Here is a 62129-nt window from a genome sequence, read left to right as displayed (position 1 = left end):
CAGGTTACCTTTTTTCTTTTTTTCTCCACATACTTGTAAATACTACTTCCCAAACTTTCTGACTTACTGGAAGCTTTCCTTGGAGGAATAAGTTCTCTATCTTCAGATGTTAAGGAGAAGAGTCGAGTGTAGGGAAGATGAGGGGGGCAAGCCTTCATGAGGACTGTGGGAGATAAGCAGAATCAATGTTTTCACCATCATCTTCATTGGGAAAATCACACTAAGCAGAGATGAAGTCAGCGTCTCCTTCTTGGTGTGCTTCCATTTCCAATGTCCATCAGTGTCGGGCAACAAACATTGTCTTCATTTCTTACATAATCAACTAATTATCTACAGTGTAGGTACAGAGTTACCAGGACACTCATTTTATAGATCATTGATAAAAGATTAAGTTATTTTCTAAAAGATATTTAGCAAATGTGGCAAATATTCCCCACTTCAAGTAATTTTCAGCATGCTAAGTAATATCCTAAAAGATATTCAGCAAATATAGTAACTTCACCACCAAAACCATCCTCAGGTAAAATGTTAATCTATGATAATTTGGTAAATTTGGTGCTTATGTACCTTTCTGTGTGGAGTATTCAAATACAGTTAAAAGTTTTGTTATATCTTTCCTCAGTGTTTGCTGTCTCTCTAGCAATTTTGTTCATCAAGAATAATGCAGAGAAAGCGAAGTATTTGAAGGGAACTGACTTTCTATAGGAATATGTGGGGTTTTTATTAACTGGAGATAGAAATATCAAATCCTTTTTTATATTGATCTAGCGGATGAATACCGGTGTTCTTACTAAACTCTAACCCAGAATATCTTGAAATCCAAAAAGTTGGTAATCTTAGAAATCTGAGAAGTTCTTCATATAGGCTTTTAAAAATCTTATATCATGGCAGGAGGGTGGGGAATGGGTGCTGTTAGGTGATGATCTTCAATGTAAGAAAATAATTGAGATTACTATAGCACCTATCATTGCCTGGAAGCAATTAACAATATCAAAAATGCTATTGTTGATTACAGTTTTAACTTTCACAAAATGCTTCCAATTTTACAAAACAACCCAGCATGGAAGATGGAAGAACTGCATTCCTACCCACCAATACATATGTCTGGAGGAGGAGCCGTGTGAGGTAGAAAAGTGAGTGAAGAATTTTTTTTTTTTTTAAATTTTTTTTTCATATGTCATCGTCTGACAAGAAATATCTAAGGCCATGGGCCCCTTTGATCTCCACAATGATCAAAGTGCTGCTGTTAATAAAACAAAACGTTATAGTACCTTTGACAAGTTAATACTACATCAGTATGTGGGAATTTGGTTACTTATTATCTCCACCAGAGGGTGTATAGGCCCTGGGAAGGAATTTACATCATTCTGTCTCACCAAGCTGTTTAAAAAAAGTGAAGGAGAGTCTAAAATTTACTTGTTAAAATAAGAACTGGGGGTTACCCAGACATCAATATCATTTAGCACTGCTTTTCTGACCTGTAGTATATATAAGAAATATAAGCTAAATATAATTTGCATTTTCAGAAATGTAATAGTATTAAATGAAAACTATCAATAGTATCAAGTACTAGGCCTTGGGTTTTTTTAGTGTGATAGTGGCCAGATGTTTATCATTTTGTCATATGCCCACAGGCCGTTCTCCCTAGAAAGTATTTTAAATGCCCCAAATGTTTTAATTCCCTCAATAATGCATTTTTCATTTTGATGCACTGCCCTAAATGCTTTGTCTGTTTTGTTTTGTTTTGTTTTGTTTTTTCTTTCACCCATATCATATTCCCTCTTGTTTTCCTTGGCTAAATTCTGATTACTCAAATTTCAATTCTTACAGTCACCAGTTCTTCCAGAGTTGTGTGTGCAACTTTATGATCACCAAGCCCACTAATGGAAAAAGAAGTGATAGAATTGTAAAAATTAAAATGGAGAGGATTGGCATAAGAGCTGGAGGTCCTACTCTGCTCATCATGCCTCTGCCACCAACTCGGCAAGTCTCGATTTTCTTATCTCCAAAACAAGATTAGAACACAGTCCTTCAGTTTTCAGTTCTGATTCTTTCCCCAAAATTAAGTGCCAACCAACATAACATGTCTAAAGATGGTGTGGTGGAGGTAAAGAGGTCAAATGATACAATTCAGTGGCAACCAATAAATAAATCCATAGGAAATATAACTTGCATTGTTCATCCTCTTCCTTTTGGTTGGTTTTCTGGCACTATCTTCCTGGTAAAAGAATTTGAGAATTCTTATTAAAAGCATTTTTATTCTAGTAATATCTGTAGGATAACTGGTAAGGTATAGATTAGCAAATAGGTTAAAGATAATTTTACAGGTCAATACAATTTTCCTAATTGTTTAATAGCTTCTTTAAAAAAATTATGTTAGGGTCTAACTACAGATTTAATCAACAAAAACGATGGTGTCTTCATATAACAGCATTTGGTCATTTTTTTAATGTAGAATATTTAATGATGTGAAAAAATTCATGATAAGAACAAAGTCAAGTTAGAAAAAATTTACCATAGGACAACAGTTTACTTAGGAAAAGCAAAATGAGCAAACAAACAAGCTTTTCTAGCCCAAATTTTGGTCTCTAACATATTCCTCACTAAGGGTAGCCAGAACCCCTTCAAAAAATGTCTGATTCCAAATTTAGGAAAGGGAAACACAGGTGACTAAAAGGTTATCTTGTGACTAAAAGTAAAGGTGCTTTCAATTACCGATGGAGTCAAGAGCCAGCTGATGTGATTCCCACTGGCACCATATCAGCATCTAGATTTTGGTTAACCAAAAGACATTGGGTCTACAAAAATCCCCTAAATCTTTATGACAATCAAATGAGCTATTAAAACTTCTTGGTCACCATGTGAGGAAGCCATTACCTTTGAAAACTGGTAAGTAAAGGGAAGCATTTACCCTGCCTTTCCCAAGACCTTCATTTCTAGTAACGAGTAGCCCTAGCAATAAGTGAAAGCTGTACTTTACAGAAGAACACCAGCTAATAAATGTTGATGATATAGAAATATAAAATCACCATTTGAAGTCCCTAATGAAATTACCAACTCAGACGAGGATTATCAGCTGGTGTTAAAATTATCAAATGATTGATTGGGGGAAATGAATTTTCTATGTAGTTTGCCCAAGGCACATCAAAAAATACTGTGGGAAGGGGGATCCCTGGGTGGCTCAGCAGTTTAGCGCCTGCCTTCGGCCCAGGGCACAATCCTGGAGTCCCAGGATCGAGTCCTGGGATCGAGTCCCACGTCGGGCTCCCGGTGCATGGAGCCTGCTTCTCCCTCTGCCCGTGTCTCTGCCTCTCTCTCTCTCTCTCTCTCTCTCTCTCTCTCCTTTCTGTCTCTCACGAATAAATAAATAAAATATTAAAAAAATATATTGTGGGAAGGGGGAAACCATAACCGCACAATGAAAAATAAGGCCATTATCACCCTAATTCATTGACCTAATTTAGCAACCCCAGTGGCGGAACAACCAGAAACTGTATCTCCTCGTGGGTTACCTGTGGTGTATACATGTAACCCGTGATGTACTCTCAACTAAAATATTTGACTTGAATCCATCAAGCTTTTAGATGTAACTTCTACTTTATAGGAAAGATATAGAAGAATAAGTTAATAGTTGTCTGAAAAAGTAGTCAGACAAAGCCAGAAGATGAAAAGTTTTACAGGACAGATCCATGTCATGAAAAGAAGAGACTTTTCTAGATTAAAGGAGGAGTAAGGAATACAGCTATAGTGTGCACTGGGCTAGATCCTGATCTAGCTCTAAATGGTATTTTGAAGGAAACTTGTGAAATGTGGACTGGGAATATTGAAAATTATTATTAGTTTTGTGAAGTGTGACTAATATTTTTAGTTATGAAGAAAAAAATTAATGTATACTAAGGTATTCAAAAATGTTAATGCTCATTAATTATAAAAATGTTAATGGTTGTGGAATATTGGCTTTGGAGACAGGCCTGGGTTTGATACCTAATTTCACCATCAGCTGGTCAAGGCATGCAAACTCTATGCCTTAATTACCTCATTATGCTATACTTACCTTACAGGCAATGGGAATTAGATGAGATGAGATGATGCATAGTGTAACAACTATCAACTGCAATTTTCCCATTTACCTCCTGATGGTTGATCGATTTTTCTGTCCTAAATTAAAAAAAAAAAATCTCTTCTTTGTTCCTGTTTTAAGCTTTCACTTGATTTCATTCTGATTCCCACTCAAGATTCTTTTGTTCTCTCTGTGCTATGAGGACTCTGTGAAATTATCCTTTGTTATCTCTGTGCCATTGAGTACTCTGATTACATAACTACTCACTTCTCTTGGTCTGTTTGTCACTAAAGAATTTAACAATCCCTGCTACTGTGTCACTTGGTGACTGTTCATTTAGGACAATATCTTTTTTCTTACTGACTCTTCATAATCTCCTTCAGCTGTTTATCTCCTAAAATAATCCTGCCTGGTTTATTCTCATTCATTCATTCATTCTCTCCCCTTCTTACCCTTCCACTATTCTGTCTCTTTCTGTCTCATGAAAGATATGTAAGGGAGTACAGTTTTTCTCCTTCAGCATCCCTATGCTTCTCTTGTCTTCATGATTCCTTTATTTTGCTCCTCAGTGGAGTCTGAATTAAGTGGGCTTTGTGTAAACCCTTGAACTGCCTCTGTGTCCACTCTCCAATTCTCTCCCTACGTTGGGTACTAACCTTTGTTACCCTCAAGAAGCAGCAGGATAAGGTCTTCCTTAACCTCTTCTTTCTCAAATAAATCCAAAATCCTCCTTGAGGTATCTAATTTTCAGATGTTTCAATTGCTGATGATTGTGATGAATCAATCTTGATTTACATATAACTGGCTTTTTTTTTTTCTTTTCCAGTAATGTATTAAACTCTCTCATTTGATTGCAGCTGCTCATCATCCTCTCCTACCTGTCGCTCATTCACACATAAGGAATTCTTTTCCATATTTCATCATTCTTATTCAGTTCCTGCAATTTCTGTGGAAAGAACAGAAACATTCTATTCTCTGGAGCAAATTCACCCAAGAAAACTGACTCTGATAAAGAACCCATGTTGAGAGATTAAATGAAAATGATGATATGCCAAAAGTCAGTAGTTCCTTTAAAATCTTCTACTTTTTTCTTTAGGGATCTGAACATATAGATCAATATATAGTTAGAGTCACTAATACATGGCAAACTGCGCTGTTTAGATCACAAGCCATCAGATATCCTCCCCACCCCCAGTGTAAGGTAGTAAGCTGTTCAGTGACTCCAGGGGCATCCATGTTATAGTCACTTCCCTGTGCCCTAACCATCACCCGTGGTGTCAGGTTTCAGCTTAATCCCTTGCTCTCCTGCTTTTCCTAAGTGGCCCTAGAAAAGAGACTCAGAGCTCTATTATCTTCATCTGTAAAATCAAAATGAAGCAAAGACACGTTTGTTAAACACCCCCTTCCAGAGAGAGAAAGAAAGAGAGAGCAAGAGACACATGTTAAGTACTTCTACCAGGAGTAGCCATGATTTCCCATCCTTCTGACTTCTACATGAGATTGGCTCTGACTTCTATGTCCTATGGAAGTCAAAAGCCCTTCCCAACATTTCCCCCATCTCTAACTTCCTTCTTCTAATTAATTTGATTTATGAACAGCCATACCACCACTCCTCATATGCGGTTCCTATTCTACATGACATTGACACAGATCTCAAACTTGGACACTTCCCATTGTTTCATCACCCACTATACTCTCACCCAAAACCTAAGCCCAGCAAAAACAGAACCTGGAAGACAAGGCCTTTCTTTTGGCAGCCAACTTGAATAAAAGGAGATTGCAGAGGAAGACAAGAAATATTACAGCAATACAATAACTTCAGTAGACCACTCAGCAAGTCCTACCACTTCCATTCCTAGGGATTATTCTTTGGCCATCTTGTTCTGTGCTGCACCTTCAAGCTTATGCCATTGTGCCAACTTTATGTTCCCTGTTAGGAAGTTAGTGCTCCCTAGGATTCCAAATTTTCTTTCCAAATAGAGCCAGTTCCCTCTTTTCTATCTCTAATCACAGACTTAGCCTCTTCACCAAACCAGTGATGTCCTCGGTAGAAAAGGACTTACCCTTTCCTATTCCATAGGATTATCTTCCTTAGAACTTGTAAATAGCATTTTCCCCATCCATTACATCATGGTTTGAGCTCTTAATGAAAGTTGTGTCTATAGTATCAGTTTTTTTAAATGCCATTTACCTAGAGATTATTGACCTAGTAATAGAGAACTACTTCAAAATAAACATAAGAAGTAAAACACACACAGGTTCAAGGTTACATGCAAGTGCAGTTTGGTTTCAATGTTCCCAAATAGCTGTAGTGTAGCTTTGTTCCCAAAAAAAGGGAGAGAGAAAGACCTTGATAAATACTGTTCAAGGTCTACTCTTATCAGCAAATGGCCTTGATCTTGGCCATTTGGTCCAGAGTTGAACAGGCTATGTATATAACCTATTTGCTTATGTTGACTTTGGAAGCTTCATAGCTCTTTAGTGACAAAATGTTTGCCATTTCCAAGCTTTCTAAAATACATACAAATGCACACTTCACTTCTACTGGTATTTCTTTGTCCCAAGAGATATGGTTATGAGTTTAACTACCTTTTTGTATAAGCCTTTTATTTGTAAGCTTTGAAAAGTATACCATTTCAAGCTGAACAGAACAAGGAAAGAAAAATAATATCAATTCAAATAACATATCTCAATAAAACCAACTTTGGCTCCTCCTTTGAGAGATATTTTTTTAAACACTTATAGCACCTAATAGGTGTGGCCAGTATTGGATGAACCCACGGTGAACTGGAGGCTGGAGTAGGGAGAAAGTTCTTGCTATCTTTCTTTGAACTTCAGTTAAGCAACCAACAAAAATAGCATGTCCCATGGCTTCAGATGCTTGAACCAGTTTTTCAGTTAAGTTTTGGTAAATTAACACCATGGCAATGAGCTCATTGGGTTGCATGTTTAAAGTTGTCTATTTCTCAAATGTTCACATCTTATGTAGGTTTCTTCTATAGAAGCAATATGATATATAGACACAGCATGGCTTAGGGGAAAGAAATGAGAAATCCCATCTTTATTCCAACACTTACCAACAGTGGGACCTTAGGCAAATCACTTCACTCCTCTAAAGTATTAAACAAATGAGAAATGATTATGTATCATCTATTGATTTGAGGTCTTTCTTGCTTTGCTAACCTCTCCCTGCAAATTCTTTTTAGTTTTTCTAAAATGTATTTACATCTTAAGGGGTCCAATACTTCTTAAATAATTGGAATTCAATGAAAAATAAAGCTACTCTGTTGATAACTGTCATGATCATAGAGTCATCTCCCAAATCTTCTCTCAACATTTGACCATGATAATAACATGCTGATTTAGAAGCCTACTTATTTCTCCCCAAATACAAAATCAATGTAGACCAGTACTCCTGAAGATTCTCCCAACTTTGGGATGCTTTGATGTTTTCTTGAGGATTGTGATCAGAATGGCAAGAGAGAAAACAAATACAGAGACAACATATGAGTCATTTGTATCCTTAAGTATTATTTGAATTTTTCTTTGGATGAGTTATCTTAGTACTGTTTGGGCATATCTAAGCTCATAGATGGATGTAACCTGTTGTACACAGAAAGCAGGATTTCTGTGAGGGCAATGCTATTTCCAGCCTAGCATTTAATACCACAGCATCACTTCTGGCCAAACAAGTCATGGCCCACCCAGACTCAAGGGCAAGGGAATTGATCCCAACTCTCAAAGAGAAGAGGGTCACCTTTAGTCTGTCACAAGTTCATCTTCCAGAAACATCATTCTCAAACATTTTTACCCAAAATGACATTTCAGAAAGCCATGATGGATTTTATGAGTCACACAGGCAGGATTTGATCTAAGATACAGAGAAGTTCTTTCTTTGTTTTGGAGTTAAGTAAACTATAATGTAATATAATGTGTAATAATATAGCACAATGCAAATGCTCTAATTTAGGGATCCATTTTCCTTGTTAATGTGACTTCAGAAAATTCACACCCCAGGTTTGGATAAGTTATTTCGTCAAAGTTGTGGGTGGTTGGATAGGGAGAAGAAATTATGCTTCCAAAAGGAATCAATATTTATGTTTGTATCCAACAGTAATACTAAATGTGAAAAATAATGTCTCAGGGTCTGGTAGTTGTGCTTTATCCACTTTAATAAACAACTAATGCATATTCTTATTTTTAGTCTAGTGTAGCATCTGAGAACATTGCCTTGATCAAGGCTTTGCAGATAAAATCAGCAGGCTACAAAACAACAACAACCAGTGCAAAACTGTTCCATCTTTTCAGAGCTACAGGTTACACAAACTTGATTTGTCAGCTTTGGAATCTAGCCACTGACAGAGGTAATTGTCCTGTGACCAGACCCTGTAGATGGGAGCTTCCCATCTATGGTGTACATGTGCAGGTATGCATGAATAAGTGACTGGAGTGCAGAGACAGTCAGGGTTTGGCAAGCTGGTTGGGTGTTGGGACAACTAGAGCCCCCCAATACCATCCCTGCTCCTGACCAATGACCTCCAGCTTCAAGCAGGCCCTTCCAGTTATGCCCATGTGCCTGAAATAGAAAATTTTTCCTATGTGTACCATGTTAAGGGAAAAATTAAGAACCACCCACCTGGTAATAGCTATCATCAATTTTTTAAGCATCCAGGTTAGGAGGTCATCTAGTCTAGTATCTAGACAAATTTATCAACAAATGTATTTATTTTCTAACAACAGCAACGTTGTAGAACATTGGTCTCACCGGTTGTTTGTTTTTTTTTGTAATTGTGGTAAAATATACATAACATAAAATTTACCATCTTACTCATTTTTAAGTGCACAGTTCAGTAGTGTAAAGTATATTTCTGTTTTTGGACAACCAATTTCCAGAACTCTTTTCATGTCACAAAACTAAAATTAGTACCCCTTAAACAACTTCCTATAGCCCCCTCCTCCCAGCCCCTAGCAACCACCATTCTCTTCTCTGCCTTTATGAATTTGACTACTCTAAGTGCCTCATGTGAGTGGGATTGTACAGCATCTGTCTTCTTGTGACTGGCTCATTTCACTTAGCATAATGTCCTCAAAGTTCATGTACGTTGTAGCATACTTCAGAATTTCCTTTCTTTTAAAAGTTGAGTGATATACCATTTTATGTGTCTACGGCAATTTATTCAACCCACCTATGTTTTATGCATATTTCTACTATTGAAACAAATTTACCTGATCTTCTGGAGCAAGATCTCGAGCCACTGCATTATGACTCATTGTCATTCATCCCTCTTAAGTAAATGCCTCTGCTCCTAAGTCAGCCACAATATTTGTTTTGGTAGGGGTTGCTTATTTGTTTGTTTTTGCTTTTGCCTTGGTAATGTTAATGGATGTTATCTAATAAAAATGGGGCAAAAATTATTAGAAGTCTAGTCCAGGCCAAATAACTTGAGTATGTATGACACTCAATGGAATATCTTTGTTGGTTGGATTCATTATAGGATTGTATTAGTGAGGACTCTTGGTTGCTAAGGCCTCAGGGGCATCTCACAGAATCTAAAGAGAATCCAAGGAGTAGAAAGGGAAGGACTTATCTGAGGTGCAAGAAAAGCTGGACCAGGAACTCAAATGGTGTCAAGACTTTCTCTCTTATATCTACTTTTCTCTTGTCTGCCAGCCTTATCCTTCTCTCTCTCTCTGTATCCTGGCCTTCTCCACATGGCAAAAAATACAAGCCTTCAGGACCTAATTTAACTCAACAACCTTCAGCACCTGATTGACTTTAGCAGCCTTCAAGGAGCTCAGCCTACCCAGAGCCCACTTCAGATGTGACCATGGGGATTATGAACACTGTGCCAGAGGGAGGATCCCAGGACCTGGAGAACACAGACAAGGGATTCTTCACAGAGAATGTGATCAAGGTCTTTTGAGGGGCTACAGACACATTGCCAGACACAGAATCCTTACAGCTCCTCCTACCCTGTGGGATTCTTTGTAGAGAAGGAGTGGCTGCTGGGTTTCCTCTTTTTCCAAATGGGGATATTTATTGCAGTTACCAAGCCTTGCTTTACCATGTTCTCAGCCAGAACATGATGTAAGCAGAGCCACTCTGTGGTCTCATTTCCTCCTGGTTTCTCTGATGATATAGCTCCATGTGTCTGACTCCTCTGTCCTAATCTCCTTCCCCTGTCCTGCTTCCCCACTTCTGCTCACAGAGGGCTGGGACAGCAGGAAAAGTGGTGCTCAGCCCTGTCTTCCCTTACCTGTTTTGTCAAACCCAGCTGGTATGCCTCAGTTCTTTCTTTCTTCACCATCCAATCAATGGCTAGTGAGCTGAAATGTAGCTAGCTAGGTTTCCCAACATCCTTAGCCTGTGAATGCTGGTCTATAATGATCCAGCCCTGCTAGGACATCCAAATTTAATAGTCCATCTTCAGCATACTCCCATCTCACACCAGCTGTTACTAAACACCTTCTGCCTTTCCCTTCTCACCAACAGTAGCAGAAGCTCTTCAGGGCTTTGCATTGGGGGGCTTCAGGGTACAGATCATTCCTAGCCATGAGTCACCTAGCTTTCTGAAATCTCAGTTTCCTCATCTAGAAAAAAAGATAATAGTATAAACCTCATAGGGTGATCAAGAGGGTTAAGTGAGACAATTCATGGGAGCCCTCAGCACAGTGCCCAACCCATACTAAGTGTGCAATACATTTACTATTAGTAACAGTCTCAGTCTGAAATATTGGTGGAATTAGACACTAAACATCTCAATCTGATTTAATAAATCAAGAGGTCTGATCTATGAAAATCTCAACAAAATTCCTATGTCACTTTCCATTACTAAATGTCATTAATTACAATAACTTCTATGTGATTTATATATCCATTCCCCTGGATATATCCATGGGGTGGGGGATGGAGTGAAGGGTTGGAAAATCTTTGGAATTCTCATCCTGCTATAATTTGAAAAAGATGTATTCTGGGAGATGTGCCTCTGTGCCTTATGTAATGATCCTTATTAAGAAGTTGGACATTGACCTCTGATTTCTTTTGTTCCTACATTTTCCAGCCTCACAGGTAAATCACAGAAGTGTTTTCTTTGCTGGCAATTGCATGGTTTTCAGGCCTGGTGGGGAGGCATAGCTGTACCCTAAAGTCAATAATGACTTGCAAAGATATGTTTACTTTGACTTTAGTTCTATTGGAATTCTGTAACCTTGGGCAGTTCTCAAATATATTTTTTCTGAAGGGCAAAGTCAAGAGGTTCCCAATCCCCTATCCTCTTCTTAGCAATATATATATATATATTTTTAATTATGATAGTCACAGAGAGAGAGAGAGAGAGGTAGAGACACAGGCAGAGGGAGAAGCAGGCTCCATGCACCGGGAGCCCAATGTGGGATTCAATCCCGGGTCTCCAGGATTGCGCCCTGGGCCAAAGGCAGGCGCCAAACCGCTGCGCCACCCAGGGATCCCCTCTTCTTAGCAATAGAGATAGGGGACCATCAGAAACAGGACAAAGCTACTATTCTTCAGGTTCTGAGAATTGCAACTTGTGGGACTTTAGGTGAGATTTTAGGTTCATCCTGTCAACATCTCTCTTTCCATCCAAGGCCCTTTGCCATGAGAGAGGAACTCTGGCAATGCTCTGCTTGGACAGCCATTTATAGTTTTGCCATGTTAGTTTTCCTTCAGTACCACTTCTCTGTGGATAATACACATCATAAATATATTACCTATTATGTAAACCAATACAGAAAGTTCTCATTTTATCCCAATAACATTCTAAAAGCTAGAGCATTAGTAATTTTTGTAATAATAACCAAGTTCTATAAGGCTTACTTAGTGCTATGCCATATTTTAAGTACTCACCAACTATTCATAACACTTCTCTGAGGTGGATGCTCTATTATACTCTTTTTAAAGGTAAGAAAATTGAGGCACAGAGAGATCAAAATTATGAGGCTAGAAAGTGGAAAAGCTGAGCAGTGAATGCAGATATCCTGGTTCTAGAATCAGACTTCTAGCCACTGTGTTAGCCCCTAAGATGGCCCCAGTGATCCCTGCCTTCTTGTATTCATGCCCTCGTGTGGGAGCTGGAAATTTGACTTGCTTCTAATAAATAGAACAGCAGGAGTGACCATATATTACTTCTGCGGTTAGGATATAAAAAAACCTATAGGGTCCATTTTGGACACTCCCTCTCTCTATCTCTTGGGTGACTCACCCTGGGGAAAGCCAGCTGCCATGGCATGAAGCAGCCCTGTGGAGAAGCCCAAGCAAGTAAACTGAGTACAAATTTCTAAGTCTGTCAACAGCTATGTGAGTGAGCTTGGCAGCAGATTCCTCAGCCCCAATCTGCCCTTGAGATGACTGCAGTCTCAGGAAAGACTTTGAGCCACACGTACCCAGGTGTGGACTCCTGGCTCACAGAAATGGTGAATTAATATTTGTTGTTTTAAGCTACTAAGTTTGGGGGTAATTTGCTATATAGCAACAATACAACTGCTAAACAATACTGCTCAGTCTTTTGTTTATTTTATTTTTTTATAATAAATTTATTTTTTATTGGTGTTCAATACCAACATACAGAATAACACCCAGTGCTCATCCTGTCAAGTGCCCCCCTCAGTGCCCGTCACCCATTCACCCCCACCCCCCCCTCCTCCCCTTCTACCACCCCCAGTTCGCTTCCCAGAGTTAGGAGTCTTTATGTTCTGTCTCCCTTTCTGATATTTCCCACACATTTCTTCTCCCTTCCCTTATATTCCCTTTCACTATTATTTATATTCCCCAAATGAATGAGAACATACATTGTTTGTCCTTCTCCGATTGACTTATTTCACTCAGCATAATACCCTCCAGGTCCATCCACGTTGAAGCAAATGGTGGGTATTTGTCATTTCTAATGGCTGAGGAATATTCCATTGTATACATAGACCACATCTTCTTGATCCATTCATCTTTTGATGGACACCGAGGCTCCTTCCACAGTTTGGCTATTGTGGACATTGCTGCTAGAAACATCGGGGTGCAGGTGTCCCGGCGTTTCACTGCATCTGTATCTTTGGGGTAAATCCCCAACAGTGCAATTGCTGGGTCATAGGGCAGGTCTATTTTTAACTCTTTGAGGAACCTCCACACAGTTTTCCAGAGTGGCTGCACCAGTTCACATACAAGATATTACATTGAGAATTTGCATTCTTTCTTTTTTTTTTTTTTTAAAGAATTTGTATTTCTCAATAAAGCCAGTGGTTAGCGAGGGCACTTAGCTATTTGTGGTGCTTATGTTGATGGTTTACTCCAAGCAAGTTTTTTATTCCTGTTTAAGCAGAATTATTTCTGTAAAAATTTCATGATTGATTTTTTTGAAACTTATCAAATACTTTTTGAAATTCTAAATTTATTCACTGCTTCATATAATTCCTCTCTCAAGGAAATCCATTTTGTCATGTCAATCCACCTCACTAGAATTCTGCAGACAACTTTTGGTTAATGAGGAGTGATCATTCTATATAGTACAGGCTCCATGAGCTTGAGCAGTATGGAGAATCACCCATAGGTGATGACCCAGCCTACCTTCTCCACCTGACACTTTCAGTGTCTTTTTTTAACTTTTTTTTCTTTCTTCTTTTTCTTCTTCATCCCTGTGTGTGAAGTGTGAATGCATCTGTGTGTGTCTGTGTACAGGAAATCTATTTGTAATCTTCTCAGCTAGCACAATGAACACATTCTGACCAGAAACTTTCCCCTACATTCCTACAAAATGATCAAATTATTTTCATTCAGGTTTATTAAGGTTTTTTATATTTATCAATTCAGCTTAGAAGTGGTGAGATACTATAATATGGTTTTGTCCATCTAATTTGTACAAGTTACTCATGAATTTGAGCTAAGAACCTCTAACATATTTATCAGTAGAAGTCAAGGATGTATGTGATCAGTGAGTCATCAGCCTCTGTTTCTTCAATCTTTGCCCCATAATCATGAGACAGTCCCTCCTTTGACAATTTACCATCACAGCTTTGGGCATCCAGGAGGATCCCTCCACCATTTATAACATTTAGTAATCTGCAGTTATGCCAACTGATATTTGTGTACAGGAGTGAGGTGCTTACCTTTGAGCAGACACATGAACATCAGCCCAATATCAACATTTTAATGCTTTGTGGCAGATATATTTTACAGAGGAATCATATGTTGCAGTGCTATTTGTAAGTTTACATGATCTTAAAAACACAACTCTGAGTACCAAGGGGCTACTTAATCTGTTTGTTTTTGCTGTTCTCTTATTTCTCCTCAAAGTCCTTTGGCTTGGATCATTTTTAAAGTTTGCCATCTAGTCAGGAGATGTTTCATTATTTGAAAATGCTTTTTCTGGGGACCTGGGTGGCTCAGTGGTTGAGCGTCTACTTTTGGCTCAGCCCGTGATCCTGAGGTTCTGGGACTGAGTCCCACATTGGGTTCTCCACAGGAAGCCTGCTTTTCCCTCTGTCTATGTCTCTGCCTCTCTCTGTATGTGTCTCTGATGAATAAATAAATAAAATCTTAAAAAAAAAGAAAGAAAATATTTTTCTCTTTACATATAGATGTAAATGCTCTTTTTACATATAAGATGTAAAAGATTACTTAAATTGTGTGTTTGTGTGTGCGCGCATGTGTGTTACCCCATATGGCATGGCTTTAGATTTTTATATTCTTACCCATCAGCTTTACCACTGCCCTTAAGTGACTTTAGATTCCAAAGCTGATTTATCAGGAGTGCCTGAGTAGCTCAGTCAGTTAGGCATTCAACTCTTGGTCTCAGCTCAGGTCTTGATCTCAAGGTCCCAATCTTAAGGTCATGAATTCATGCCCAGCATGGAGCCTACTTAAAGAAAAAAAAAAACTGATTTACCAAAGATAGAGTGATAGTTACATCATTTCACCAAGAGTAACCAAGGTGAATTCTTTGTAAACAACTAGTGACCCTGTATCTCCTGCCAAAATTCCAAACACCATGAGACAGCATTGGAAGACATCCAATGAGAGTTATTAGTTTAGAGCACTGAGGCCCAGGATTGCTTTGCAGGATTCATATGGCACATGATGGTTGATAAGGACAAAAAAAAAAATTGATGAATAAGCAAAAAGCTTGTTTTGTAAGTGAGCAGTCAGATAGAAGAGGCAATCATCGTGTCCCTGAAACAGGGCCAGCCTGCAAAGAACATTTGTCTCCAGGCGTGACTGCAAGACCTTAGGAAGATAGCTTTATCCATCTGCTACTTGAAATCCTCTGATATAGGATGGGGTCTCTTTGCTCTGAAATCAGAAGTTACACATGAGGAGACGAAAAAAAATGTTATTTTAAATCTACTCTTAGGTAAACATGGTGTTGGAGTTCTATCTTTCTGGGCTTCTGAAATGGTTGAACTCAACTCTTAACTCTTTGAGGGCAGGATTGGGTCTTTTCATCTCCATAAATTACTGTTCCTGGCACCATGTCTGGGCAGCCTGAGCACTTAACAACTCTTAACTCTTTCATGAATGAAATATGGGTGGAGAAAAATGAGGAAGGAGCCACCAAAGATAAGCCTCACTTCATAATTTCACCTTGCCTTGTTCTCAAGTGCCAGGCTAAAAGCATGTTGGATTAGTCCAGGAGTTCCAAAGGGTCAATCTCATTGCAGGAATGCTATAGACTCTGGGTAGTTACAATATTTTTTATCATCAGCTGCTAACAGACCCACTGCCTGTATGTAAATACTGGGTACCTGGTGAGACTGAGATTTATTCTGTGGCTCTATTAGTCCTGCAATTACCTGCTTACCCACTGGGTAATAGGAGTGGGGAGAGGCCTCACTATGTGTAGATATTTATGCTATTTCTTTTACTTTTGGGTTGCAGTGAATGAAAGAATATGTTGACCACGAAGCAGAAACGGTCAGGATCAGATCAAATCAAGCTGTTATTTATGTTCTCAGAGAGAGCTGAGTGCTAAATGGGGGAAGGGGCTGTTGCTGGTGGTTCTTAGCTTCTCCTTCTTCATCTTGAGCAATCAGCCAGTCTCAGGGTTGCACACCTCTTTCCTTCGAAAGCAATTGAGGAGATACTAGCCATTATAGGAATGTGCTCCTTGAGGGGGTTTCATTCCTACCCCTTGCCACAAACAACTGATTAAAGTATTCTGAGAGGAATTTTGGTAAATACAATTCTTTTCACTTTATTGCATGTCAGTGTTTTCCATTGGTCCTCATGGGTTGGCTATCAGAGCAGCTGCCCAGCTGATCCACCCTTTTACTTGACTTTGGTTCTGAGGGGAACTGGAGTGTAGCACAGAGGAGCAGTTTGAGAGCTGAGAAACAAAACCTCAGAACAGCATCTTGTGAAGTTGCCCTAAACTTTTGGAGAACAAAGTATGTACGGGACTATTTGGAATGAATTAGCATGTGAGACTGGCTGGAATTTAAGATAAGAAGTCTTTATGAAAGCAAATGTCAAAGGAGATTGGAAAGGAAGTACACAAGCAGGAAAACATAACAACAGAGATGCAGTTTCAGTATTAGGAAAGGCTGGGATAGGCCCATGTTTTGATGGCATACACATAATGACGCAGATTAATTTCTCACTGATGGAACACCCGGTGTGGGTCAGGCAGCCCTCGTCCATCTCATGCTAGCCTCCAACGCATGATCTGCAGTCACCATGGCGAGGGAAAAGACAAGTGGCCAGTCTTGAAGAAGTTTCCTAAAGGTCAAGCTGGGAGTGCTTACAGTGCTAGAGACCTCATCCAGTTAGCCTTCTGCTAACTAACGCAGTCATGTGGCTCCAACCTCACTACAAGAGAAGTCAAGATAGGTAGGCACGCATGTACCTAGGAAGAGAGCAATGAGATAGAATTTGAAGACCCATACCATTGTCTCTGCAGCAGTCCACCCTCTGTCCATCTCTAACAATTCCATTGTTCTTCTCATTCATAGAGCACTACCAACCCCTTCCCAAGGGAGATTCCCTAGAAGATGATCAGTCCCATTCCAGCTGAAAGTCTAGGGTCTCTGGCATAGACTACATCAAGTCAGAGATGCCTCCTCTTGAACAGGACATCTATGGACTAAAAAGACACACACTGGACTAATGAACCAGGGTGAAGCAGGAGTGGAGTAAATGCAAGAAAACCCTCCCATTTAGAGTAGGAAAGAATGGAAGACATATAGGGGTCACTGCTTAGCAACCATTCTGAAATTCCCATGTGAGACATGGAAAAGACCTACGATTAGGTGGGGAAGCTCCTTGGTTAGCGTTGGATAACTGTCTGAGGAGGAATCCCTTGGCCATTGTTATCTGATTGCCATGCGTGAAATGGGTACTGGGAAGTATGTTCTCATGGGTGGGGGAGGGGGTTGCCACAACCCTTTTGGATAGCTTCCTGTTCAAGGGGTTTAAGACAGGATAAAACTCTTCATGGAGCCTGTGTGTGATGGTGTTGGCATTTTGGGCCCTTAAGGCAAAAGTAAAAGTCATGGGGGTGAGAATTGAGGTGTCTTAATTACACCCCCGCCATGCACATATTTGCACAGAAGGCTGAGTCAAGCTGATTCAGGAGCCCTGTACCCCACTCCATATCCCCAAGCCAAAGTTCCCAGCCATCTTCTTCCCAACCACTGCTCTGTATGCCCTGCCTTGTTCACTTGTCACATTGGCAGCACACAACTCTTTAACTTACTTCTTGCTTTCTCTCACTTTCCATGCTGGTATGGACTGAATTGTGTTCCCCGCCAAATTTGTATCGTGCAGCCCAGTTCCTCAGAATGTGACTGTGTTTGGATATACAACTTTAAGGAGATAATTAAGGCTAAATGAGGTCATATTGGTGGAGCCCTAATCCAACATGACCGATTCCTTATAAAAAGAGGAAGATACACCAGGGATATGATATGCATGCACAGAAAAAGACCGTGTGAGGACACAGGGTGAAGATGGTCATCTGCAAGCCAGGAAGAAAGATGTCTGAGATCATGGTGTTGGCAGGTTTGGTTCCTCCTTTGTGGTATTTTGTTATGGCAGGCCTTGAAAATGGATACACTGACCTGTCCAATTTTCTCACATTCTTCTTTACACACCGTTAGCCTTCTCCCACCACCTTCTCAGCACTAGTGACATTGCTGAATAAAAGTAAATAAAACGGATGAACTTTGAGATAAAATGAGAAATAACTTTCTGTCTCTTGCTTTCCTCAGCTATAAAATAAGTGAGTATCCATAACTTGGAGATTGTGATTCTAAACCACCTCCTATAAAAGCCTTTCCTTTGAAAGTGCCTAGATGACCTCTTCTGATGCTTCATATTCCATCTCCCATACACTTAAGACATCTGTTTTCAGTTTAAAATATGCACATTTCAACAGCATTTCCCCCCTCTTTCCTTTTGCACTGCAAAATTATTCAAAACAGAATGACCATGTGCTGTTATAGATTAAATTAGCTTTTGTTCGTTTCTCTAAGAATTTAAATCCCATTTATAACATAGTTTTTTCAATAAAGTATGTTCTGAGTCCCAAATATCCTATTCACAGTGCATGTTTGGAACACACGATTTATGAATTGCAACTATCTGAACACGGTTGAATTGAAAGAAGTTATATATCTCGATGCTATTTCTTTGGCAATAAGCTTTAATTATTATGAGACAAGCAGCCTGACCTAATTATAACATGAGCAGAAATCTTAAGAAGTGGCAGGCCCTAGAAAACTGTACAATGAATGGGTTACCGCATTGTGCTATGAGCAAAGGCCTGATTATCACCAAAAATCGGCCTAGACCCTCAGCAGGGTGAGAATTTCTGAAACTTCAATTAACAAAATATAAATATAAAGTATAAATATAAGGAATATGGTACATTATTGAATACTGAAGAGTTCTATTAGGTTTCCACCCAGCCTGTGCTCCACTTCCTATCTCTGACACCACTCGGAGGCCACCTTTCTGTCTCTGAGATCCATGGGCAGACTGCTCAGCTGTGCCCAGGCCTGAGACCCTCTCTGCCTCTGCTTTATCTTAGCAAATACTGAACCTGCCTTATCACGCAATCTGGGCCTGAGCTCAGGCCAGCTGTGTTCTCAATTCTGTGTGTAACTCTTTCCCAATATTTTAATAGAGTGAGAAATCAATAGAGAGAAGCAGAAAGGTCTGCTAGCAAAGCAACCAAATAAGGCATTTGCAACTTGTGAAGCCTGGACTAAGAAAAACAGGGACACCCCACCCACACACCGCCCAGAGAGCAAAGTGCCTCCACACACATTTACTTCGTTTATTCACTTCGCCACTGGCTTCAAACATTTGAGCTCCTACTATGTGTAAAACATCAGTCAGGAGCTTTGGTGAGCTATAGAGGAGAATAAAATAGTGCCCTTCTGGGGTGGCATTCCCTGGAATCACTCCAAAGAAGTCATGAAGTAAAGGCACGAAGGTCCAGATTTCTGAGAAACTGACTGCTGAGTCCGCCTGATTGTCCTGTGTCCTTGCCCGACCCCCCAGGACACCTGCCCTCCCTCCTCGGGGACGGCCTTCCACAGATGCACGTGACTTAGAGCACCAAAAAAACTGGACCTTCCCCCTGACCATATTCTCACCAACCCACCCCAAGTAAACTCCTGAAGAAAAATAGTTTCCTGTGCAGATTTCCCCACATGTATATATTTTTATGCTTAAAAAAATATTTCTGTTTCCAGGGGAGTTTAAGTGAATTTCACTTTTTTTTCCTGACAGAAAAGTAAAACAAGATTATGTATGGATGTAGTGCTAGTGGGAAGAGAATCAATAACTCTCAATGACTGCCTGGTTCCCGCATCCCTTTCTCCCCTCCAAAGGTCAGAGGAACCAGATATCAAACGCCAAAATTGGGAACTTATAAAGGAAGATAATTATAGGGGCGCCTGGGTGGATGAGTGGGTTAAGCATCTGCCTTCCGCCCAGGTCATGATCCCAGGGTCCTGGGATCGAGCTCCTTGCTCAGTGGGGAACCTGCTTCTCCCTCTCCCTCTGCTCCTCCCCTGTTAATGCTCTCTCTCAAGTAAATAAGTAAACTCTTTTTTAAAAAAGGAAAATAATTAGAAATGAAAACCCTACTCAAATCACTGTTCAAGGCAGCTTTCTTGGGAAAGGTAAACGCAGCAAAGTGAACAATTGGTGGATCTGGATGAAAGTGGAGGTTGTTCACTCTGTTCTCTAACCTTTTTCTTAGCGTTTGAAATTCTGCAGAATAGCACATCAGGGAGGGGATCATGCTTTCTCCTCTAAGCTCTCCCTTCTCTTGGAAACTTGCTCACACAACCTTTCATTCTTAAAATTGTCCTTCTTTTAATCCATGATAAATTGGCTCCAGAGCTACCAAGTGGTGCATCTATATTCCAATTAACTTAACAGCAGATTGTTGCATAACTTTCACTGGGAAGTGGTTCTTTTGTAAATGGGGTTGAGGATACCAGACATTGTTGGTATATACCTTTTTCAAATAAAGGTGAGAATTATTTTTTTTAAGATTTTATTTATTTATTCATGAGAGACACAGAGAGGCAGAGACACAGGCAGAGTGAGAAGCAGGCTTCCTTTGGGGAGCCCGATGTGGGACTTGATCCCAGACCCCGGGATCATGACCTGAGACAAAGGCAGACACTCAACCACTGAGCCACCCAGGCATCCCTAAAGGTGGGAATTTTGTAAAAATATAGTAATGTTAAAGTTTATGAATATTTTAAATTTTTCTATATTTGTTCATGGATATCCCTATAGATAAAGAAATGGACCTCATGGAATCTATGAAACCTAATCCATCTAGTTTGGAGAGCAGGGTCCATAATATTAAGTGTATACTGGTTAATTCAATGACTATAGCATTTGCTGTGCAAACAGAAGATTTCCAGACCTTGGGCCTGCCCTATAATTTGCTGTGCTACTTATTTAACAAAATCATTCTCTTTTACCAGATGCCAGTTTGTCGCTAAAGTGAGAGCATAGACTAGAAGAATCAGAGCAGTTTTGATGCTCCATGAAACATCAATGCTGTTGTCTTGGTGTCCCTTTCTATGCCTAAGCCTCTGAACTGGGATAAGTCAAGATGATGTGGAGAAGGGACTGGTGAGTATGATACTGGCATTCAACTACCTACTAAATGAAATGAAGGCTGAAGTCTTAATCCCAACCACCTTAAAAATGTCTAAAACTGATCTTAGGAGGAACAGCCTGAAGTACCACAGTGAATAAGTCCAAGCTACTGGGGAGGCAAAGGAATGCCTTCCAGTGTGGAGGAGAGCATAATTCAATATAGCAACATTGTTATGTGATTACACAGTAGCACCTCACAGGCTCACAGCTGAAGTCACTGCAAGGTGGGGTCCCAAGTATCCTGGTAACCCCGGACCAGCTGAGCATGGCCAGGTGATACTCCCGAAAGGTGGAGATTTTAGGACAGAAGTGACAACATGGATTTTGTTTACTGTGGCCTACCTTCAATGACCTGAGTTTAAAAAGACAGCCTGTCACTTGGACTTGACATAAGGTGAAAAACGCTGGCTCTGGAGTGGTAACAACTTGGATTCCAATGCTCTGCCATTTGCCAGCACTGTAACCTTGGGTCAGTGACTTAACCTTTCTCTCCTCTGTCATGTAGGGCTAATAGTAACAAGCACCTCACAGGACTGTTCTGAGGATCAAATGAGATTGTGCAAGTAGTGTTCAAGTTTGAATCTGGACTGCAGTAACCCTGAATACATTTAGCTACTAATATATCTCTTTTAGGCTTTACAACTTAATACATATTTGAAACTTTGCAACCACAGGGTCTGTTGCAAGTACTTTAGCTCTGCACCTGCATTGCAAGAGCAGCCCAAACAGGAACACAGATGGGCTGGGGCCCATGGTGCAGTAAAACTTCACTTGTGGACATGGAAATCTGAATTTCATGTAATTTTCATATGTCACAAAGTATTCTTTTGATTTTCTCACAACCACTTAAAGATGTAAAAAACCATTCTTAGCTTTCAACCCATTAAAAAAAAAAAAACAACAGGTGGAGAGGCACTTTTGGCCTGCAGTTGTATCAATTGCCGACCCTTGCTCTATCAGAATAAAGGTGCAGTAATATGTATAAGACCCATCCACAATGCTTAGGGAACCACAATTAAAAATTTAGTTTAAAACAATTTGGTATAAAATGGAATTTTGTTCATCGTGCACCATATCTAAATAACTTTGATTTTCTTAGTATATAAAATAGCCTACATAAGAGATAATTCCACGGTAATATTAAATAGCAAGATTAAGAATCTTCAATGACCTTTATGAAACATGGAGGAGATTTTTGAGTGAATGGATATTTTAATTTTTCTAAGAGATGAATAATGAACAAAATTGTTGCAACTGTCACTAGGTGAATGCTTTAAACATTCTGAATATTTAAGAATTTAAAATATACACATTTATATTTTTATTTCTGAAATGTGAATCATTTCAAAATTATCAAATGTTACAATATTTTCTTAGTATTTGTATACAAGGAAAAAGGAAAAGATAATTTACATATAAATACATACATAAGAGGTTCCTGGTGGCTCAGTCAACAGTTGGACTCTTGATTTCAGCTCAGGTTGTGATCTCGGGGTCATGAGATCAAGCCCCGTGTGAGGCTCCACACTGGGTGTGGAGACTGCTTGAGATTCTTTCTTTCCTTTTCCCTCTACTCTTCCTCCCCACCCGCAATGTGTGCTTGCTCTGTCCCTCTCTCTCTCTCTCTCTCAAAAAAAAAAAAATATATATATACACATACAGAAATATCAATAAAAATAGTATAGCTGATAACTCCAATGTTTAAAATATTTTACCAAAGCACTGTTATGCATAGTGGTTAAACACTACTATATAGCCTTCAATTATATTTCCTTCATCTACAAGTCATTTAAAGATAAAAAGTATTTAAATAAGGCAATTCTAGCTCCATTTAACAAACTCTTTGTATGTTTCATATCCAAGGCTTTCAAATGGTCATTTTCATTTTAAAAGATATCACACAAGAGCTATGTTCTCTTTATTGATGCATGTTTCGTAGTACCAGAAAAAAACCGCATTGTCTGAAAAAAATCTTCTCATTAATATAGAATCTTATGAAAATATAGATAAGATAGTTGCAACCTGATGTAGACATTAGAGTTTCCAGCAAAAATACATTAAAGGATAAAGAGAATATATTAAAACCATCTTTAATATTTTCAGAACATAAATGTCACCATTTGAAAAGCCCTAAATACCACATATAGGGAAAGCTGAAAAACATTTTCTTTTTATTAAAAAGCATGATAAAAATCATTTAAAACATCCTTTATAATATATATCTACATTTGACTGGTAGGGAGTATGTTGGGCGTGGGCTTGGTTGTACTAGTAGCACATTCCCAAGTGTTAAGAGAGTCACTGACTTCTGGGTGTGCCTACCCACTCCTTTTCCTTTGAAAGGGCTATTAGTGCTCTAAGCTTCCTGCCTTCTTTAGAGAGACATGAAACTGTCACAGATGCTGGACAATAAGAGGGCTATGTTCTAAAAAAGAAAAAAAAAAGATATATCTATTCAAAAAAAACTCATATGGTTTCACTAAAACGTGAATTTTTACCTTTTTCATAATTAATGGGTGGTTTTTATAAAAATAAAGCTGTTTCCTTAGGAAAAAAAATAAAAACTTTTGCCAATCAGAATATCTTCACTGTGGGGAAAAAAAAACAAAGAATTTTTCCTCTGAAAATAATGAACTTCGCTGCCTGGTTAGATGAACATTCATGGACTTATTCAAATGAAAAGAAATTATTGTGCTTCTAGAATCTAGGTTTTTTTCACTAGCACAGTCTGAGATAGCATCTGGAAACAGTCACCAAAATGTTAAGATTCAGAAGCAAGCATCCATGTGTAGAGCTGGACCCCTGGTAACTCAGTGCCACCACCACCAAAGGCCACTGTCCAAAGGGACAGATACATGATGGTGTTCTGCAGACTGGTAACATCATCTCATGTCCTCTGCTTCCAATTATATGTTCACAAATGTTTGAATTTATATTTAAACTCGATATCATTTAATGGTGGTAAAATGCCTAAGCCTGCACGGGACTGGTCCAAAGGGGGACATTTGACTTGGCTCTCTACAAGCTCTAGTTCAAAATAGGAAAGCATCAGAATCAAAAACTGCTTGATTTCCTGGACAGCAAATAATCTTCCAGGACACATTGTCGCTCCTGACCCAAAAGGCATGTAGTAATACTTTAACTTGATTCCGTTACTATAGAAGGTGGTCTTTGTCTTCCCATTTTCATCAAGATACCGATCATATTTAAAAGTCTGCAATAAAAATACAAAGAAAACAAATCTATAAGCTAGTTTTAAAATGAATTTATCTGTTTCTTGATCTGGATGCTCCAAAGAGTAATTTTCTTTTTTAATCCAATCTATTGGTAATTTAGAAAATTCCCCACCTTGACTCAGAAGATAATAAGGAATAGGAACTTGACAAGAATGGATGGGAACAGAAAATGCTTTATAATACCTTCCATCCTGCCTGGGTGACTAGTTCCTCCATTAGGCAGAACAAGAAGGAAGAGTTCAGATTAGAAACTGGAAGAGTCAGTATATTAGCCACTAATTTCCTGGATTTGGGAGCAGGCAGTTGTTAAGGAAAAAGAAAGGCTGCAGCTTTATTATCATGATTGTAAACATAATTTAGCAGAGATGATATGAAGACAAGTATCACGAATTTTCAAATTCAGGCCATCATCCAGGCTTTCCAAAATACATGAATATTGGACATTATTAAGAAGACAATGCTTATGGCTTCAATGGTTAAATCAGTTCTGCAATGGTATATTTCCTCTGTATTTTGCCTAAAGATTGATGGATTGATTTATTAGAGAGAGAAAGTGCATTGTGGGGAAAGGGACAGAGGAAGAAAGAGAGACATAATCTTAAACGGACTTCCGGCAAAGCACGGCACCCAACCCATGGGGCTTGATCTCATGACCCATGAGGTCAGGAACTGAGCCAAAACCAAGAGCCCAACATCTAACCAACTGAGCCACTCAGGCGCACCCTGGTAAATTTCCTCTTTATTTCCATCTGGGTAGACATCATCTGGATATTGAACTTTGATGAAAAGTCACTTACCAAAGGGTCTGGGTAGATTTCTGGATCTAAATGCACTAACTGCGGATAAAAAGCTATGATGTCATCTTTGCGGATGTTATAGGAACTGTCCTGGAGGTGCAAAGTAAAATCCTCTGTAGCAGTCCGGATGTTCAGGGAGGCACTGGAAAGCCTCAGAGACTCCTTGATGAGGCTATCTAGATATTTTTAAAGGAAGAAACAGGAGGAAGGAGGAAAGGAAGAACAAATCAAGTATTTAAAGGCTTCATAATATGGAGTCTGAAATACTACTAGCAGCCTATAACACAAGCTGGATAAACTAGGGGAAGCTGGCCCGATAAAACTTCCCCCAATATTTTTTATTGCCGCTATGATGTAATCAATGATTCAGTTGTGTCTGAAGTAGCTTTTAATCTGATAATCCGAGTTTATAATAATCATTTGGTAAAGATATAATCTTTTGGTCATCAACGGCAACTAGACTTTTAAAATTTTATGGAAAAATAATCTTATTTCTGCGTGACACTGGACATCTAATATAATTAGAAAAATCAGTAAATCACTTTTATGTGAATTATTCAAAGTTTATTACTTGTGAGATTTAATATACTGATAATATTTTCATATAGAAATATTTTTCCAGATGTTTAATGCCGCTTCAGTTCAGTGTTTCCAAGAACCCATTTTTATAATTACACTAACTGATGTTGTATGATAATGCCCTGGTGCCTGGTAAAGATATAAAGGGACAAAAAGAATCACCCTGCAAATAGCTAAAATAGGCAAATCCAATAAGCAGGTCTAGCCTGACCTTCTGGCCCCTGTCCTTTTAACTATCATGTTTTAGGTGTTCATCATGTGATTGTGTGTAAAAGCATAGCAAGTTAGCCCTTTATTTTACAAATGAGAACAGCAAGTCCCCCCCCCCCCGCCCCAAATGAAGTGATGTGTTTGGGGTCACCCATGGCAGGCAGAACCCAACATAGAACCTATGCTTCTTGCCTCATGATCCTTTCCAGTAAGACCTGCTACCCCTAACAACACATACTGGGTTTTTTCCTCAAGAGAAAAATAACAAAAACAAAAAGAATACTCTTTATCACTATAAAAATAAAGTACTTTTATATTTCTATAAAACACAGAGAAGCAGAAATAAGAAATGTAAAATAGCCTTCAATCCCATCACTCAACCCAGGCAGCTAATTGTAGTTTCTTTCTTTTTTTTTTAAGATTTTATTTATTTATTCATGAGAGACAGAGAGAGAGAGACAGAGAGAGAGAGAGAGAGAGAGAGAGAGAGAGGCAGAGACACAGGCAGAGGGAGAAGCAGGCTCCACACAGGGAGCCCAACGTGGGACTCGATCCTGTGTTTCCAGGGTCACGCCCTGAGCTGAAGTTAGTGCTAAACCGCTGAGCCACTCGAGCTGCCCAAATTGTGGTTTCTTGATGGAACTTTTTCCTCCTTATTTCATGAAAATGAGTAATATGCTCCCATTAATCATAACATTAGTAGTAAGAGTAATAAGAAATGAGATAGAGTAAGACAGGGCAGAGAAGCATTTGAGAATGTAGGGTCAGGAGTCCCACATTAACCCTGAATCTCATTCCACCATTCCAGCCCAGGTACAAACTTCACTTTTCAATGTCAATTTCCTGACCTATTCTATAGAAACTTGGCCCCAGTCATAGGATTGCTGTGAGGATCAAACAGGACAACACATATGAAATACTTAGCTTAATGCTACCAGTAAGTGCATAATATAGATTGACGATTACTACTTGTGAGACACAGTAAATGAAATGGAACATAGTAAGCATACCTAGCACTGGCATGTCATTCAGTTGCATTTGATTCAGACAAATAGGACTGCCATCAAGGCTGATTTTTTGGCCAGCATTCTCTAGTGTTTTATTCACTTCTTCAGTAGCTGCTTTCATTGCTTCAGGGCTCCTAACAAAGTGGAGAAAAGAAAAGATATATATATATATATATAAAAATCATAGCGAGTTAGCCCTTGAAAAGAAAAGAATATATATATAATGTTTTCTATATCAAAAGATCTGCAAACAGATAGAAGTTTTCCTCTCCTTTTAACTAGGGGTCAAGATACCAGAGAAGATGGGGAAAAGGACATTCCCCAATCACCTTTTACCGTGTTTTGTAATTGTGTTTAAGTCCTTGGATATTAGTGAGAATTGTTGCCTTCAAAGGCTTTGCAACACAAAAGTAAAACTTTGGCCATACTTTTATAAATAAATGTTTCTAATAAGGATTAAACGTCAAATTTGACATGTACATAGCAGTTGAAAAAGAAAATTGCATGTACGTAAAGTATCACCTAAATTGCAAATGGTATCAAATTTACTCTTAAAATCCCATGATTTCAGGTAGAACAACAGCTTTTCCATTCATATTATAATTTCCTATTCTAACACTTTAACTTGTAAAATGAATGCTACTTCGTTTTAGTACATGGACATTTACTGGATCCTTAGTGCCATGGGAACGGATCTATATAACATGATTGCAGTAAATTCTCAGAAATGTTTGACTGATAAGTATCTGTCTGATTGTCATAAAATGGCTACTGTTACCCCTATAATATTACATTGATGTTGTAACCTTACTGTAAATATATGAATTTATTCTAGATGGAGGTCTTTCAAGTAAAGACTTTGGAAGACATTTAACATTTGAGATAGATTAGTAATGGGTTTTTATATCTGAAATTGTTAATACAGTTTTTTTGAGACAGAGAGAGAGAGCGCGTGCACGCATGGACATGTGCATGGGATGGGAGGGGCAGAGGAAGAGAGAATCTTGAGTAGGCTTCATGCCCAGGGCAGAGCCTGATGTGATCTCACAACCCTGAGATCATGACCTGAGCTGAAATCAAGAGTTGGACGCTTAACCAACTGGGTCATCCAGGTGCCCTTAAGTATTTTTTATATTAAAGACATATGGTTACCAGCTATCAGTGGAAATTTGGCATTCCCAATGCTACAAAACAGTAATTTTGTGTCCATGTGACACTAAACACCTAATTTAACTGGAATAATTAAACCATTTGAATGTCCAATTTCCAACAGACTAACAGTTTTAAACAAAATCATGTAAAGTATATGTTACATATAGTGTTTTTGTTACATACATTTTAAAGGCGAAATCTAGCTAAAGCCCATCAATAATAATCAATATTAATAGGATTGGTCCATAGGTATCATAGTTGATCAAATAAACACTAAAACAGAAGTTACTAATGCAGTGGAAACAAACTGTTAATGCACAAAGGACTAAGGCATAGACTCCGACCTCTCACTGTCCACAAGTCAGAATCACTTAAATACATTTTTATGATTATGAAGACAGAATTCATCAACATAAGTAGGCATCATGAGGAACAGCCTGGGGTTGAAAGCAAGGGTTCTGGGCCCAGGCAGCCTGAACTGACCCTCTGCAGTGCATCCTTCCCCCTGGAAAGTTCTCTGCTTCCACAAGATGTGTGTACTAGTCATAGTTGTTTATGCTTTTGTGAGGATTGGAAGAGCTGATACGTATTAAACACTTATAAAGTCAATGTCACACTCTTGATTGATAGCATGAGAAAGTACCATGCCTCTATTTTTTTTGTTAAAATAGTAGCTTTTCTACTTTCCATTAAAATAAAAAAATAAATGGATAAATTGCTAGTTACCTAATCATTTGAAATAAGCTCCAGAAGGTCGCTGGAATAGTGTTTGCTTGTGATGCCCAGAGGATAGCGAGGTGCGTCTTAGCCTTATCCATGTCATCTAAGGTGGAAAGCATGTCATTCAGAAACCTGACCAGTTCCGAGATGTGGTCTCTCTTTCCAAGGTTCTCATGCCTCAAGCCCTCTGCCAGCTTTTCCCTAGCGTGGTGTGCCGTCTTGAACACATGAATGGGGAGGCCTGCTACCAGAGCAGGAAAGATTTTGTCAAATTCCTTGAAGTGGTCAAGGTTATTCAGAATAAGTCCTTTTTGTGCATCTTGCCCTGTAAGATCTTTGCCAAAGAGAGTTAAATACCCAGCTTCAAACATCACTCGGTAACAGAAGGAATACATCCCTTCCGTCACCCAGGCAGGAGTCTTTGATTTAGATACCAGGGGACATCTCATGACAAGTTGGAGGTTTTCCATCATGGCTTCTGTGAGGGAATTCAAGGCATCGCCCTGCAGGGTTTTGATGAAAGTTTTATTTATATTTTCAGTGGTATTTCCATCACTTGGGTCAATGCTTCTGTGCCCAAATGCCTGAGAATACATGAAATGTGTGAAAAAAGAGATTAAACCTGATACAGTGCTAGAAAATGGCTGAAAAACAGATTATATACTTTCAGGATTCTCTACTTGTTAAAAGCAAGGCAGGAAAACCTACAATTTCATAGCAGTCTTCAAATTAAATGGCCAAATCCTACTCTTCCTGGAAGGCCAAGTTGAAATTCCAACTCTTCGGTGAAACTTCCCTCAACCACACAAATTGTCCATTTCTTACTTTTCTTATACTACTGCATCTATTGGCATGTTAATTTGATACTAATCCAAATTTGTCTTAACCACCATGTCTTCCATATTTTTTGTAGATGAACTTTAACCAGGCTTTCATCTACTTAGAGCCGAGACCATGTCTAATATTTCCTTGCAGAGACTCACTAAATATACAGTTACTTACCAAAATAAACAATTTTGTGGCCTAGGTGTGGTAAAACAATTATTCAGTGATAAGTTTCTACCACATGTGCTCTGGGAGTTATGTAGATGTCACTGACATGAAGGAGTTTGTACCTATTTTACTGATGGGGTGCCATCTGGCTCAGTAAAATATTTCATTTTTATTGCACTCTAGGTGATTAAGAAATAACAAATCTATACCTATTTTGACTTTTGAAACAATTAGTGCCAAGAGGTTATGTCTAATTGGATTTATCGTGTTTCTAAGGATCTCCATGGAAGGGTAACTCTATTCAACATCTCTATTTTTAACTCTAAGTACATCAAAATGCTAAGTAGACTGACATACTAAAAAGTAAAAAACAAGAAGAATGCTGTATAAATGAGAAACTGGTTACCTTTGCAGAAGTAGTAAAGTGAAACTTTTTCCAATCCAAGTATTTTCCATGGCACAACACTTTCTGGTATGACAAGGGATTTGTGATGAAGTGGACATAGTTTCCCATCAATCTGCAGGTAAAAACATGACCATATTTCCTTTGATTTGCTCTCAGGAACTCGAGAGGATTGGCACCAAATTTCAAAGCACATCCCAGGTATGGAATCAACCCATTCTCCAGCGGTGGTTCACCCATTTGTCTGTAAGACATAAACATATGATAGATATAGGAAATTATACATTTTTTTATTTATACCTTTTAAACTTTTTAAAACTTTTACTACTGACTTCAAACTTCAAAACTCTACAGTTATAGTTTTTTTGTTGATGGGGCCCTGCTCTTTTCCTAAAATAATGAATTATATTAACCTAGTATGTTGATCAAAATAATTGCTAAATCCATCCATCCATCCATGCATTCCACAAACACTTATTGAATGTCGGCTATGTGACCATCCCTTTTCCCAATGATGAGGATAAAAAGATCAAAAAAGCCAACAAGATTCTTCCTCTCAGTACATTCTAGTGTTTATATTTTTCCCAGCCATCATTTGCCTATCTCAAAATGTTTTGATTATTTAAAGATATAGAATACTGAATTGCAGGGAAGATGGCAAAATTGAAGTTTTCAAAATCTTCATAGTTTAAAGAATGTTTAAAAGATTTTATTTATCTGTTTGAGAGAGAGTGAGAGAGAGCATGGTTGGGGAGGGTGGTAGGCTCCCTACTGAGCAAGGAGCCTGCTGTGGGGCTGGATCCCATGACCCCAGGATCACAACCTGAGCTGAAGGCAGGCGCCTAACCACCACCCAGGTGCCCCAGTTTAATGCTATTATTATTCTATAATGATAGTTGAAGATAAGAAGAATCTCATTTGAGAAATTAGCTTAGTATAAAATGAAATTAAGTAAAGTAAGTATTGATAGGATCAACTGTGATTCAGCATTCATGCTACCTGTTGTCTCTTTTTTATTGAAGTATAGTTGACACACAGTCCTTCATGCTATTTTAAATGTTTTTATTGAATAACATAAGCGTTAATTTTTCAACATAAACTCCTTCCCTCTTGACAGAACTACTTAGCATAAAATAATTAGTTTCACTTTATTAGTTCAATGATAAGTAAGGTTAACTATAACTAGAAATTACCAGGCCTGAATTAAAATACCTTAGAGCATGCGCGCATGCACACACACACACACACACACACACACGGACACACAAACTTGTAAAAGAGAGTCAACACATAGCAATCTTCATAACTAAAGATATGCTGTGGGTAAGTCTATCTTTTAGAGGTTGACAACAGAATACTTACAAGCCCATCTCCCAAATGCTCTTTGAGCTCATCAGAAGGTAAATAAGTATTGGCTATGTAAGTGACTCTATTTGTATTTCTTGTATTACTGAACCAGTTATAAATAAATGACATATAAATAAAAGTGATGCTATATACATTTAGCAGTTTCCCAATTTACCATGGTTGATTATCATTAATGAGAAGAAGGTAATAGAAGGATCAAAGCAGGCTCTGTGGCTCTTATCCAAACCTAGACTGAGTCTATACAACACATAAGAACTAGCTGAGAAGAGAACATTCATTTAGTCAGAGCATCTATTTAATCCTCGTGCTACAAAAAAACCCTTTCCACTGCAGATCCCACATACCACTTGTATCCTTACTAATCCAGACTTCATCTTTAAATCCGCCCAGAAACATACACAGAAACCTTATAAAATTTCTGTATAATTGTGTACATTTTCGCATGACCATGGGTATGTCAATACTAAAAGGGAATCACTATCATTCTATCTTTTCTTAGATATAATAAAATACCACTTTTATTTTTTTTTAAGATTTTATTTATTCATGAGACACAGAGAGAGAAAGGCAGAGACACAGGCAGAGGGAGAAGTAGGCTCCTGTGAGGGAGCCCGATTCAGGACTCGATCTCAGGACCCCGGGATCATGACCTGAGTCGAAGGCAGATGCTCAATTTCTGAGCCACCCAGGCATCCCAGAAACCACTTTAAATCTTTATTTTTTTTTTAAATTTTTTTTAATTTTTATTTATTTATGATAGTCACACACAGAGAGAGAGAGAGGCAGAGACACAGGCAGAGGGAGAAGCAGGCTCCATGCACTGGGAGCCTGACGTGGGATTCGATCCCGGGTCTCCAGAATCGCGCCCTGGGCCAAAGGCAGGCGCTAAACCACTGCGCCACCCAGGGATCCCCACTTTAAATCTTTAAATAAGAGGCACCTGGGTAGCTCAGCAGTTGTGCATCTGCCTTTGACTCAGGTCATGATCCAGGGGTCCTGGGATTGAGTCCCACATCAGGCTTGGGGAGCCTGCTTTTCCCTCTGCCTATGTCTCTGCCTCTCTGTGTGTCTCTCATGAATAAATAAATAAAATATTTTTAAAAATACATCTCTAAATTACATTTTCAATTTAAAGCTTTTTAGGTTAAAAATGCTAGTGAGTGTTACAGAACACCAAATTTATGATATATAACAATGAAGGTAAAAGAACATTAAATGAATTAAAATGCAGTTTAAAGGTAAAACTTTCCTTACCTTCTCCTCATTCCAAAAATAAGCCATAAACAACAGCATACTGCTACAACAATCCCCCAGATCAAAGATATGGTCATCATTTTGCAAATCTAATGCAAAACTTTTAAAGAAGAGAATCTCTGAATAGAGAGGTAAAGATATCACTGAAGAGAGACTCCAGCTAGACTTTTATATAAGGTACGATCCTACATTTGAGTGACCAAAACAAACAATTAACCATTTGTTCATTCTATTAGAAAAAAAAATAACTGGCCTTGAACTAAGTCCACAGGTATCAGAAGAGGTTCCAAAACAATCAGAGACCTGCAATACTTGATAAGTTGAAGGTCTCTCAAACATATGCTGACTTAGCATTCAGAACTGGTAACAACAGCTAATATCTCAAGTTTAGTGTGCTTATAAAAAGGACAAAATATAAAAGTGTTCAGGATGAACATATCAAATAGCAATGTAAAATATAATAACTTAAAGAAAAATAAGCATACTTTATCATCAAGCTAATGGTTGGATCTTGTTACCTTTTGAAGAAGAAATCAATTTAAATGATTAACAAGAGACATGGTGGTTCAAGTTCAAAGGAAAGAGAACTAGGTGAAATGTTTCTGCTGCCTCATGTTTCAGCGCTTTTACAAAATCATAGATATTTTACTATATATAGTAACACATTACTTACCTAACATTCTCAAGAAAGTATCCACATAAGTTCATCTTCCAATTAAACAGTTTAAGCATCCATTTATCCATTTCTGCTAATTGAAAACATGTTTATTAATTTTTCTAATAGTTACAGTAATACAATTTCATTTCAAAAAATTTAAGACTAACTGAAACATATCTCGGTAGAAAGTGAAAGTCAATTTATAATTAACTTCCCCTACTACTCGCCACTCAGAGTCGACAACTGTTAACTGTATGGTATGTATCCTTCTAAATTTTATTTCAATGTACGCATATACTTACTTGAGCATCTATTCTGTGCCAAGAATTCTTCAAAGGTATTTTTTAACAAAACGGACAAATTTCCTACTCTAATGGAGATTCTATTTCAGTAGATAGATACTAAAATATAAGTGCTATGAATAAAGTAAAACATGGTGTAGAGAGTATTGGGGATGAGAGCAACTTTAGAAATATGATATTCAGGGAAGAGCTCTTTGAGGAGGTGACATTTAAGATCTGAATGGCAAGAAGCGATTAAGTGAAAATCAGAAGGAAGAGAATTCTAGGAAGAGGAAACACCAAATGCAAAGGTCCTGAGTCAAGGATGAACTTGAAGTGTCTAAGAACCAGAAAAAAAGTAAGATAGATCAGAGCAGAGGCAGTAAGGGGAAACTTGGTTACAATATATAAGAGCTTGAGGTAGACAAGAGCTAGTTCATATACAGTGATGCTTTAGAGTAGGGAAAGACAGATTTTGGGGGGCAACAGGTCAAAATACAATCTTTAGCTCTGTAGATTGTTGTGTGTTGTCAAGTTGACAATTGAATGTAAAAGAATCTGAAGCTAGGAAGAAAAACCAGGTTGGAAATAGACTTAAGTCTTTAGCATTTGGTTGTTTTTTAAAGCCAAAAGACCTGAAAAGATCACCAAGGGAGACAATAAAGCTCAGGAAAATAGAATAGAGTCCAACACCAAGCCACAAAGCACTCCATTTATTGAGGTCAGTAGGGGAGCAGGAAAAGAGAAGATAGGTAAGGAAGAACCAGAAAGAAAACCAAGAGAATATGGTGTCACAAAAAGCAAGAGGAGAATGCATTTGAAAATGAGTGGTTAACTGTATCACATGCTTCTTCGAGGTCAAGAAAGATGACAAAGAAACCCTGGATTTGACAACATAGATATAGTTGGTGAGTCATACTCAGAGATGGCTTATATTGAATACGTTTTTTGTTCAATAGCATTAAAAAAATGAATACCACATTATGGACATTTCCTGTGAGAGAGAGAGAGAGAGAGGAAGAGAAAAAATTTTTTTTACATATTGTATATGTCTCTTTACTTTTAATGTGTGTATAGTCTTCCATTGACTAACTCAATTAACTGACTCCCTACTGATGGACATTTGGTTTGTTTCCAGATTTTGGCCATAGAACCCATAGAATTATCTCATGTTTTTTTTTTTTTTTTTGCCTCCTTAAACAGAGACCACAAATCTGTGTGTGTGTGGGTATGTGTGTGTGTGTGTGTGTGTGTATGATTTATGATCATAATCAATATCAACCATTGTATGGCAGTATATAGATTTCTTGATTGACTTAGGCTTTTTGGGGGGCTTTGTGCATGTTAAATGCATTTAGAGTGATGTGCTTTTTTGAATTATTCTGTTTTCTCTATGACTCTGAAGGCTAAACCTTTATAGGCAGGATATCACAGTTAGAGGAAGCACCAACCTCCTATCTGAACAATTTAATGCCTTAGAGTCACCTCTCAAGCAAACAAATGAAAACAAAATACCTAGAGGAAACGGGGCATGGGACCTCTAAGTATCATCTTGCAACTTCCTGTGAATCTATAATTATGTGAAAATTAAAGATTTCCAAACAGTGAAGGGGAAATATGTTCACAACCCTGGGAAAACTTTTGTCTTCCCCACTACCTCTCAGAACCCTACAAACTCCTTTCAAATACAACCTAGTCAGTATTTATCTCAGTTTCCTTTACCCTGATCTATTCTTTTAACTCCTTCACTTACTATCCCTCTTCTATACAATACAAGCCCAGGAAATATACCCATACAATTTCTTTCAGTTGGCCGAGGGAAAGCAATGACTTGAATATCAGTACTCATATTTTTATTATATATGGTTTATGTGTTCCTTCTGAGGATGTCTCTTCTTGTTGTTGTCACATGTCCACAAATGGCATCATTACACCCCTAAATTCTGCTTCTAATCTGATGAGCGGGAATGGAGATGCTTGTTGCAGTTGTCAAAACTCTTAGTAGGCTTCATGGAAATACCTAAAAGATTCCCTGATGAAACAAGGGTATAAAGTTTCATGCATGGATTTTAGGAAAATCCCAGTGTGTTCAGCATGGTGTTCAGAGTACCAGGCATTAAATAAATGCTAGCTGAGTCAGAAAGTCCTTTTTTTGCTTTTTTATTCTCCACTGTTTCAAAATGTGAAGTTTTGTTTTCTCCCGCTCCCCTTCTGTCTCCAAACTCATATACTCACACTGAGAATCTACTACTTGTGTCAAGCACTCAGCAAAACTGGGGATATAGTGGTAAACAAAGCAGCCATGAACCCTGATCCTGTGGGGTTTCCACTGCAGTGGGGAAAAGAGTAAGTGTCTTGATACACAAGGAAGGATGTTCTGGTTGCCAGTAGGCCCAGCATGATAAACGGGGTCTATCTAAAACTAGAGGTTATCTAAAACTTGAATCCCTCCATTGCCTGTCAATTTCCTCTTTCTTTGTAGAGTAGCATAAAGTACACGCTTACTGAGGTGCAGAGGAAACCCTTATTCTGTGCCTCAGAGAATATAGGGCTTGAGTCTAATACCCCATCGCCACAGAGATGTATACAAAACAAGGAAATTCAAACTAGAGGAACAGAAAGTAAAAAAGAACAACTAGCGCTATCAGCTTAGGTAAACAGATGACACATTTAAGTGGTTTCTATTAAGAAATGCAGTAAACATAGTTTACATAGAACTTGCACATCAGTAGGATTGCTTTAAATAAAATGAACTGTGAATGTGGCCAAACAATTGAATCACACAACTTGTTTTCCATAATTTACAAGTCAGACCAGCTGTCTATGGTGGAACATAGATTGCCCGAATTAATGCAATGCTTTGCATTTTTTCAAGAGCATCTCAGCTCCCACAGATCAAGAATGCACATCCGGTTCCTAATTCAGGGCAAGTCAGTGGGAAACCAAAGTAAAATGAGTTGGTGAAATTTTGTTATGATTAATTCAGGGCTTTTTCATTCGCATTTAGGAAATAAGTCTATTCACATTTGATTCATATAATCTATTTTTCTTAGGAAATAAAAATCCCAATTATGTTATGGGAGAGATATAGAGTAACTGATTCCCAAATACAGTTTTGAATCTTAAACAAAAGGTGTTGAGGTTGTAAATGCTTAGTATATGCCCATTGAACAAATATAATTTGACCAGACTAGAAAATAAGAAAGTGTTAAGTCCTGTTTCAAACAATCGTAATCGTTTTTACATTAGTTTTGAAGTTTTCACTTTTTAAAAACTTCTAACATACATTTTCCTACTTGAATAATCAGCTCAGTTGTGCAGAGCAGGCATTTAGCTCTTTTAATGATGAGAAAAGGGGTGCCTGGGTGGCTCAGTTGGTCAAGTGTCCAACTTGATTTTGGCTCAATTCATGATCTCAGGGGCAGGAGACTGGACTCCACGCTCAGTTTAAGATTCTTTCTTTCATCCTCTGCCTCTCCCTCATTTCCCCATGCTCTCTCTCTCTTTTTCTCTCCCTCTCTCTCAAATAAATGAATGGATCTTTTAAAAAATAAAAAAACAAGAGGAAAAGGCACCTGGGTGGCTCAGTAGGTCAAAGGTCTGACTTTTGATTTTGGCGTAGGTCATGATCTTAGGTCATGATCTTAGGGTCGTGAGATCGAGCCCAGTTGGGGTCCCTGCTCAGTGGGGAATCTGCCTGAGATTCTCTCTCTCCCTCTGCCCCTCCCACAGAGCAAGTGCATTCATATGTACTCATGCTTTCTCTCTCTAAAATTAGTGATCTCTCTAAAATTAGTGAATAAATCTTTAAAAAGAACAGATAAGGAAATAGAAGTGTGAAGGTTTAGTGGCTAATGTTGCATAGCTTGTAATAGTTCAAATATTGGAGTGGTAGCTGGAATTAAATCTAAGTTTGCATTCTGACTCTGCCACCGATTAAGCATCTGTCTTTGAACAAGGTGCTCTCCTCTTCAAGCAAGAAAGCTCTTGCTTTCTTATCTGTAAAATACGGATGATTATAGTACATGACTCATAATATAGATGTCAAGGTGAAACATGGCATAGTGCATAAAATGTTTAGCCCAGGGCTTGGCACAATCTGTGCCCTCAAATGTTTGTTGTAATTATTAAGTGGCAAATTTAGGATTACCCCAGATTTTTCTGAACTGAAGCTCAGCATTCCTCCTTTACAGCTCAGAACCTCACAAGAAGTTCATTGCAACCAGAGGGCACCTAACTACACATTTAGGAAAAAGTAAGCATGCCACCTACATATTCAGAAATAAGTTGATTCATCAAACATGTTTTGAACACTCAGTATGTAGAAGGTGCTATTAAGTAAGCAATGAGGGAAAGATGAACTGATCATTTAGCAAATACTTATTTCATGCATCCATTCATATTAACTTAGCACCTACTTTGTGCAAGGCACTTCTTAGGTGCTGAAGATACAGAGGTAGATAAGACACGCTAAGTCTCTGGCCTCAGGGGGATGCTGCCAATCATCAGGAGAACAAAGCCACTGTTTGATTTCTGATAAAGAAAGCATTATCTCTATTACCACAGAAGGTCAGGCCACGCATTAGTGTTCTGTGCCGAGAGATGTTCACAGGCTTGCCTCATTTGCTCCACTTGCCAGAAATAGGAGATGGACACTGTTGTCTCCCTTTGTAGATGACTCTATGCTACAAAGCTCTGGCTCCATGCCCCTGTGCAATACCTGTTCTGCTGCACTGTATCATAGGGAGAAGTCCTTTCTTTTAAGTTAAAGGCAGGCCCAAGGACCTAGAATCAAAAAGGCTAAGTGCTATCTTGCTTTTTTCATGGGTCTCACCTTAATCAGAACTTTCTGGAGCTTAATCCAGGAAGAGCAACTGGACAGTGAAAGAAGAGAAGCAATGAGTCACTGGACTCATTGGGCCCAACCAACCTAGCCAGGGAGGTAAGAGAGCTCAGGAAGAGAGAGAAAGCAGAGTGTAGCCAGAGAAGGAGGAAACTGATGCTTTTCCCATTTCTTTCCCCCTACTTTTTACTTGTTATGATTATGAATATTCATGTCAAGTTTTTGTATGAACTTGTTGGAAATTTCCTGGGTAGATAGCTAAGATTGGATTTCCTAGGTCATGTGGTACCTCCATATCTAACTTTTTGAACTACAAAACTGGCTTCCAAATGGCTGTATCATTTTACACTTCCAGTAGCAATGTACCAATTTTTCCATGTCCTGGTCAATACTTATTATTGTCTGTCTTTTTTGAGTATAGGGATCCTAGGGGGTGTGAAGTAATATCTCATTATGGTTTTGATTTGCATTTCCTTAGTAACTAATGATGTTGAGCATCTGTTTTTTTTTTTTTTTTTTGAGCATCTTTTTATGTGCTTATTGGCTCTTATTAATCTTCCTTGGAGAATGTCATTCAAATCTTTTGCTCATTTTTTAACTCAGTTATTTGTCTTTTTATTGTTAGCTATTAGAATTCCTGCCATAATCTGGATACTCTACCTTTATCAGATATTATTTTAAAATATTTCCTCCCATCGTGTAGCTTGTCTTATCAGTTTCTTGATAAGGTGTTTGGGTGCACAAAGTTTTTAAATTCTTTTTTAAAGATTTTACCTATTTATTCATGAGAGACACAGAGAGAGAAGCAGAGACATAGGCAGGGGGAGAAGCCTGATGTGGGACTCGATCCCAGGACCCCAGGATCACAACCTAAGCCAAAGGTAGATGCTCAACTGCTGAGCCACCCAGATTCCCCCCAAGGTTTTTATTTTTGATGAAGTCCAATTTATCTATTTTTGTGTTGGTTACTTATACTGCTGGTGTTGTATCTAAGAAACATGGCCTAATTTAAGCTCATGAGGACATAACACCTGTTTTCTCCTAAGGGTTTTATAATTCTATCTCTTATATTTGTATCTTTGACTCATTTTGTGTTAATTTTTGTATATGGTGTTAGGCACAGAGTCCAACTTTGCTCTTTTTTGCATGTGGACATCCAATTGTTCCAGCACAATTTATGGGAAAGAATGTTTATTCTCGTGGAAATCTCTTGGTACTCTTGTTGAAAACTCTTTAACCATACATATAAGGGTTTATTTCTGGACTCTCAACCCTATATTCCATTGATCTATGTGTTTGTCTTGGTGCCAGAACCTTAGAGTCTTAATTATTTTAGGCACATAGTAAGTTTTGAAATTGAGGAGAATGAATTATCCCACTTCACTCTTTTTTCAAGATCGTTTTGGATATTCTGGATCTCTTACATTTCCACAAGAATTTGAGAATAAGGTTGTAAATTTCTACAAAAAAAATGTAGTTGGGATTTTAATAGGGATTACATTTATTCTGTAGAACAATTTGGAGAGTATTGTCATCTTAACAATATTAAAGTCTTTCAATCCATGAAATGGGTAAAAGTGCCTTCCCACTTTTAGGTCCCTAATTTCCTTTGATGATGTTTTGTAAATGTTAGTATACAAATCTTGCACGCTTTTGTTGTTGTTCAATTTATTCTTGTTATTTTATTCCTACTGGTGCAGTTGTACAGGAGGTTGTTTTCTTAATTTCACTTACAGATTGTTCATTGCTAGTGTATGGAAATAAACTAATTTGGAGATGTTGATTTTGCATTCTATAACTTTGCTGAACTTGTTTATTCTAAAAAAAAATTTATGGATTCTTTAGGATTTTCAATATAAAAGATCATGTCTTCTGAAAATGGAGGTCGTTTTTCTTTCAAACATGTATGTCTTTTATTTGCCCAAGTGCCCTGGATGTAATTTCTAATAGTGTTGAACAGAAGTGGTAAGAGCAGATGTCCTTGTCTTGTTCCATATCTTTGAGGAAAAGCTTTTAGCTTTTCACCATTAAGTATGATATTAGCTGTGGTTTTTCATAGGTACTTTTTATTGTGTTGAGGCAGTATCCTATTTCTAGGGGTTTTTAAAAATGATTTTATCATGAAAGGGTGTTAGACTTTTGTTAAACACTCTTTCTACATCTATTGAAATAATCACGTCATTTTTGTCCTTATTGTATTTATGGTATATTTCATTGATTAATTTTCATATGTTGAACCATCCTTGCATTGCTAGGATAAATCACATTTGTCAAAAATGTTTATGCTTTTTATATGTTGCTATATTCAGTTTGCTAGTATTTTGTTAAGGACCTTTGCATCTATATTTTTAAAGAATACTGGCCTGTAGTTCATTTTACCTGTAATATCTTTATCTGATGTTGGGATCAGATAATACTGGATTCACAGAATGAACAAGGAAGTGATCCCTCCTCTTCTAATTGTTGGAGAATTTGTGAAGAGTTCATGTTATTTCTTGCTTAAATGTTTGGTAAAATGCACCAGTGAAGCTATCTGGTTTTGGGATTTTCTTTGTAGGAATTTAAAAAAATTTTAATGTCAGTCTTTTTTCTTGTTATAGGTCTATTTAGACTTTTTTATTCTTCTTGGGTTACTTTTGATAATCTGTGTTTTTCTGGGAATATCCATTTAATCTGGGTTATCTAATTTGTTTGTATACAATTGCTCTTAGCATTCCCTTATTTCTTTTCTCCTTTTTATTTCTGTAATGTTGGTAGTAATGTCCCCTCATGTATTCTTCATTTTAGAATTTGAGTCTTCTCTCTTTTTTTGTAAAGCTAGATAAAGTTTTATCAATTTCATTAATCTTTTCAAAGAACTAACTTTTGGTTTTGTTGATTGTCTATTGCTTTTCCATTCTCTATTTTATTCATTTCTGTTCTGATTTTTATTATTTCCTTCCTGCTGCTTGCTTTGTGTTTATCCTGCTTTTACTTTTCTAAGTTCTTAAGCTGAGAGTTTAGGTTATTTATTTGAGACCTTTTTAAAAACATGTTGTAAGTTTCTAAGCACTGCTTTTAGTGCATCAATTTTTGACATATTGTGGTTTTAATTTCACTCATCTCAAAGTATTTTCTACTTTCCTTTGTGTTTTCTTCTTTGATCTATTGGTTATTTAGAAGCATATTATTTAATTTTTATACATTTGTGAAGTCCGCAAATTTCTTTCAGTTATTGAATACTAATTTCATTCCATCATGAATAGAGAATATATGTTACATAATTTCAATCTTTTAAATTTATTAAGACTTATTTTATGGTCTAATGGATATCTGTCAAAACAATGTTCCACTTATACTTAAGACTTTGTTTTCTGCTGTTATTGTGTGGATGTTCTGAATATGTCTATTGACTCTAGTTTGTTTATAATATTGTTCAAGTTTTCTAGTTTCCTTTTGGCTTCTTATCTATTTGTTATTGGAAATTAAGTATTGAAGCCTCTATCACTGTTGAATTGGCTATTTCTCCCTTAAATTCTGTCAGTTTCACTTCATATATTTTAGAACTCTATTGTTAGGTGAGTATATATTTATAATTGTTATAATTTCTTGATGAATTGATTCTTTTATCATTCTAGAATGTCTCTAGCAATAATGTCCTCTTACACTTGCTTGATTTTTCTCCTATTAATGTGCATTTTTAGGAAATATTAAATATGTTCCAACCATAGCACAAACCAGAAAGTAATATGAAAATAATTTAAATATTGTTTTAGAGTTCATTATTTTTTTTCCTAGTGTAAAATACATTCCTGATAGAAATCTGGCTCAGTGCCATGTTCAAAGTAGTTAATGCTCATATTGCTCTCTAGTGGACAGCCACGTACACTGACTCTTTCTCTGTAGTGAAGGAAACCAGAAGAACCATGGAACCATGGAACCATGGACTAGAGCTTAGAAAGTAATGTATGAATCCAACCTACAGAAATACAGCCAGTCTCCCACCCCACATTTTTGAGCCAGCAAAACCTGGACTTGGGGAAGCCTCCATTTTGTTGTTATAAGCCAAGGCCCTTGGATTTACAAAAGAAAACAGTAGGACCAGTAGGGGCAGTGTAACCAAAACAAGTTGAGTTCAGTCCTTTGATGAGTCACAGAAACTATACCAGGTGAGTTGTCACACAAAGGAAAATTTATTTGCAAAACATAAAGACATCATGGGGACTTCCAAAGCTGTGACTCTCCAAGCAATCGCAAATGGCTTTATTTTGTTTAGGTTTAGGATGAATATTTGTTTTAATTTTATTTATTTATGTTTTTGAGAGAGAACACACAGCTGTGCACATATAAGAGCCGAGGGTGGTGGGGGGCAGAAGTAGAGGAAGAGAGAATTCTAAGCAGGCTCCATGCTCAGCAGGAGCCCAATGTGGAACTTGATCCCACAACCCTGAGTTCATGACCTGAGCTGAAACCCAGTCAGAATCCTAATGGGACATTCAGCGGCCATCTGAGGAGATGGAACTACCATCCTGGAACCATGGCCCAGTTCATCTGTAACCTCGCCAAGAAAGCTCTGGCGCTGATGAATGCTGCTGTGACTTACTCGAAGCCTCCATTGGCCACATTTTGGCACTGTGCCAGGGTTGAGCTGATTCCTCCAGCCTCTGCTGAGATCCCTACAGCTATTCAGAGATTGAAAAAAATAGTCAAGAGTACTCAAACTGGTAGCTTCAAACAGCTCACAGTTAAGGAAGCTCTGCTGAATGGTTTGGTGTCCACCAAGGTGTGGATGTGTTTTTACTTCAGCGAGATCATAGGCAAGCATGGCATCATTGGCTATAATGTTTGAAGGCCAATCTTTCTATCAACATCTCTTTTTATGTGGCTTGTTATTTGGGTGTTCTTGGACCATGTGTGATCAGACTGGTATTTGAATAAAATATGATAATGTATCAAAATCAGTGTTTTCTCTGTCAGATACTACATGGAAGGATCACAGTTTCTCTTGATAATAAGATGGATTGTCTTTTTGCTATAATACATTGATACGGCTCTCAGAGCATATCTTTTGCATAGCCTAAAATCGGAAAGGATGTATATGAATATACCAACCTGGGAAATACATTTATAAGAATAACATTCTAATTTGAAAATTTGAAATATATGAAAAATTTCTTTTATTTCAGGAATAGTCAGGGGAAAGGTCTTGGGAAAACTAGGATTTGCTACAGTAGGAAAAATAGCAATACCATGTGCCAAAGTGATATGGTTAAATCATGTCTGTGATATAAAGAATAAAATTTCAGTGGTTTCTTTTTGTTAGAATCAGAGATAGACCTTTTTGATAACACCCACATTTATAAATGTTAGAGTACTTGGTGGTATTCTAAGTAAGTATGACATCTTTAGCACCAGGACAGAGCTACTGAGAGCCACAGTAAATCTAATTTTGATGTGTGTTATATTATTAATCTATTCAATTTTATGGTTTTTAGAACCCATCTTTGCAAAAATAAAATACCTTATGGATATTAAATAGTTATAAATTTAATATCCTCCATGGTTCTGAAGAGTACATTATATTCTGAAATAAATAGAAATGCTTGCTAAAAAAAAAAAGAAGAAGAAGCCTAATGGACTGAGCTACCTAGGCGCCCCTATGATGAATATTCAGATAGGGAAGTCTTGTCATCATATGTAGAGGTGGGCATAAGGTCATGCATGTGCCTTAAAGGAACATGCCCATACATACATTATATGTTATGTAAATGAGGCCAGTGGTCCTCCTCGGGTGGAGATACTAATATTATAATGAGGTAAAGGTAATTGTTGATCATTCCAGAGGTCATTCTAAGGCCCCTCTGTGGAGGCACAAGGGGTTTAGCTCAAACTGGTCTGGGCGGTCTGGGCTGGGTGGAGGTCTTGTCAGGGCAGTTGCTACCACCTGAGGAGTGGTTTTGCTTTCAGCTGCCCTGAGTTAAGAGATAAGCTGGAAAGAAAAGCTTAAGAAAAAACATAGGACAAAGGTCAGTGAGTATAAGCAAGTGGGCAGTAAAGGTCAGGTGTTGGGGTCTAGCTGGTGACAGCAGGACCCTGGAGAAGCTCCAAACCCAGAGATCCTAGGATAAGTCCATTTGAGTTTTCCTAACATGTGGACAATAAAGAGAAACCTAGCAGTGGGTCAGATAGCCAGTTGCCTGACTCATACTGACCAAATGGTTGTTTTGCCAGGCTATGGTATTAGGTCTATATATAATGCTTTTCCTCCTCTGATTACCTTCAAGATTTCTTTGACTTTGGTTCTTAAGAGTTTGACAACGCTGTTTTTAAGATTTTTGTTTTATTTAATATATTTTTGGCTTGTCTTCCTTCGTTGACTTTGGAAAATTCTTGGCCTTGTCTCTTCAAATATTCTTTTCTCCCCTCTCACTCTCTTCTTCTGGGACTCCAATTACATGTGTGTTAGTTCATTATCACATAGTTGTTCCATTCCTCTCCTCCTACTTCTTCTTCTTTCTCCTTGTGTTTCAGTTGTATGATTCCAATGGACTTATTTTCAATTGCACTGAATCTTCTGTAGTTTATAGGCTGTTCATAAGCTTATTGAAGAAATTCTTCATCTCTGACCTCACGGTGGTTTTTTTTTTTTTTTTTTTTTTCTAGCATTTCCACTTGATTATTTGATAGTTTTCATCTTTTTTAAATATAATACCCTATCTGTTATTGCCCACTGTCCATTTTTTTCATTAGATCTTTTAATATTTTAATCATAATTCTTTTCAATTCTCTCTGATTGTTCATCTCCTCTTAGTCTGGATCTTTTGAATTCTTTATTCCTTGAAGAGGGATTGACTTTTCTTACTTTTGTAGAAGCTATCTGTGATGAGATTTAAATTCATCTATGTTTGCTAGTGGGAAATAAAAACTCACCAGGAGAGCAGGGAGACTTTACTGGCAACTCTGATCCGATTGGATGTATCTGGTCAAGAGCCGAGTCTGTTAGAACATATGACTGAGGCAGAAAGGGCATCTGAAAGCAGGCCTCCGCATAAGGCAGCCAACCTTTCACAAAAATAACTAAGTATGTGAATATAAAAATTCACATAAAAAGCCAGAAAATAAAATATCAAATCTAAGATACCCCAGCCTGCACAGGGATTCAAACAGCACAGCAGGGATACATCTGACTCTATGGAACAATGTTTGTTTGTTTGCTTGCTTTTTAACTATAGATTTCAATTTTTAAGACAGGTTTAGATTTACCAAAGAAATGAGCAGAAAGTAAAGAGTTCATATATGCCCCCTCCCAGTTTCCATTATTATTATTATTATTATTATTATTATTATTATTATTATTATCTTGCATTGATGTGGTATGTTTGTTGTAGTTTATAAACCAATAATTACATTATTAACTAAGTCCTTGGTTCACATTGGGATTCATCCCTTGTGCTGTACAGTTTTATGAGTTTTGATGAATGCATAATGTCATATAGCCACCATTACAACATCATATAGAATAATTTCCTTGCTCCACCAATTTATTCATTACTTCTTCCCTGACAAACCCCTCTCAACCACTGATCTTTTTACTGCCTCTACAGTTTGTCTTTTCCAGAATGTCATAGAGTTGGAATCATACAGCATGTAGCCTTTTGAGATTGGCTTCTTTCACTTACAATATATGTATAAGATTCCTCTGTGTCTTTGCTTGGCCTGATAGCTCATGTCTCTTTATATTGCTGAATGATATTCCAGTGTATGGTTGTTGTAATGGTTAGTTTTACATGTCAATTTGACTGGGCCATGGAGGGGAGGTGGTGGAGAGGGTGGGGTAGATGTTAGGTTAAATATTATTCTGGGTATGTCAGTGAGGGTGTTTCTGGATGAGATTAACATTTGAATCAACAGACTGAGTAAAGCAGATGGCCTTCCCCAACGTGGGCAGTCCTCATCCAGTCCACTGAATGCCAGAATAGAACAAAAGGCTGAGCCAGAGAGAATTCACTGACTTTGCCTGAGGTTCTTCAAGCTGGGACTTCAGTCCTTCCTTGCCTTAGGACCAGGAATGGAACTTAAATCATCAGCTGTCCTCCTCAGGCCTTTGGACTACAGATCTTCAGACTTTTCAGTCCCAGACATATATTATATATTCAAGATAAGAACAAAGCAGCCCAAACAGAAAGCCAGACTAGCTCATACTTCTCCATATGGGGCAACCTGGAAACCAAATATTTATAAGGCCAGATGGGAGCAGGACAAGAGCTAAGGGCAAATGACAAGCAGTGCCCCCTCCCTTGGGACTTGTAAAACATTGCACCTAGGACGTGTTCTACTTTCATTTCCAGATACATAATCAATGTTTTTTCCAAAAGTCCAGCTTAGTGCCTAGAACACAGAAATGATAAAGCTGGGAAGAATTTGAGATGTGTGTGTGGAGCTGAGGTGCATGGTGTTGCAGAATGCAATGGGAGAACCCTTAATTCACAGGGTGAAATGTGAGCCAGAAACTTACTGTTTTATTATTGTTATTGTTTACTTACTGAATCCCTAGGGGAGTGTACTTGTAGAAACAGATTATATGTAGAAATGTCAAGAACAATGAAGAAACACTGCATACCCATTATCCCACCACCCACACTTGACTATTCTTAGCTTGAAATTTAAATGTCATCATTAATTTACTCAATTTGTTGGAAATGTTATTTATTTGAAAGAACTGAACATTGCTAAGGTAATTTTCTCCTCTTTTGTTTTTTTTAATAAATGGGAAAGGGAGTTTTAAATCCCAGTTTAAAATTCTTATAAAACGTTAAGCTAAAACACCAAGGTCTTGGGTGAGTTTGTATTTATAAATAGTCATAAGCAGCTAAGAATTGGAGTTATATAAAACATTTATACTTCTTTTTTTCTCACAGTGGTAGATAAAGGTGGAAGATAGAGAGCCAGAAGGCAAAAGAAAGATAATCATAGTTTTACTTGGCAATCAGCTGACTAACCCTTCAGGTTTTAGTTAGGTTCTTAAAGAAGATTTTAAGTAGATGAAATATTTTCCAAGTACATGCCAGTGCTTTATAACACAGTACTCCCTTCCCTAGCTTGAGGTACAGTTATGCCAATAGCACTTTTATGTCTCCAACTGATTGCTTAAGTACCCACCCATGTAAATTAGAAGGACATCTATTACCTCTTATAAACTCTTCTCATCAAGAAAACATAAGAACCCAAAGGGCCCACTTAATCCAAAGGGGTCAGTCTTGTTCCCAAACACTGCAAAGAGAGACAAGCACAAAATCCCATCTGTTCACCAGTAGATTCTAGTTTTAAAATATTGTTGCTACACATTATGGCACTATTAAAAATTGGCTCCTACTGATAACACCAAATGCTGACAGCAATGTGGAGTAACAGGATCTCTTAATTCATCTCTGGTGGGAATGGTATAGTCATTTTGGAAGACCATTTGACAATTGATCACAAAATATAAACTACCATACAATTCAGTAATCATGTTCCGGGTGTTTTCTCAAATGAGCTGAAAACTTATGTCCATACGGAAACCTGCACACAAATATTTATAGCAGCTTTATTCATGATTACCAAAAATTGGGAACAACCAAGATGTCTTTCACTGAGTGAATAAATAAACCAACTGTGGTACATCTGTATTAGGGTTCTCTAGAAAAATATAAGTAATAGAATATATATATATATATATATATATATATATCTTTTAATGTCAAATTCTTCAATCTTTTAAAAAATATGCTGTGCTATTTGCATTTTGGTTAAATGAATCTATCCTATCCCAATGTCATAAAGGTATGTCTATGTCGGTATTTCCTTTATATTTTCTTCTGAAAGTTTTAATATTTTGGGCAGCGAGTTTTGTCTGCCTTAAATACTACTATATTCCAAATGTCAAGAGTGCTGGCCCAACAAAGGTAGAAAATATTTGTTAAAAGAGTGAAAGGAGGGGCCCCACCTGAGTATCTCAGGGAGTTAAGCATCTGCTTTTGGCTCAGGTTATGATCCCAGTGTGGTCTGGCCAATGTTGGGCTCCCTGCTCAGTGGGGAGTCTGCTTCTCCCTCTCCCTCTGACCCTCCCCCTACTTGTGGACTTGCTCTCTCTCTCAAATAAATAAACAAAATCTTTAGAAAGAAAAAAGAGTGAAAGGAGAGGAAATGTTCAGGAGAAAACAAAGTAAGAATGGAAAATCAGAATGGTGAAGAGGAAATGGAATTTGTTTGATTTGTGCAGGGTAGAGCACTGCCTCAAGGCACACCTTTCCACACTTATTGATCGGAAATCAATGAGTGTCTATTTAGGACATGATAAATTCTTGTATCTGGATATTATCCAAGACAAAGTAAAGAAGATAGCTGCTGTCTGACTCAGCTGCAAGATCAAATCAGGAAATAATAGCATACAAAGCCGGGGCTGTCACGCACAGGGGGCTTCACCCAGCTGCTTAGACTTCACCAATTATGAGTTCTAAACTGGCTACTAATTTGACAATGTGTCTACTCTGTTGTTAGGTGTGTTTAATGAATACCTTGTGGCCTCTTTATATTGCATTTTCTTATTGTACAGCGTTAGATAATACTTCTATTTTGGCTGTAAGTTGATAAAGATAATCTAAGTTTTAAGCTAGTGGATGTTATTTGTGGCTCTCATAAATTTTAATCCAAACATCAAATTCTCCTCTTGAGGTACTCTATTTTCCTTCAGCTGATGAGGAGATACTTTCCATAGCCTCACAGGCTCTGGCCTTTGAAGTGGTATTGATTATGACATTAATTGCTTTCATTAAACCCACATACAGGACGCTCGGCGCGGCCCGGAGGACCCGGACTACCGAGGCTCCTGGACGACGAGGAACCGCCCAGCATGGCATCGGAGAGTGGGAAGCTGTGGGGAGGCCGGTTTGTGGGCGCAGTGGACCCCGTCATGGAGAAGTTCAACTCATCCATCGCCTATGACCGGGCCCTGTGGGAGGTGGACGTGCAGGGCAGCAAGGCCTACAGCCGTGGCCTGCAGAAGGCGGGGCTCCTCACCAGGGAGGAGATGGACCAGATACTCCATGCACTGGACAAGGTGGCTGAGGAGTGGGCTCAGGGCACCTTCAAAGTAAACCCCAGTGATGAAGATATTCACACGGCCAACGAGCGGCGCCTGAAGGAGCTCATCGGCGAAACAGCAGGGAAGCTGCACACGGGCCGGAGTCGGAATGACCAGGTGGTCACAGACCTCAGGCTCTGGATGCGACAGGACTGCTCTAGACTTTCCGCCCTCCTCTGGGAGCTCATCAGAACCATGGTGGACCGGGCAGAGGCGGAACATGACGTCCTCTTTCCAGGGTATACACACCTGCAAAGGGCTCAGCCCATTCGCTGGAGCCACTGGATTCTGAGCCATGCTGTGGCACTGACCAGAGACTCTGAGAGACTGCTAGAGGTACAGAAGCGGATCAATGTCCTACCCCTGGGGAGTGGGGCCATTGCGGGCAACCCTTTGGGTGTGGACCGGGAGCTACTCCAAGCAGAACTGAACTTTGGGGCCATCACTCTCAACAGCATGGATGCCACCAGTGAGCGAGACTTTGTGGCTGAGTTCCTGTTCTGGGCTTCGCTGTGCATGACCCACCTCAGCAGGATGGCCGAGGATCTTATCCTCTATGGCACCAAGGAATTCAGCTTTGTGCAGCTCTCAGATGCCTACAGCACCGGAAGCAGCTTGATGCCCCAGAAGAAAAACCCAGACAGCCTGGAGCTGATACGGAGCAAGGCAGGGCGAGTGTTTGGACGGTGTGCTGGGCTCCTGATGACGCTCAAGGGACTTCCAAGCACTTACAACAAGGACTTGCAGGAGGACAAGGAGGCTGTATTTGAAGTGTCAGACACCATGAGCGCCGTCCTCCAAGTGGCCACTGGTGTCATCTCTACACTGCAGATTCACCGTGAGAACATGGCACGGGCTCTTAGTCCTGACATGCTGGCCACCGACCTCGCCTACTACCTGGTCCGCAAAGGGATGCCGTTCCGCCAGGCCCATGAGGCCTCAGGGAGAGCTGTGTTCCTGGCCGAGACCAAGGGGGTGGCCCTCAACCAGCTGTCGCTAAAGGAGCTACAGACCATCAGCCCCCTGTTCTCTGGCGACGTGAGCCGCGTGTGGGATTATGGCCACAGTGTGGAGCAGCACACCACCCTGGGGGGCACAGCGCGCTCCAGCGTCGACTGGCAGATCGGCCAGGTGCGAGCACTGCTGCGGGCCCAGCGGGCCTAGAGCCCTCCCCACCCCGCTTCTCAATAAAGCTGGCTCAAGAGGAAAAAAAAAAAAAAAAAAACCCACATACATTGTCCCTTGAACCAATGTAAGAATTGTCTAATATTGTCCCAGAGAGTAACAGTACAGTATGGCACCCATGTACCTTGGGCTAAGAACAAAGACAGATATTTTTCAGAAGCTGCAGTGACAGAAACCAGGGTTCCAGAACTGAGCCAGTGAAATCTCCTGTAGGATTGGCATTGTAGAAAGGGAGGATATGAATCACTGGGCTAAGTTGAAGGATGACATCTGGCTAGAAGAAAAATAAAGAACTGGTAGTTTTGTGGATGTGAAACTTCTGGGCAGAACTTACATGTTTGCATACTATGGGACTCTGATATATCCAAGAACTGAGGCATACTATTTTTTTAAAGATTTTATTTGTTTATTCATGTGAGACACAGAGAGAGAGGCAGAAACATAGACAGAGGGAGAAGCAGGCTCCCTGTGGGGAGCTCGATGTGGGACTCTATCCCAGGACTCTGGTATCACAACCTGAGCCAAAGGCAGATAGATGTTCAACCACTGAGCCACCCAGGTGCCCCTGAGGCATACTTTTTATCTCTTATTAATTACCTTGCTTTTATCAAGTCTGCTTCCTGTATGACATATGTATTTCTCATATCATGACTCATTATAAGACGTCACTTCCCAGTTTATCTGAACATGTTCCATCATGTCACTGGTTGTCTGTACCTGGTCCACGATGGCTTTTGGTTGGGTCCAAGTGTAATGTCACATAACCCCTAAGGATAGCTAAATATCAAGGGCTCCAACACATGCATGGTGAGCTGCACAGAGCTGCAATCCTGCCCTCAAATTCCCACAGTCCCCACCCCAGCCCACTGTTCACCCACATCTCCTCCCTCTGTTCTATCTGGATCCCAGCGCCTCTCCTGCCCTGTATCCAGTCCTACAGCCAGATCAGAGTTTATCATTTTCTGTGTTTTCTTATTCCAGTTTGCATGTTTCTGTAGTCCACAGAGCTTTTAACTATTGGAGGCATTGAAACCTCTCCACATGGTACTCCTATTACATCACACAAATATAAAGCTAAAAAAGTCAGAATTTCTTTACAGCCTCTATCACTTGAAGTAGTATCACTGACTGACCACCTAGTGAATATTTTGCTTTGTAGTTAGAAATATTTAACCTTTACTCGAATACTGTTGGGTGTATCCTGGTATACTTCCTCACTCCATCCACACAGCAGTCATCTAGGCATTGTTTTAAAGTCTAATATGTAGACACCAATTCTCAATATTATTTGTTTCAATACATTGATTATTCTCATCAATTACTTCAAAGAGCTTGATTACTTCTCTAGTTTGGTTTGCTCCCAAATAGCTCAACACTTCGCACAAATACTTCCCAAACATATACTAGGCATTTTTATTTTTTTATACTTTTTATATTTTTTAAAGATTTTATTTATTTATTCATGAGAGAGACACAGAGAGAGGCAGAGACATAGGCAGAGGGAGAAGCAGGCTCCCTGCGGGGAGCCTGATGTGGGACTCGATCCCAGGACTCTGGGATCAGGACCTGAGCCAAAGGCAGATGCTCAACCCCTGAGCCACCCAGGTGCCTCTACTAGGCATTTGTAATCATTGAAGTCCTTGTCTGATTCTCCGAATAGAGACCACTCCACAAGAAGACACTGGTACACATTCAGTCTTTTAAACTTTTAACACTTTTAAAAGGGTTTATCAGATAGTTGTAAGTCATGCCACCTAACAGTAGAGGGAAAAGTCACTTATTCTGGATACTATATGATCAAGGAACTCCAGTTCTGAAGAGTAGCTAGTATCATCAAGAGCAATAGGATTGGGGTGCCTAGGTGGCTTAGATAGTTAAGCATCTGCCTTTGGCTCAGGTCATGACCTCGGGGTCCTAGGATCAAGTCCCACATTGGGCTCTTGGCTCAGCAGGGAGTCAGCTTTTCTCTCTCCCTCTACCTCTCTCCCCTGCTTGTGTTCTCTCTCTCTCTCTCTCTCTGTGTCTCAAATGAATAAATAAAAAACCCTTTAAAATAAAAGAGCAACAAGATTAGGGAAAATGTACTGGAAAACAAGAATAAAATTAAAAGATCAACTTCAAAGACTGATGGACCTTAAGTTATATTGCATTTACTACATAACCTTTTATCAGCATTATTTGACCATTAGCTCTCCACTTTGTGGCTTGGTTCCTAGGTAGTTCATTTGGACAAAGTCAATATTTCTTTTTTACCTAAATCATTTGTTACATTAATAAAGTTGTGAATCCTTATATTGTTTGTTCAATAGATTGCTATCAAATGTTTCCCCAGTTTATGTAAATAAGAATTTATAAAGACTAAGCAAACAAGTAAAGTTTGATTCTAATCCAAATAATAAATAATTAAAATCATGTCTATCAATTTTGTTAAAAATGGTTAGTAACTGTCAATATTGGTATGTGTTTTGTTTTTAACATTTAATTGATATAGGAAAAATAATACCCTAAGATAGCTAATTTAGATCCCTTGTTTCTATTTTTTCTTTGCCCAAGAATAATTTGTAGATTTAATTAATTAATTTATTTATTTATAGCATGAGCAGTGGCAGAGGCAGAGGGAGGAGGAGAGAGAGAATCTCAAGCAGACTTCACACTCAATGTGGAGCCTGATGTAGGGCTCAATCTTATGACTGTAAAATCATGACCTAAGCTGAAATCAAGAGTCAGATACTTAATTCACTGAGCCACCCAGGCACCCCTGGCCAAGAATAACCTAAAAGGGTGATTATAAATTTCCAAATGGAACAAATGTATTTTGCTTTGATTTTTTTATTATCTTGTGCATTTCCACATTTTCTTTATTATGGTTGAGAAAGTGGTCTTATGTGAATTCAGATTTGGGGTCTCTAAAATTTTTCAGTGTGGCCTAATATTATCAATTTTGTAAATATTCCATGTGGATTTCACAATGAAGAGTATATTTTTACATGTTAAGTGTAGGGCTCTCTAACCTTTTATTAGTAAGAACTATTAATTACATTAAATTATTTAATTACATTAAATTTTTGAATTTTTACTATTCTCAGCTTGATATTTTTATTTCTGAATTATAATCAACTTTCCTACTCTGGGGATTTCTCATTTTCTCCTTGTCATTCTGTCAAGTTTTGCTTGCCATATATTTGAAGGTATATTGATAGGTACATTAGAAGTTCATGATTAAGGAATGACTTTCTCACTAATAAAGATTTTTTCATATAGTCTAGTTATTTTTATTTTTATATTGCTATACTATCTTTGTTATATTAGTGTTACATTGTATATCTTGCATTCTTTCTGGTCACTTTTTAATGTATGATTTTTTTAATATCAAAGAGTTGGAGTTTGTTTTTATCCCCCACAGTAAAAGAGCTTCCACTTTTCTTTTTTTTTGAGTAGACACCATCCCCAACCTGTGAGTCTCAAACTCACAACCCTGAGGTCAAAGGTCACATGCTCTAGGGACTGAGCCAGCCAGGCTCCCTGGAGAGCATCTGTCTTTTAATAGGATGAAACTATTTCATGTTTATTTTTGTTTCTCATATCTTCCTATCCTACTTTTTATTTGCCAGTTATCACTCTTTCTTGTTCCTTATCCCCTTCCTACCATTGTTGGATTGGTTTTTCTTTTCTCTGTATACTTAATTTTCATTCTTTCTTGTAATATATATATATATATATATATATATATATATAGAGAGAGAGAGAGAGAGAGAGAGAGAGATATTATTTTTTTAAAGATTTTTATTTGTTTGTTCATGAGACACACAGAGAGAGAGAGGCAGAGACACAGGCAGAGGGAGAAGCAGACTCCCTGTGGAGAGCCTGATGTGGTACTCAATCCCAGGACCCCAGGATCACAACCTGAGCCAAAGGCAGACACTCAACCCCTGAGCCACCCAGGCACCCCTCTATATCTATTAATATTATATATCTTCCCAACACCTAATATATATACATATATAATTTCAATGTTAATAGTGCTTGTACTCATATTTTTAACACATGTATTTAATTTGTATTCTTCTAGTAACATCTAGAGATATTTGGTGTCTTTTTATGTTCTCAAACATAAGAAAAATTGAATGATTTGATTTCCTTCCTTCTAATGTCCCAGAATCTCCTACATGGAGATAATTTTCAATAAGTTCCACTTTGTTGTTTTAAAGCTTTAGCTGTTTTCACATTATACACCAATTATCAGACTTTATATGTTTTGTTGGTATTTCCACTATTTCTCATATCCCATATATATATCCCTCATTTTTAGAGTCATTGTTTCATTTACTAGAATATATCCTCAGACCCAACTTGCCATGACCCAGATGTGCCATCCCTTTGCTTCTCTCTCTCTGCTTCAGTGGCAGGGCTAGTTCACCCTCATCTTTAGAGTCACTCTATTTCAGGGGCCCTATTCCCTATACCTAGCTTGGTTGATTCTGGAAGATGTCCATAACTTCAAATCTTAGAGAACAAGAATTAGAATAGAGCTTCCTTGGGGTTCTTGGGTGGCTCAGTCAGTTAAGCATCCGACGCTTGATTTTGGCTTAGGTCATGATCTTTGGGGGTCCTGGGATTCAGCTCTGCTTAGGGCTCTTGAGGATTTCTCTCCCTCTTCCTCTGCCCCTCCCCCCACTTGTGCTCTCATGCTCTCTCAAAAATAAATAAATAAATCTTAAAAAAAAAGGAATACAGCTTTCTTTCCTCTAAAAAAATCTCTGAATTCCTTAATTACCTCTTGCCCTTCCCCCACATAAGAAAAATCTGCTTCAAGGTGATTTTTCTGTCCTGGGCTGACCATGAAGCAAGTAGCAATTACAAAGAGAAAAGTTAAACAAATGTGAGTTTGGGTTATGTACTCTTTGGTAAGGCATCCTTCTATGACTGGGCTTGGATTCTTGTTCTCTGACTTACCATGAATTCTTATGACTAACTACACCCATCATACTGTCATGTATCTTTAATGGTAGATATCAAGTGACACAGTGTTTGGCATATTGAAAATGCTCAATATATATGAATTATTTTGAAGTAATACTGCATCAAAGAATCCTGATTGCCTTACATTACCCATTCTCCCTTTTTCCTTAATAAAAGAACCCTGGGAAATATGCTTGGCTATAAGATGATATTTCTTAGACCCTTTTATAATTAGATGTGGCCAGTGAGATATAATAGAAGTATTCTCTAAGGCTTCTAAGAAGGCGCCACAAAAGGAAGGGACCTGTGCCCTTTGGCACATTGGCTCTTCCTCTTTCCTGTGTTTGGAATGTAAATATGATGGGTGGAACGGAGCAGGAATTTTGCATCATTTTACTCTGGATTGTTTGTATGTAAGAAAAATTATATCCATATTGTTTAAGCCACTTTATTTTAGATTTCTGTATGTATCCGAACATAATCCTAACAAAATCAGGGATAGTTTTCCTTGCTTGTAGAGAACAGAAGAAAAGAAACATGGAGAGAAGATTGAGGAAATGGGTAAACAAAGCAAAACAGTGTTAAGATTCTAGAGCTGGTGTATTCCCTAAAGTCTTTTTTTTTTAAATATTTTATTTATTTATTTATTTATTTATTTATTTATTTATTTATTTATTTATTTATGAGAGAGAGAGAGAGCATGAGCAGAGAAAAGAGGGAGAGGGAGAAGAGAAGGATGAAGAAGGAGGGGGAAAGCAGGGTCCCTGCTGAGCAGTGAGCCCAATATGGGGCTTCATGCCAGGACCCCAGGATCATGCCCTGAGCTGAAGGCAGACGCTTAACCGACTGAACCACTCAGGTGCCCTCCTAAAGTCTTTCAAAGAACAAAATGTACGATCTATTCTTCTATCACATGTGTTTTGGCGACACAAATTAGCTCATAGACAACTGATAAGTAGGGAAATGATATCAGTGTAATAATGCAGAAGTCACTTTGTTCATAAACAATTTTTCCCAGCATGTGATTTCCAAGAAATCCAGAGCAAACTTCCTCTACAATTAAAGAGCAAGCCTTAGCAACAACATATGAACGCCTTAATAAAGAAATCCTACAGATAGCTTCCTTTAGTGAAAGCAAGAGCTGGCTGAGTAGTTCAAGAAATGCCACCCGTTTCCCTATATTAAGCTATTTGCTAAACCTGTGAAGACATAAGGAGGTTGCAACAATATTTCCTTCTGTATTTTAAAAAAAATGATGTAGCTTCCTGAATCATATTTTTAATTTTGATAAATATGGTCTCTTAGAAGCAAATGCCCCTGTATTTTTTTAAAGGTTTTATTTATTTACTCATGACACACACACACACACACACACACACACACACACACACAGAGGCAGAGACACAGGCAGAGGGAGAAGCAGGCTTCCTGCAGGGAGCCTGACATGGGACAGGATCCCAGGTCTCCAGGATCAGGCCCTGGGCTGAAGGTGGAGCTAAACCACTGAGCCACCAGGGCTGCCCAAAGCCCCTGTATTTTAAGGAAGAAAGTATAAGCCCCCAAATTCAAAGACTACACAGGCCAGGTTGCTAGTGGAGACTAATTGAGCCATTTAAAAAAAAATGGGGCACTTGGATAGCTCATTTGGTTAAGCATCTGACTCTTAGTTTTGGCTCAGGTCATGGCCTCAGGGTTGTGAGATCGAGGCCTCAGCACAGTCTGCTTGAGATGCTCTTTTTGCCCCCTCCCTCTGCCCCTCCTCATGTGCATGTGGACTCTCTCTCTCTCTAAATAGATGAATAAAATCTTTTGAAAACATAGATGTTTGGGGCACTTGAGTGGCTCAGTTGGTTAAGCATCTACCTTTGGCTCAGGTCATGATATCAGGACCCTGAGATTGAGCCCTGCATTAAGCTCCTTACTCAGCAGGAAGCCTGCTTCTCCCTCTCCCTTTGCCTGGTGCTCCCTCTGCTCATGTACTCTCTGTCAAATAAATAAATAAAATCTTTTTAAAAATTTTAAAAAATAAAAGAAATAGATTTTTTTTTTTTGTTAGCACTCCTATTGTAAAGTTGGACAGTATGGTCTGCCTCAATCAACCCTATTTATCCCATATGTTCCTTTTGTTTTTAGCACATGTTTTTGTAGAATGCAAAGCTTTAAATGAATGCATACATGATTTTATTTTTTAAAACAGACTATACTAAGAAAGCAAGAAGAATAGTTCTACAGCAAACTATAACTAATACAATATTCTTCTTTCACAACTTAGCACTAGTTCTTCAGTCACAATTGGCTTTCCAACCTGCTAGCTTCTACAATTTCATTCTCCTTTATCATCTAGAAAAAAAGTCTTGAAAGATGCCATTTTACGCTTCATGCTTTTTTTCTCAGGAGGCTACTAGAGGATATACTCTTGCAGAATAAAAGCATGAATGGCAGGATGCAGGAGTCAGGGGCTCAGGATAGAGCCTGGGGTAGGGTCTAGGGTGATAGTGATCCCTAAGAAACCTCCCTCAACTGACAGGAGACAAATTGCACAGATGGGGTTCCTTGGACGTGCAAATGATGAGATATGCTTGAGCATAGAAAAATTAACATATAAAGGTATCTTGTAGTTCTACTGGGGACACTGGGAAGGATTAGCTATAAGACCAAGAAAGCAAGTCCTAACTTTTTCTTTAAGTTTATTTCTTTATTCATGAGAGACACACAGAGAGAGTCAGAGACACAGGCACAGGGAGAAGCAGGCTGTGGGACTGCTTCTAGGACTCCAGGATCATGACCTGAGCCGAAGGCAGACCCTCAACCACTGAGCCACCCAGCCATCCCATGCCAGTCCTAACTTGATTTGAGAAATGAGAGATTAAGACAGTATTTGCACCTCCCACCATATAGTGTGGATCACACATCCTACACTGGCCATTAGGACCAAAGAATAGAAAAATGGATGTCAGCCTGTTACATTTCAAGAGTTCCAGTAACAATCCTGCAGTTTTAATAGATTTACTTGTCCTAGGCACATGGAATACTTCATACTTCTGTGCCTGTGGCATAGCTCCTAGAGGGCTTCTTTACCTCCCCAAACCCTGGTCAAGAAGAGCCATCTCTGCACTTCTCCCAGAGGTGTAAAATTCTGATGATCTACTTGTTCTTTCTGAATATCCTTATCCAGACCTTTGGCTTCAAATAGCAACGGTATACCTACCTATTTCTCCCAGTTTCCTAGGCTCAGCCAAGATCTTGCTCCTAAAAGATTCCTTGCTTTCCTTATATACCTCTTTGTCAGATATTAGGTTAATTGCAATGTAGGCCTTCCTTGCAGAAGGTGGGACTTTATAGAAAGACAACCTTTTAAAATACTTGCAAGTTAATACCTATTCTTCTCAAACTATTCCATTAAATACAAGAGAAAGGAAAACTCCCAAATTCATTCTATGAGACTCGTATCATCCTGATACCAAAAACAAGAAAAGATACCACAAAAAAAGGGAGAACTACAGGCCAGTATCTCTCATGAATACAGATATAAAAATTCTGAACAAAATATTAGCAAGCTGGATCCAACAATACATTTAAAAAATCATACACCATGATCAAGTGGTGCAAGGCGATTCAATATTCTCAAATCAGCGTGCCTGTGTTGAACGTCTGCCTTCGGCTCAGGGTACGATACCAGCATCCCGGGGATTGAGTTCCACATCGGGCTCTCTGCATGGAGACTCTACCTGTGTCTCTGCCTCTCTCTGTCTCTCTCTGTGTCTCTCATGAATAAGTAAAATCTTTTTAAAAAGATTCTCAAATCAATTGACACAATACATCACATCATCAAGAAAAAGGATAAAAAAGCATATGATCATTTCAGTAGATGCATAAAAAGCATTCGACAAAGTACAATGTCAGTTCATGATAAAAAAAAAAAACAAGAAAACCTCTGCAAAGTAGGTCTAGAGGGAGTATATCTCAATATGATATGAAAAACCCACAACCAACATCATACACAATGGTGTAAAACTGAGAGCTTTCTCCCTAAGGTCAGGAACAAGACGAGGATGTCCACTCTTACCACTTTATTCAACACAGTACTGGAAGTCCTAGCCATAGCCATTACACAACATAAAGAAATGAAAGGCATTCAAATTGATAAGGAAGAATTAAATTCTCACTATTTGCAGATGACATGATACTATGTATATAAAACAAAAGACTCCACCAAAAAACTACTAGAGTTGATAAATTCAGTAAAGTCTATCATTGTACAGAAATCTGTTGCATTCCTATACACTAATAATAAAGCAGCAGAAAATGAAAGTAATTAAATAATCCCATTTACAATTATATTGAAAACAATCAAAATATCTAGGCATAAACTTAAAGAGGTGAAAGGCTTGTATTCTGAAAACTAAAACATGTCTTGAAAGAAATTCAAAACAATGCAAAGAAATGGAAATGGAAAGACATTTCTTGCCCATGGATTGGAATAACAAATATTGTTAAAATATCTATACTATCCAAAGCAATCTACACATTTAATGCAATCTCTATCAAAATACCACCAGCATTTTTCACAGAACTAGAAAAATCCAAAACTTCGATGGAGATGCAAAAGACCGCAAGCAGACAAAGCAATCTTGAAAACGAAAAAGAAAAGCTGGAGGCATTACAATTTCAGACTTCAAGTTATAACACAAAGTGGTAGTAATTAAGATAGTATGACGCTGGCATAAAAATAGACACATAGACCAATAGAATAGAATAGAAAACCCAGAAATAAACCCATAATTTTATGGCCAATTAATCTTGGACAAAGGAGGAATGAATACACAATGGGAAAGTCTTTTCAACAAATGGTGTTGGGAAAACTGGACAGCTACATGTAAAAGAATGAAACAGTACCACTTTCTTTCACTATACACAAAAATAAACTCAAAATGAATTAAGAACTTAAATGTGAGACCTGAAACCATAAAAATCCTAGAAGATAGCCAGGCAGCAATGGCTCTGACATTGGCTGCAGCAACATTTTTCTAGATATATCTCCTGAGGCAAAAGAAAAAATGAAAGCAAAAGTAAAAACCACATCAAAATAAAAAGTTTCTGCACAGCAAAAGAAACAATCAACAAAACCAAAAGGCAGCTGACTGGAAGAAGATATTTGCAAATGACCTATCCAATAAAAGATTAGTATCCAAAATATATAAAGAACTTATACAACTCAAATCCAAAAAATAAACAATTCAATTTAAAAATGGGCAGAAGACACAAACAGACATTTCTCCAAAGAAAACATCCAGATGGCCAACAGACATGTGAATGTCACTCATCATCAGGGAAATGCAAATCAAAACCACAATGAGACATCACCTCACACCTCTCAAAATGACTAAAATCAAAAACACAAGAAACAAGTGTTGGCAAGGATGTGGAGAAATAGGAACTCTCATGCACTATTGGTGAGAATGCAAACTGGTGCAGCACTCTGGTAAACACTATGGAGTTTCCTCAAAAAATTAAAAATAGAACTACCTATGATCCAGTAACTGCCCTACTAGGCATTTACCAAAAAAATACAAAAACATGAGTTCAAAGGGATATATGCACCCCCATGTTTATTGCAGCATTATTTACAATAGCCAAACTATAGTAGACCAAAGCCCATCTATTGATGAATGGATGAAGAAGATGTTGTATATATATCATATATATATAATATGCATTATATATACAATACACACAATGGAATATTATAAATATTATAAAGAAATAAAATCTTGCCATTTGCAGTGACATGGATAAAGCTAGAGAGTATAATGCTAAGTAAAATAAGTCAGACAGAGAAAGACAAATACCATATGATTTCACTCACATGTGGAATTTAAGAAACAAAATAAAAGAACAGGGCAGCCCGGGTGGCTCAGCGGTTTAGTGCCGCCTTCAGCCCAGGGCCTAATCCTGGGGACCAGGGATCGAGTTCCATGTTGGGCTCCCTGCATGGAGCCTGTTTCTCCCTCTGCCTGTGTCTCTGCCTCTCTCTGTGTGTGTGTGTGTGTGTGTCTCATGAAAAAATAAATAAAATCTTAAAAAATAAAAAATAAAAGAACAAAGGGGAAAAAAGAGAAAGAGAAATCAAGAAAATAGACTCTCAACTATAGAGAACAAACTGATGGTTATCAGAGGGGAGGTGGGTTGGGA

General features: G+C 38.4%; 1 protein-coding gene and 2 pseudogenes across 4 annotated transcripts; 2 read left to right on the top strand and 1 right to left on the bottom strand.

Annotated features, from left to right (window-relative positions):
* Window positions 1–14191: 14191 nt before the first annotated feature.
* Window positions 14192–51221, bottom strand: CYP7A1 (cytochrome P450 family 7 subfamily A member 1). Of its 4 annotated transcripts, none has more exons than XM_077876877.1 (6): window positions 32911–33067; window positions 30292–30532; window positions 28899–29476; window positions 27024–27154; window positions 25225–25400; window positions 14192–14919 (listed from the first exon to the last, which is right to left on the bottom strand). In XM_077876877.1, exons 1-6 carry the CDS (start codon window positions 32988–32990, stop codon window positions 14902–14904), a joined length of 1224 nt encoding a protein of 407 aa, XP_077733003.1. In that variant the 5' UTR covers window positions 32991–33067; the 3' UTR covers window positions 14192–14901. The 4 variants fall into 4 exon arrangements, with proteins under 4 accessions (XP_077733003.1, XP_077733001.1, XP_077733000.1 ...); XM_077876875.1 differs by lacking the exons at window positions 14192–14919; window positions 32911–33067 and adding exons at window positions 22489–24405; window positions 51103–51221; XM_077876874.1 differs by lacking the exons at window positions 14192–14919; window positions 32911–33067 and adding exons at window positions 22489–24405; window positions 33584–33706.
* On the top strand, window positions 43004–43760 carry LOC144300236 (ATP synthase F(0) complex subunit g, mitochondrial pseudogene; annotated as a pseudogene).
* Window positions 49501–51018, top strand: LOC144300615 (argininosuccinate lyase pseudogene; annotated as a pseudogene).
* Window positions 51222–62129: the final 10908 nt, after the last annotated feature.

Source organism: Canis aureus, chromosome 28 (assembly GCF_053574225.1).
Source record: "Canis aureus isolate CA01 chromosome 28, VMU_Caureus_v.1.0, whole genome shotgun sequence".
NCBI classification, from domain to species: Eukaryota; Metazoa; Chordata; class Mammalia; order Carnivora; family Canidae; genus Canis; species Canis aureus.
Note: the sequence above shows the minus strand (reverse complement) of the source record. Positions and strands in the feature narration are given on the sequence as shown.

What these genes read in the sequence shown, in the direction of transcription:
- CYP7A1 (XM_077876873.1), bottom strand. Translation starts at nt 32,990, where the DNA reads ATGATGACCATATCTTTGATCTGGGGGATTGTTGTAGCAGTATGCTGT. An exon ending in ATTTTTGGAATGAGGAGAAG is followed by an intron (nt 30,533 to 32,910) that starts GTAAGGAAAGTT and finishes TATGTCTTACAG; the next exon opens with ACAAATGGGTGAACCACCGC. An exon ending in AGCTTATTTCAAATGATTAG is followed by an intron (nt 27,155 to 28,898) that starts GTAACTAGCAAT and finishes CCACTTTGTTAG; the next exon opens with GAGCCCTGAAGCAATGAAAG.